At 41.9% G+C, this 72,089-nt stretch overlaps 1 protein-coding gene across 1 annotated transcript; it reads left to right on the top strand.

Annotated features, from left to right (window-relative positions):
* Nucleotides 1-35,273: 35,273 nt before the first annotated feature.
* On the top strand, nt 35,274-59,778 carry ISX (intestine specific homeobox). The gene is made up of 5 exons (XM_075205511.1): nt 35,274-36,544; nt 46,474-46,677; nt 52,766-52,917; nt 55,797-55,913; nt 58,231-59,778. Exons 1-5 carry the CDS (start codon nt 36,358-36,360, stop codon nt 58,441-58,443), a joined length of 873 nt encoding a protein of 290 aa, XP_075061612.1. The 5' UTR covers nt 35,274-36,357; the 3' UTR covers nt 58,444-59,778.
* The last annotated feature ends 12,311 nt before the right edge of the window (nt 59,779-72,089 follow it).

The following is a 72,089-nucleotide window of genomic DNA, read 5'->3' as shown; positions in this document are numbered from 1 at the left end:
AGCGGCTTGCATACTCCATTGGCACTGCACATGGAACAAAGAAGAAAAGAAGACAACCTACACCAGTGGGTCTTCATATTTATACTTTACTTTTATCAGTGCCTGTGGCTCTTCAGTTTTGTGGATCTACATGGTACTGCACCCCGAGATAGCCGTGGCAGTTCTTATCATTTACCACTTAAAAATGGCTTTGATTTTCGTCCAGGGCTTTGAGACAAACCACGAAGCCCAAGAAAAATTGTTGCATTGCATAGCTCCTGGTGCCCAAGTGAGGTGCATTCTGGGTAGAGTGATTTTTTTGTCCAACCTAAAGTGTAGCTTTACAGTGGAACTATATGTTATTTATTTATTGACTGTCGAAATATTATATATAATTGTATTATTTATTATATAATTGTTTATGTATATTAAGGTATAGTATGTCACTGCTTTTTGCATTTAATATCATAATACTGTACCTTGGTAATATGGTGGTGGTGGGGGGTTAATTTATATGTTTCCTATTGTTTTGTTTCTTATTGTTAATTTTGGAAAAATCAATAAAAGAAGATTTGATGTAAAGTGGAGCTGTCGCCCAGGGTGTTGGGTTTTATTTTGTGGTGGTCACCAAGTTCTGTTTCTCAGAGTTTGGTCCCCAGTCCACTCGGTCCTGACTTCAAAGAGGGGGTGCTGCTGGCAGCTCAGGCCCTGGTCATGATCAACGCCTTATTTAATGACTAAAATCACAGACAATATCTCACTTATGAGCAGATTATTAATTAAGTACTATTTCACTGGCTAAATTGAAAGACAACATTTCACTAACAAACTATCACATTAATACTAATTTACTGACAAAAATGGCTGACACTATTTCACCTTCTGACAGATTATCATTGACCAATTACTTAACTGACTAAAAGGAATGACAATAAATCACTTGCAGATTATAATTTCACTTACATATTATGAATTGACTCCTAATTTAGTGACTAAAATGACAGGAAATATTAATTTACTGACTAAAATGACACAATATCTCACTTATGGACAGATTATCACTTAACTACTAATTTAGTGACTAAAATGACAGGCAATATTAATTTACTGACTAAAATGACAGACTGTATTAATTTACTGACTAAAATGATACAATATCTCACTTATGGACAGATTATCACTTAACTACTAATTGAGTGACTAAAATGACAGACAATATTAATTTACTGACTAAAATGACAGACCATATTAATTTACTGACTAAAATGACAGACCATATTAATTTACTGACTAAAATGACAGACCATATTAATTTACTGACTAAAATGACAGACCATATTAAATTACTGACTAAAATAACAGACAATATTAATTTAGTAACTAAAATGACAGACACTATTTTACTTACTGATTTTACTGATGTCTATTCCAAATACCTGACTAACTTCTCGCTCTCCTCTGTAGTTTTCTCTTTTCAGCAATGTTCCTTTCTCTAACGATTATCTGCCTGCACTCTACACTATACTCCAATTCCATTGTTCAATTGAGTTTTGTGTTACACTTATCTTTTCTGTATTGCTTCCCGGCTTTATCTCTCTTACGTGTTCCACAGCGGTCGCTGCCTACATGACAATGCACTTAACAAGAGAGACTTCTCCCCAAAGGCACACTGGTATGTGAAACACCATTTCTGTGTAGAACAGGAGGACTTAGAAAGCAATAAATTATGGAGGAAAACATACAAAACATTTTATGGTCAGGCAGAAGTGATCATATTTGAGATGAACTTTGTTATAGAAGTGGTTTGAAATGCAAATGCAATTTTTCTTTTGTGGCGCGGGGTTACGGCTTTTGCCGGGCTGCTTTTGCATGAAGCCAATTAATACTCTGCAGCTTCAATTGAACATCGTGATTTAAAGTTGAGCTAGAATGCATCCTTCCCAACTCCAAATCAGTTTGCACAGTTTAAGCTACCCCTCTACTTTTTCCAGCACATTGTTTTGTCGAGGTGCAAAAATTACACCTTCTAGCTGGATATATTTCTAGCTCTAAGGCTGGGCACACACTACAGAAATTTCTATAGACGTTTTACACAATTTACCTTCAGATCGCTGCTCTTCATCTGTCATAACCCTCAGCTGAAAAGATTGTGACTCTGTAAACTCCATAGAGATCTATGGACACTGCTGGTCGTGAGTAGAGATGCTCAGGCTCGGTTCCCCGAAAACCGAACACACCCGAACTGAGGGGATACGAGTACAGAGCTGACACGGTACTGTCGCGCGCCCTCGGAATTGAAAACGAGGCAAAATGTCATCGTGACATCGTCGGATCTCATCTCACGCAAGTTTTGAATTCCTTTTTAAGATCCAACATAGCGGGGTGTGGGAGGGAGGGCGGTCCCCCATTTTTCTTTTCTGCCACTGCTGTGTGCCAATGTGTCCTAGATGTGCTAGGAACTGCCGTGTGTTTGTGTTAGAGATGGTCACTGACCCCCGTGTTTTGGTTTTGGATTCGGTTTTGCAAAACTGCCATTGCGTGTTTTGGTTTTGGTTTTGGTTTTGTTTGGTTTTGTTTTGCTATTTTTTTTGAAAATCCATGTTTTTGGGCCTAAATTAACCCAATTTAGTGCTCCAACTGTTTTAGAGATAAGTAATCTAATTGTTGAGGTAATAAATCATCCAAAAAAACAGTTTAATTCTTCGTTGGTAGGCCTATTCTACACACAAAACAGATTGTCTTCCTCTCCATCTATGCATATTGGCAATGCAGCCATCGTCTTTGAATGTATATTACACCCTACACTTATAGTTAAATATGTAAAGAAATGGAAAAAGCCAGTTTGGTTTCTGTCTCTCAAGGCCCCCCTCCACTTGTATAAAATACCAAAAAATTCAGCCATTATAGACTGTACAATATTAATTGACATGGAGAAAGCCAGTTTGGTTTCTGTCTCTCTAGGCCCCCCTCCACTTGTATAAAATACTAAAAAATTCAGCCATTATAGACTGTAGAATATTAATTGACATGGAGAAAGCCAGTTTGGTTTCTGTCTCTCTAGGCCCCCCTCCACTTGTATAAAATACTAATAAATTCAGCCGTTATATACTGTACAATATAAATTGAAATGGACAAAGGCAGTTTGGTATCTGTCTGCATCAGATCCTCTCTCCACTAGGAGTAAAATAGAAAACTATTCAGCCGTTATATAATCTAGAATATAAATAGAAATTGAGAAAGGCAATTTGGTATCTGTCTGCATCATAATCATCAACATCATCATTAGCGCCCTCGTCGCCTACACAAATCTCCCCCTCATCCTCTTCTAATTCCAAAGTGGCATCCTCAATTTGGGTATCACCGGCTACACTCGGGCTATTAAGGCACACATCAGCAGAATGCTCACGATTAGACATCCCACTGTTGGATGGACTCTCCACAGGGATTGTTGTCATTTGTGAATCAGAGCAAATATTCTCCTGTAATGCCTCACTGTTATCTTGCAGCTCGGCTTTGACGCGTAACAGTAGTTGTGCACCAATTGTAGGCTGGGTAACTTTTTGGGATCTGCCACTAATAGCCAAAGGTGAAGGCCTCATTCTCTCTTTGCCACTGCGTGTGTAGAATGGCATGCTTACAATTTTTTTTTTATCGTCACTTAACTTTTGCTCAGTTACACTTCTTTTTCGCTTCAATACAGTAAATTTTTTTTTGGTTTTTGTTTTTTGCACTAATTTGAAAACACTCTGTTGTTTGACATCGCCTTGGCCAGATGACGTACTGGGAACACTAACATCAGGACTGGTGACAGAACCTGGTTGCTCATTCAGATCATATGTGGACTGCTTTGAATCCATTCTGAGCGCAAACCACTGGGGAGTGCTAAAAATTATTTAGTAGATACTGCTGACAGATATGACTTTTGACAGCCAGAAATATTAATGCACAATTAGGGAGGACACCCCAAAAGCACTGAGGAGTGCTAAAAATTATTTAGTAGATACTGCTGACAGATATGACTTTTGACAGCCAGAAATATTAATGCACAATTAGGGAGGACACCCCAAAAGCACTGAGGAGTGCTAAAAATTATTTAGTAGATACTGCTGACAGTTATGACTTTTGACAGCCAGAAATATTAATGCACAATTAGGGAGGACACCCCAAAAGCACTGAGGAGTGCTAAAAATTATTTAGTAGATACTGCTGACAGTTATGACTTTTGACAGCCAGAAATATTAATGCACAATTAGGGAGGACACCCCAAAAGCACTGAGTGCTAAAAATTATTTATTAGATACTGCTGACAGATATGACTTTTGACAGCCAGAAATATTAATGCACAATTAGGGAGGACACCCCAAAAGCACTGAGGAGTGCTTAAAATTATTTAGTAGATACTGCTGACAGATATGACTTTTGACAGCCAGAAATATTAATGCACAATTAGGGAGGACACCCCAAAAGCACTGAGGAGTGCTACAAATTATTTAGTAGATACTGCTGACAGATATGACTTTTGACAGCCAGAAATATTAATGCACAATTAGGGAGGACACCCCAAAAGCACTGAGGAGTGCTAAAAATTATTTAGTAGATACTGCTGACAGTTATGACTTTTGACAGCCAGAAATATTAATGCACAATTAGGGAGGACACCCCAAAAGCACTGAGTGCTAAAAATTATTTATTAGATACTGCTGACAGATATGACTTTTGACAGCCAGAAATATTAATGCACAATTAGGGAGGACACCCCAAAAGCACTGAGGAGTGCTTAAAATTATTTAGTAGATACTGCTGACAGATATGACTTTTGACAGCCAGAAATATTAATGCACAATTAGGGAGGACACCCTAAAAGCACTGAGGAGTGCTAAAAATTATTTAGTAGATACTGCTGACAGATATGACTTTTGACAGCCAGAAATATTAATGCACAATTAGGGAGGACACCCCAAAAGCACTGAGGAGTGCTAAAAATTATTTAGTAGATACTGCTGACAGATATGACTTTTGACAGCCAGAAATATTAATGCACAATTAGGGAGGACACCCCAAAAGCACTGAGGAGTGCTAAAAATTATTTAGTAGATAATGCTGACAGATATGACTTTTGACAGCCAGAAATATTAATGCACAATTAGGGAGGACACCCCAAAAGCACTGAGGAGTGCTAAAAATTATTTAGTAGATACTGCTGACAGATATGACTTTTGACAGCCAGAAATATTAATGCACAATTAGGGAGGACACCCCAAAAGCACTGAGGAGTGCTAAAAATTATTTAGTAGATACTGCTGACAGATATGACTTTTGACAGCCAGAAATATTTATGCACAATTATGGGGGACACCCCAAAAGCGCTGGGGAGTGCCAAATATGAAGAAAAAATAATAAACCTCTATCCTCCTCTCTGCACTAGCGATTTTGGTTAGAGCAATTGCAAGAACAATATTGTATTCTCTGTCCCTGCTCTAATTAGCCTATGACTACACCCTGCTCTCTCCCTCTGTCAAATGGCGATGGATTGCTGTGGAGGCGTGTATTTATAAAGTTGAAGTATCGCGAGAACCGAGCCCCGAGATCCGACGACGTCACAATGACGTTCGGCCTCGATTTGGATTCGGAATGGGCGGGAGAGTACCGAGCTGCTCAGCTCGGTACTCGGATACCCAAAGTTCGGGTGGGTTCGGTTCTCGGAGAACCGGACCCGCCCATCTCTAGTTTGTGCCATTGCTCTGTCGCTTACCATCCAGCCAGGTCACTGCAGTATTTGTCCGAAAGTATATGAAAATAATATTGTGATCTGTGAGGTGGCCTAAATTGACTGCAAATGATTTGAAATTAGTGTTATAGAGGTTAATAATAATGTAGGGACAAAAAAGAGCAAAATTATGTGATTTTAGCATATTTTAGCATTTTTTGTTTAAAAAAAAATCCAAAACCAAAACCAAAACCAAAACACACGAGGGCGGTTTTTCCAAAACCAAAACACGAAGCAAATCCACATCCAAAACCAAAACCAGTTCACGGGGTCAGTGAGCATCTCTAGTAGTGAGTACATACACACTGCAGAATTGTAGCGACATTGTTCCATCATTGTACGATATTTTTAGTTTAGTTTAAAAATGGAATGAAACAATACGATGAGCTTTGGAACGATAACCGCTCATCATTGGAGTGCACACGCTAATGCGATATCGGGCCGAACACTTGCTTATCGAGTAACCGGCTACTTTGTGCATACAACATATTACTGAGCATTTATCATATTTCTAGGATCGTTGCATTCTGTGAAATCTTGGAATTACTAACCGGAGTTTCAAAGGTGTTAACTGCTATTTATCCCTTTAAGTCTTTGAATTTTCTAATGCATCTGTGAGTTTATGCCTATGTATATATACATTTTATCATATGTATGAGCAGGCTTGGGATAACTGCACTTTATAGCTGCAGCCCAGAGCATTGACTTTGAAGGCGTTCTGAATGTGTTAGAATTTTTTTTTCAATCGAAACATGTCAGCTAAAATCTCCAACTCACAAGCAGATAGGTTAGATTTTAATATATGTGTATTTATCCACCAAAAGAGAACCTTATACTGATTATTTGGAAAAACATCCTATGTTTGGGCAGCACGGTGGCGAAGTGGTTAGCATTTCTGCCTCACAGCACTGGGGTCATGAGTTCAATTCCCGACCATATCTGTGTGGAATTGTATGTTCTCCATGTGTTTGCGTGGGTTTCCTCCGGGTGCTCCAGTTTCTTCCCACACTCCAAAAACATACTAGTAGGTTAATTGGCTGCTTTCAAAAAAATTTACCCTAGTCTCTCTCTCTCTGTCCATGTGTGTGTATGGTAGGGGATTTAGACTGTAAGCTCCAATGGGGCAGGGACTGTTGTGAATGAGTCCTCTGTACAGCGCTGCGAAATCAGTGGCGCTATATAAATAAATGGTGGTGATGAGGGATTTGATAAAAACAAAACAAAAACATTGTGTGGCGTCCCCTTTTAAAAATACTTGCAAGCCTCACATCTCGTAATGCTTGGCATGCTGTAAATACTATGCTTTGTGTTATACTTATCTATGGAACCTACTGTAATAGTCCCCAGCCAGGATAAATCGCTTTAATAAGCAGGTACGGAATGGAAATGTTACACTGAGCTAAAATCACCTCTATGTGAGCTTTCATCTTACCCAGCCTCTCGCTCCATCTGTTCTCTCACATCATATAAACTCCTACGTGACTTCCTCGCACACGCTCCGAGCTTTACCATAAGGAGAGAGGTGACAAAATGAGCGTGACACCATCCCAGGGTGCTTTCCAGCGTCTAGCGCATAAGATACCTTCCCTTTACAGAGAATATTTTTTAGCTAATTTAACTTTGTTCTTTATTCTATATGAATTAGAGAAGCAAATTAACGCGACTTTCTTTTGACCTATTGCACACAGAGCTGAGTGTTACTGGCAGCGCGGTGGCTCAGTGGTTAGCACTTCTGCCTCACAGCACTGGGGTCATGAGCTGATTTCCCGACCATGGCCTTATCTGTGTGGGGTTTGCATGGATTTCCGCCGGGTGCTCTGGTTTCCTCCCACACTCCAAAAACATACTAGTAGGTTAATTGGCTGCTGACAAGATTAACACAAGTCTGTGTGTATGTGTTAGTGAATTTAAACTGTAAACTCCAATGGGACAGGGATGGATGGGAATGACAAATATTCTCTCTACAGCGCTGCAGAATTGATGGTGCTATATAAATAAATGGTGGTGATGTGTACACAGGACGATATTGCTATATATGCCTTGAGAAGAGTGAGTCTCGCACAGTTTAGTATCACAAATACAAAATTTAATTGATTTTCTTTCACCCAAAATATTTCTATAGCGGCACATTCCAATAAAAAGAACCACTGATGTTATTTCCTATCCACAAAAGTGGGAAAGATCGATTTGTTTCTCCCATAGGGAAAAGAGGGAATAGGAATTATAGATCCAACAAAAGAAGATTGGAGGTGTGGCTTAGTTGATAGTGGGCGTGGTGTCATTTCCCTTACTTTGCCAGATTCGCTTCTAACATGGTCGGGGGGTGGGCTGCCTATGCTGGCCACAGGGCTAGTGATCGCCCTGCAAATATATTTGGAAATGGTTTGTAATGGAAGATTAAACTCATTTTCTATAGTCTGTTTTTTATTTTCTGTAGGCAATGGTACACATGTATCCAAGTAACTTAAATGGCCACTTTTTCCCTGATTTACAGCTGTAGCTTATTATAGCAGTGGCAATTCCTATCACATCATTGGCAATCCCCATTACAACAGTAGCAATCCCTATTATAGCAGTAACAATCTTTATTGCAGCAATGGCAATCCCTATTACAGCACTGGCAATCCCTATTAACTTTACATTATAATATTTCACCAATGGAGCAGTTTTAATTCAGACAGCTTTATTTAAAAACAAACAAACACATATTTTAATAGCACCGTCTCCTTAAGGCCAGGTAGCCACTGATGTTTTGCGTTTCAAAAACGCAAATTCAAAAGCTAGTAAAACCACATGCCAAAAGAAAATACGTTTGACATGTGTTTTATGACTTGCGCTAACCATTTGAGTTCACTCCAGTGAAGCTAAGCCGCGTAATTTGCATTAAACAGATTGAAACTTTCTGAAAACTCCACTGTTGCCAGGATACTCCTAAATGCCAGTAAGATTGTTAGTGGGTATGTGTATCAATAGGAACAATGAATTATGTATTATATATTGTTTAAAAAAAATGTTTTTTACTTTTTTTACTACATTCCAATTATACCAATTTGTATACTACTATAAGAATGATTTATTTTTTTTGTTGTAGCCCTATAAGGTTTAACAATTCAATTAGCACTGCATTAATTCAAAGTAGAAATAGAGAAAAAGTCTTAAATATTTAGAAAGCAAGTCTAATTTCCTATATTTTTTTTGTTCTTGAAGTCGGTGTTGGAAGCAATTTCCCATTATGGCATGTAAGAGAGAAGTCTTTGCAGCTCTGCCAAGTTTTGCCCTGAGGACTCAGAAAAATTATTTCCCATTTCAAAAAAAATAAACCAGCCCATATGACATTGCTTTCTCAGGCTAAGGAAACTGTAAGACTGAACAGAGCTCTTTTAATTCTGAACCTCCTGCGTGTTAAACCATCCTGCTGCAAAATGAATACTGAAGTTTAACCAATTCTGCGTTCCATGACACTTTATGTTTCACAATATTATCAGCCTGTTTTTTTAAAGTGTATTATATTTATTGTACTTAGTCATGTAATACTAATGATAAATACTAAATACATACTGGCTGGAAAAATGGGATATGTAACTCATATATAAGTGTCAGCTAGACAAATAAATGCAGTGTCCGCCAGTCAGTCTAGTCAGGGATGCCAAGGGTCGGAGGTACAAAGTACCTGGCAGGGCATGTTGAGACTTGTAGTTTCACAACGCCTGGTGAGCCACTGGTTGGTCCTGCCTGCCTTAGAGAAAACTATCATTAAAATATGAATTTAAGTTTGTATAAAATCATACTTACCTACTCTCCCGGAATGTCTGGAAGGCTCAAGATTTTGGGTAGGTCTCTCAGACCCCTGGGAGAGTTGGTCTTTCTCCCAGCTCCCACCAACTTCCTAGAGAAGAGGCCGGGACCGGAGCCTCAATGATACAATCTCGGCATTTCTATGTGCAGGGCGGAGCCAAATCACACCATTTCCTCCGCAGTGCCTGCTGTTTGACCTCGCCCCCGGGATCTCTCGGAGAGTTGGTGGTGAAAGCTGACAAGGCTGCATAAGTTATAACATGCTTACCGGCTCTTCCAGGAATATCCGGGAGACTCCCATCATCATCATCATTTATATAGCGCCACTGATTCCGCAGCGCTGTAAAGAGAACTCATTCACATCAGTCCCTGCCCCATTGGAGCTTACAGTCTAAATTCCCTAACACACACACAGACAGACACTTGACTTGGGTCAATTTTGATAGCAGCCAATTAACCTACTAGTATGTTTTTGGAGTGTAGGAGGAAACTGGAGCACCCGGAGGAAACTCACGCAAACACGGGGAGAACATACAAACCCCACACAGATAAGGCCATAGTCGGGAATTGAGCTCATGACCCCAGCGCTGTGAGGCAGAAGTGCTAACCACTACGCCACCGTGCTGCCCAAATTCCATGTAGGTCTCCCAGACTCCCGGGAGGGCTGGCAGTTCTCCCGCATCTGCCCACTTCATAGTGAAGTGGGAATCACATCTTCTTGGCTCGACACCCATGGTAAAATGACACGGGGCGGGGCCAAAATGACGTGATTCACATCACCCCGCCCACTCATGCCCATATCTCTCCCAAGACTCCCGGGGGCCAACCTGGCTATATCAGTGGCGCTATATAAATAAATGATGATGAAGGACCATCAATATTCTTCCTTTGTCCAGAATCCTGTGGGTCTTGTGGTTCTGTGTGCTGCCTGAAAGCACGGGGACAGTGAAGCAGTTGGTAACTACGAGTTATAACAGAGAGCTGGTGGTGACTTTATATATCCATAATCCTGAATAGACTGGGATCCTCAAACCCTCTCAGGATATTAAGTAGGGACAGGATTAGCCACAGCTTCTGTGCAGCAATTCCTGTCTGCCACTCAATATCAATCACACTGGGAAAATTGCAAGTTTTAGAGCAAATGTAGAGAAAATACTTCACTGGAGGAACTCTCTCTCCTGCCTGTGGCTCGGAGCTTAATGCTGATACTTCAACTATAATTAACAAACATCACAACAACAGTGTCAGAGAGACTGTTTTACATTTACTTTTTTATAAATGTCTCCCCGCACTTTTGCTTTTATCTCTATGGTCTCCCTCCACTGTTTTTTCTCCTTCTGTCTCAGATTTCTGTGTGCAATCAGTTTGATGGTGTCTTATGTTTGACACTGGGATTTACATTTAAAAGTTTCTTTGTAGCACTAAGGGTTAAATGTTTCCCAGTATTTTTGCAACAATGTAACAGTATTCCTGGCTCGTTGCCAAGTTTTATTGTAGCGAGTGGTGGTGAGAGCTCAGACTGTTATCTTTTCAAATTCACTTGATACATGTAGGGGGGAATTCAATTGTAAAAAAAAATCTTCATGTGCTTGTTTTTACAGAAAAAACTCTTCTTTTTGTTTGCATCTGACAGAGTTGTGTGAAAAAAATGAGTGAAGCTGGATGTCAGGCGAAGGGTTACGACTTTTACTGAACTGGCTGAAGAATTGGAGGCTACAGCAAAGGACTGCATGGTGGCTCAGTAGTTAGCACTTCTGCCTCACAGCACTGGGGTCATGAGTTCAATTCCTGACCATTGCCTTATCTGTGTAAAGTATGTAATCTCTCCTCGTGTTTGCGTGGGTTTCCTCCGGGTGCTCTGGTTTCCTCCCACACTCCAAAAACATACTGGTAGGTTAATTGACTGATATCAAAATTGACGCTCGTCTGTGTCTGTGTTAGGAAATATAGACTGTAAGCTTCAGTGGGGCAGGGACTGATGTGAATGAGTTCTCTGTAGAGTGCTGCAGAATCAGTGGCGCTATATAAATAAATGATGATGAAGGACCATCAATATTCTTCCTTTGTCCAGAATCCTGTGGGTCTTGTGGTCCTGTGTGCTGCCTGAAAGCACGGGGACAGTGAAGCAGGCAGTAGCTGGAAAGGAGCCGTGCTATCACAGATGAAGCCTGAAGTGGGCACCCCAGGGCTGACTACTAAGGGATTGGTATTGTACTGTACTTGTATGCTTATGTATATTTGCCTACTCTACCGGAATGTCCGGGAGACTCACAAATTTTTGGGAGTTCTCCCGGACTCCCGAGAAAGCAGGCAAACATCACGGATCCAGCCATCTACGTTATTAGAGAGGGTGGGGACGGGGCTAAACGCAGCATCGTGACCCCGGAACCTGCTGCGATTGGCCAAAATTGGCTAAGATTGACAGGGGGCAGAGCCTAACTGCCCACCACGCGTGGCCACGCCCGCTCGACGGACCCCGTCCCGGACAGCTGCTTTCAAAAGCAGGCAAGTATGTGCTTATGTGTTGTCTTACAAACTCTCTAGTGTGATTGAGTTGCTTAAAGGTGCTATAGGTTTGTTGGTGTTTTTGTACTAATAAACGTAATAATTCTTTATACAGATACTTTCCTGGGTGTGCAAATATGCTGGAAGCAGGGGTGCAGAAACCGGGGAGGCAGAGGGGGTAGTTGCACTCCCATGATTTCTCCTGGGTGAGCAAAGACAGTATTTTGCCCCCCGCACATGAAATTCTACATTAAAGCCTTCATCCTACATTCTGAAGTCATGGTATTTGTTCTAAAGATGTGAAACTTTTTAAATGATAGATTGTCTTAGTATAGATTTAATACAGATTGATTTGCTTATTTCAAAAACTCTAATGGGGTAAATTTACTAAGCTGCGGGTTTGAAAAAGTGGAGATGTCGCCTATAGCAACCAATCAGATTCTAGCTGTCATTTTGCAGAATGTGCTAAATAAATAACTAGAATCTGATTGGTTGCTATAGGCAACATCTCTGCTTTCTCATACCCGCAGTTTAGTACATCTAGCCCTAAGTGTTGCGTTCATAAACAATTAATAAATAACCTGTATTGATGATGAACAACAATTCACTTTTTACCCTGAATGTCGTGCGGTGCGTCCAGTAACAAACATGAGATATAGCAATTTGAATTTATAGCACAGACCATAACCAGTGAGGCAGTGACTATAGATTCAAAAATACTCCCAATCAAATGAGATTAGGCTGTCAACGAAATCTGAATAAAAACTAGGTCAATGGCTATGAAAAATGTAGATTGTTAAGATGAACAATTGAATGTATCCATCTTTCTAGAAGCTATTGTACTAATTGGTAGTTAATATTAATAATAATATTTATTGAAAAATGTATAAATACATTTTTATAGTAAAATAAGCAAAGAAACTGGGGTTGGCCAATTCCTGAAACACTGACAAAAATTTGCATAGGATGGGATTTTTTATATATCTACAGTCACTGTTACAACTGTAGTAAAACGAGATACCAAACACAAGAAAAAGGGTCTCCAAGCCCTATAGTAATCCTTGGACTTTTGTCCCCGATTTGGTGCTGGAGTCTTTGCCGGTTAATCCCAGGTAAACTCTCCGCCTGGGTAAATATCATGTAGATGAGCTGTTATTGCGACACCCTCCCCAATTAGTATTTGTATAACTTCTAAGAATACATAATTTATAAGAATTTTATCAATTACTATACATAATCTGTTGTTTGTATCAAACACATTCTTGTAGGCAAATTTAACAAGCTGCGGGTTTGAAAAAGTAGAGATGTTGCCTACAGCAACCAATCAGATTCTAGCTGTCATTTATTTGGTCCATTCTACAAAATGACAGCAATAATCTGATTGGCCGCTGTAGGCAACACTTTTTTTCAAACCCGCAGCTTGATAAATTTAGCCCCTTGGAATCCCAGAAATGTATTCTTATATCTGTGTTTGCGAAGTAATAATGTGAAAAAGAAAAAATGTTCGGATAGAATTGTTACAAATAATATGCTCTAGTATTATAATTATTATTTCTAAATGACCCCGCCAGCATTCTTATGGCAGACAAGTCTGTAAATGACCCATAAGTATAGAACACCGGGTGATCTCTATCATCACCGTCATCATCAACACTTATTTATATAGCGCCAGCAAATTCCGTAGAGCTTTACAATTAGGTCTTTTTAAAGGGACTTATGTGATAATAGCTTTCAAAAAACTCAGTTATACTAAAACAACTTTCGTTCGTATTGTAAAACTTTATCAAAATGCCGACAAAAGTCAGCAAGCCTGTTGATTGGCCCACGTCAAGCTTCTACATTTAACAATAGTTCTGATTACAAATGACATCAGAAAGAACGTTGGTGATGGCTTATGAGACGGGTGATCAGGGCTCTGCCATGAAATGAGCCTGTCGGTGAATCATCTCGATGCTCACAAACACTTTAATCATGCAGACAAGCAGTTTCTGTGCTGAGTTAGAGCCAGCTCCCCGCTCACAGAGATAGACAGGGATTATTGATAGTATAGGAACAACGCATGCCTAAAATAGCTCTATGCGCACTGGGACTGATATCAAGGGAGAGAGGGGGAACAAACCAGCGCATGACGCAGAGAAGGGAAAGAGGTAAAAAGTAGAGAATGAGGACACAGAAATAGAGAATGAGACACAACCGAACCTGTAAAGGCAGCAGTGATGGGGATAGTGGTTTTTACTATTGTGACTTTATCTCCACCTTTACTGAAAGATGCTGACGAACGAAACTCGTGGCTGATCAGCTATTGTGCAACTACAAGTCCCAGCTTGCTAGGCATGATAGGACTTGTATATCCACAACAGCTGAAGATTAACAGGATTCCTGACTCTGCTTTACAAAATACACCCTGGTGAATGGGAAAGACAGAAAGGAGATTAAGGGGTAGTCTTACTAAAACTTCTAAAAACGAAAAGTTGCAGCTATCATTTATCTAATACATTCTTGAACATGATAGCTAGAATCTGATTGGCTGCTATGGACAACACTTCCACTTTTTCTTTTTAGAAGCTATAGTAAGACTTCTCATTAGACCTGGGGGTAAATGTACCAAGCTGAGAGTTTTCCGGCGGGTTTGAAAAACCAGTCAGAGTCTATTTATTATTATTATTATTAATATTTATTTATAAGGCGCCACAAGGCATCCGCAGCGCCGTACAGAGACAAACAAAATCACAATACAATGGGAGACAGCACAGTACAGTAAACACAGCAACTCAGTACGCTCAATGCACAGCTAGAGAGGGCGGGGAAGGGGGAGGGAGGATCCGCAAATGACGGGGCCCAAGAAGGAGGGCGCGGAAGACAGGGAGACCCCCAGGGGGGAGGAGGGAGCGAGAGTGGATGTGGGGTGGAGGACCCTCGAGGAGGAGGGCTAAGTAGCTGGAGAGCAGAGTTAGAAGTGGTGGAAACAGGAGGAGAGATGGCCCTGCTCAGAGGAGCGTACAATCTAAGGGGAGGGGTGGACAGACAGAGAGACGCAGGGGAGAGAGGGAGAGTAGGGGGACAGAGGCAGAAGATAAGGTAGGAAGTTAAGTGGGAGACAGAAAGGCTTTAAGAAAAAGGTGGGTTTTTAGGGCCCGTTTGAAGCTGGACAGATTAGGGGAAGTTCTGATGGAGGGAGGGAGCTTGTTCCAGTGGAGGGGGGCAGCGCGGGCGAAGTCTTGGATACGCGCGTGGGAGGAGGTTATAAGGGGGGAAGAGAGGCGACGGTCAGAGGCAGAACGGAGAGGGCGGGATGGAGCATGAATAGAGAGGAGGGTGGAGATGTAGGGCGCAGTGGAGTTGGCGAGGGCCTTGTAGGCGAGTGTGAGGAGCTTAAAGAGGATTCTGAAGGGGAATGGGAGCCAGTGAAGGGCTAGGTAGAGGGGGGAGACAAAAGAGGAGCGGCGAGAGAGGAAAATAAGCCTAGCTGCAGCGTTAAGGACGGATCGAAGGGGATCGAGATGAGGGTGGGGGAGGCCAGTGAGGAGGAGGTTGCAGTAGTCCAGGCGGGAGATGATCAGAGAGTGGATAAGGCATTTGGTGGCATCTTGGGAGAGGAAGGGCCGGATGCGAGCGATGTTGCGCAGCTGGAAGCGGCAGGATTTAGCAAGAGAGAGGATGTGGGGGCCAAAGGAGAGAGAGGAGTCGAGGATGACACAAAGGCAGCGAAGTTGGGGGACAGGGGAGATAGAGGTGTTGTCAACAGTGATGGAGAGGTCAGAAGGGGATGGGGTATGAGAGGGAGGAAAAACTATGAGCTCAGTTTTGGCAAGGTTAAGTTTGAGGAATCGAGAGGACATCCAGGAGGAGATGGCAGAGAGGCAAGCAGACACCCTAGAGAGGAGGGAGGGAGAGAGATCAGGAGAGGAGAGGTATAGTTGAGTGTCGTCAGCGTAAAGGTGGTAGCTGAAGCCGAAGGAGCTGATGAGTTCACCCAGGGAGGAGGTGTATAGAGAGAAGAGTAAGGGTCCCAGAACAGAGCCCTGAGGGACCCCGACTGGAAGGGTGGATGGGGGGGAGAGAGACCCAGAGGTGGTGACAGAGAAGGAACGGTGAGTAAGGTAAGAGGTGAACCAGGACAGGACTGGGCCGGAGAGGCCGAAAGACTGGAGGGTGTGAAGGAGGAGGGGGTGGTCAACGGTGTCAAAGGCTGCAGAGAGGTCAAGGAGGATGAGAAGGGAGAAGTGGCCCCTGGCTTTTGCAGAGAGGAGGTCATTGGTGACTTTAGCCAGGGCAGTTTCAGTGGAGTGGAGGGGGCGGAAACCAGACTGGAGAGGATCAAGGAGGGAGTATTCAGAAAGGTAGGAGGTGAGACGGCAGCAGACGAGCCTCTCGAGAATTTTGGAGGCAAATGGGAGAAGAGAAATGGGGCGATAGTTCGAGAGAGAAGTGGGGTCGAGATTAGGTTTCTTAAGAATGGGGGATACGAGAGCATGTTTGAAGGAGGAGGGGAAGATGCCAGTGGAGAGGGAGAGATTAAAGAGGTGAGCGAGGTGGGAGCAGGTGGTGGGGGAAAGGGAGCGAAGAAGGTGGGAGGGGATGGGATCCAGGGGGCAGGTAGTGGGGGGGAGGATAAAATGATAGAGTGGACTTCCTCGCCGGTGGTGGGACGGAAGGAGTGGAGGGGAAGGTGGTTGGGGGGGGAGGACAGAAGAGTGGGAGGGGTGGAAGAGAGAGTGGAGGAGGAGATTTCAAGTCGGATGGCCTCGATTTTAGAGGAGAAGAAGGAGGCGAAATCAGAGGCAGTCAGGGAGGAGGGGGTGGGGGGAGGGGAGGGGGCCAGGAGAGTGCTGAAGGTGGCAAAGAGGCGGCGGGGGTTAGAGGACTGGGAAGAGATGAGGGATTTAAAGAAAGATTGTTTAGCGAGTGAGAGGGCAGAGCTGTAGGATGAAAGGATGAATTTAAAGTGGAGGAAGTCAGCCAGGGAGCGGGATTTTCTCCAGTGACGTTCGGCGGAACGGGAGCATTTTTGGAGGAAGCGGGTAAATTTGGAGTGCCAGGGTTGGGGTTTGGAGCAGCGGGGGTGGACGGAGTGGGCAGGGGCGACCGCGTCCAGAGCGGAGGTGAGGGTGTGATTGTAGAGGGAGACCGCCTGGTTGGGGCAGGCCTGGGAGGAAAGGGGAGAAAGGAGGGTATCGAGAGAGGAGGACAGAGAGGCAGGGTCAAGAGCATCGAGGTTGCGTATGGACAGAGTAGGTTTGGGCAGGGGGAGGGGAGCAGGAGAAGAGGAGAGAGAGAAGGAGAGGAGATGGTGGTCGGATAGAGGAAAGGGAGAGATGGAGAAGTCGGAGAGATTACATAGGTAGGAGAAGACAAGATCAAGGGAGTGACCAAGGCATTGGGTAGAGGAGGAGGTCCATTGGGTGAGACCAAGGGAGGAAGAGAGGGTGAGCAGTTTGCTGGAAGCAGGGTAGGTGGGGTTGTCGATGGGGATATTAAAGTCACCGAGAATGATCGAGGGGAGATCGGAGGAGAGGTAGTGAGGAAGCCAGCTAGCAAAGTTGTCAAGGAAGAGGGAGGTGGGGCCAGGGGGGCGGTAGATGACAGTGACGCGGAGATGGATGGGGTAGAAGAGGCGGATGGAGTGAGCTTCAAAAGAGGAGAAGGAGAGGGAGGGTTCAGGGGGAATGACACGAAAAGTACAGGTGGAGGAGAGGAGGAGGCCAACTCCACCGCCAGAGTGGAGAGAGTCTAGCTATCATTTCTTTAGTACATTCTACAAAATCATAGCTAGAATCTGATTGGATGCTATAGGCAACATCTCCACTTTTCAAACCTGCCGGAAAACTCTCAGCTTGATACATTTACCCCCTGCAGTGGCTATGATTGAGATAAATCCTTTTGTGCACCCTCGGGATTGAAAACGAGGCAAAATGTCATTGTTACGTAGATGGATCTCGCGAGTTTTGGCTTCTATAAGTACCGCCCTCCACGGCAATCCAGCGCCATTTCACAGAGGGATACAGAAGGGGTAGCACGGTTCTTGGCAGTCTCTAGTGCAGTTGGGCAGTGTCATAGGTAGAAAAGAAAGAGGAAGGGTAGCAGTGTTCTTTGAAGTCTACTGTGACATTCAGGAGAGCTCCATTGCTTTATTGCTAATTGCCATTGCTGAAATAGAAATAATAGAGCTGGAAGGCTTGGTCTAAATCTGCAGTCAAATTGTACGGTGTTATATAGGTAATACACAAACAGGAGAGCTCCATTGCTCCATTGCTAATTGTCATTGCTGAAATACAAATAATAGGGCTGACAGGCTTGTACTTTTAAATCTGCAGTCACATTGTTCTGTGTTATATAGGTAGCACACAAAAAGGAGAGCTGCATTGCTAATTGTCATTGTTGAAATACAAATAATAGAGCTGGCAGTCTTGGTCTAAATCTGCAGTCAAATTATACTGTGTTATATAGGTAACACACAAACAGGAGAGCTTCATTGCTCCATTGCTAATTGTCATTGCTGAAATACAAATACTAGGGCTGGCAGGCTTGCTGTAAATCTGCAGACACATTGTACTGTGTTATCAAAATGGATTCATAGCAGTACATAGAAGACCGAAGCTTTATTGAGACAGACACAAATATAGGGAAGGGTGCATAAAATAAGGCAAGACATTCAACAAAACTTCAAACAGTGATGGGGGAATGGGTTGGAAGGGTAAGGGAGGGGGACACACAAGCCCAAGGTTTTATTGAATAAACAGACTCATAGGGGGAGAAGGAGAAGAGGGAGACAGAAAATTAATCATCTTCCTCTTCCTCAGGACTGTCAATGGTGTTATAGTCTCTTAGCAGGCTGTGGGTCAGCCTGCGACAGTCCTGGATGGTCATCTTCTCCCGTTTCAAGATGAGGCGATTCCTGGCAAGCCAAATAGTGTCCTTAAAGCAGTTCATAAGGCGCCAGGCCTCCTGGATTGCCCTAATGGTGTGGATCCCATGAAATAATCCATAAAATACCGAATGCTATGAAAGGCAAGTTTTGGGCACACTGTCCTTAAGTTCATGTTCCAGGGCATCCAACAGTGCGTGTGCAGTGGGGCAGTCCCAAAAAATATGCTGAGTTGTTTCCCTTCTGGTGATGCAGAAGGGGTAGTACACATATCGGCACAGGTTCCGGGAGTGCATGAATGTCCTGAGAGGCAAAAACCCCTGCATAGCCATCCATGCAATGTCCTTATGTCTATTAGTCAGCCTCTTAGAGGCCACATTCTCCCACACGTGTTTTGTTGTTGCAGCAGGGAGCCCTGGAACAGACTCCATAATGTCTTTAGCTCTGATGAGCTTGTGGACAGTTTTTGGCTTCCACAAGTCTGGTTTAAGTCCCTTCAGATGGTGCTCCCTCACAAATTGTCCAACATCCAGCTAAAACAAAGGTGTAGTCCAGTTGTAAGGGAAGGAGCTGTCCCACATGTCCCAGCCAAGGGTCCTCCAGAAAAAGCGAGACATGGTCTTCCCAGCAGAGCAAATGTTATTTTCAATAAGAGTTCTGCAGATGCAGTTGCAGACAAAGAAGGCTTGGTGGGGATATCCGGGATCCCTTTCCCACCTTTGAGGCGCTCCTTGTACATGACCGCCCGCTTCACTCTGTCCATGTTTTAGCTGTAGAATTACCACAGTTATCCAAGGAACGGGTGGAGCGTTCAAATGAACCATAACTGATTTCATGATTCATTCTCAGTTCACTGTACCGGCCATGTGCTCAGGGTGACGGCGATCTCCTCGTCATCATCTTCCAAAGCTTAGTCTGCAGGGGCCAGTGACACACCCATTTGTTTTCTCAGGTCTCTTAGCTGTTCTTTAAACTTTAAAATGTATCGTCCTGCCTCAGGGCCTCCTATGTATTATTCTTCTGAAGCGCAGTGTATCTCTCGTGTACAATCTCTCTTAAATCCGGGATTTCATTCGATGGGTCACGTTTAAAGTACGGCGCTATATAAATAAATGGTGATGATGAGGATTTTGTAGAATGTACTAAATAAATGCTAACTAAAATCTGATTGGTTGCTACAGGCAACATCTCCCCTTTTTCAAACATGCAGTTAGGTAAATATACCCCCAGGAGTTTTTTACGTTCAACGATAAACACAGCTCTGCATGTCGCCAGAAAAATTTCCAAGCCATGAAGACTTGACAATGATCAGACATTATTCCCGCTCATGCTTAGGTACGACAATGGAGGGACAACTGTTTCTTTCCATGTTCTGGATTTAAAGTTGCTGAATATTGTATAAGACAGGGTTGCTGTAATTGTCATGTTGACTCACAGCTAATTAACCAATTGATACATAAGATTATTATTATTATTATTATTATTATTATTATTATTATTATTATTATTAAATGCAAGCTCAGAGTTCCTCTGGTGCAGATAATGCTATACTATTTTAGAAATAAGCAAAAGAGGCATTTGCATAATATTCCAGTTACTAGCAGTGTGTCATTGTACTGGAAGCCCAAGTGTTAGTGTGTCATTGTTCCAGGACCACAACGTTCAATGTGCATTGTTCTAGAACCCCAAGTATCAGTGTGCCCTTATTCTAGAACCCAAGTGTCAGCGTCCCCTTGTTCTAGAACCCCAAGTGTCAGCATGTCATTGTTATAGAACCCCATATGCCAGTGTACCCTTGTTCTAGAACCCCAAGTATCAGTGTGCCCTTGTTCTAGAACCCACGTGTCAGTGTACCCTTGTTCTAGAACCCCAGATGTCATTGTGACATTGTTCTAGAATCCCAAGTGTCAGTTTGTCATTGTATTAGAACCCCATGTGTCATTGTGCCCTTGTTCTAGAATCCCAAGTGTCAGCATGTCATTGTTCTAGACCCCCAAGTGTCAGTGTGCCCTTGTTCTAGAACCCCAGGTGTCAGCATGTCGTTGTTATAGAACTCCAAGTGCCAGTGTGTCATTGTTCTAGAACTCCAAGTATCTGTGTGCCTTTGGTCTAAGACTGCAAGTGCCAGTGTGCCATTGTTCTGGGACTCCAAATCTCAATGTGCCATTGTTCTAGAACCCTGATTACTAGTGTGTCCTTGTTCTAGAACCCTGATTACCAGTGTGTCATTGCTCTAGAACCCCGTGTCTGTGTGCCTTTGGTCTAAGACTCCAAGTGCCAGTGTGCCATTGTTCTGGGACTCCAAGTGTCAATGTGCCATTGTTCCGGGACTCCTTGTGACAGTGTGCCATTGTTCCGGGACTCTAGGTGTCAGTGTGACATTGCTTTGGGGCACCATGTGTTAGCATTGCATTGTTCTGGGACGCCATGTGTCAGTGTGTTAGTGATCTGCATATTATATCACAGTAACAACAGATATTTTTTTAGATACATACACCGTACCTATCAGCTTTCAGGCAAATATCGACATGATTTCTCAAGCCGCAGTCTAAAGACTAGAGACTCCACTGCACCACATTAATCAGCACATTGCATTGTCAGGTTACCCATTCCACTTTGACGAATAGCCACTTAATTAGACAGCACTTATTGTTACATCTTAGAAAACATCTCATCAACATACTTAATAGTAGCCCCGCACATTGGTACGGCACTTACTACATGTATTAATATAGTTTTCAAGCATCGTTAGAGCATTTAATTAATCAAAATGAGAAAATGGGTTTCTAGAAAATAAACATCTCGATTCAAGGTGATGACATTGCCGAGCGGCTCTCATCTTCACACTACACTTCCCGTAAAGAGCCTCGTGGGTCATTTAATGACATAATAGCTGTAGAACCTTATATGCTTTTTTTAGATTTTTGGATTGAGCTCTATTCCTGAAAGAAACTGTACAATAACACCATCAAAGTATAAGACGGAAAAGTACTTTTTCTCCAGATCAAATTACCTTTAGTAAATCCATGAAACTAACAAGATGATTAAATACCGCTCTATCAATTTTTTTCCTCTCTTGTCTGTGCTATGAGGTTTATAAATTGCTTCTTCTACAGGAAATGTGAACACATTCGGATATCATACATTATCTAAGGTTTGTTAGAATGTAAGCTCCCACGTGTATGGTCCTCTCCACCCTATGGCTCATGTCTGTCTACCTCGTACAACCCTCACGTCTTCATCATCATCATCAACATTTATTTATATAGCGCCAGCAAATTCCGTAGCGCTTTACAATTGGGTCTTAAGCCGAATCCTCTGTTGGCTGTTCATTCATGTGCATGGATTTCTACCGGTATCCAGGCTAGCTATAATTATGTGTTAATATGCTTAATTGTATTCTTGTATATTGTATTATATTTAAAGTGTTTGTATATGTTATATCTGTAAAATTATTGTCCGACAGTTCAGAAACTGTGGAGCCTTATAAATAAATGTTGACGACGATGATTAAATTATATACTGCCATTTGGCTTCAGAATAAAGTTTCGATGCAAGTATGCAGCTTTCAAAAGATAACCATATTTTTGCTTATTTTCCCCCCTACATTATTATTAACCTCAATCACACTAATTTCAAGTCATTTGCAGTCAATTTTGACCACCTCACAGGTCACAATATTATTTTCATACACTTTCAAACAAAGACTGCAGATTTAGAAGACCAAACCTGCCGAATCTATTATTTGTATTTCAGCAATGACAACTAGCAATGGAGCTCTCCTCTTTGTGTGTTAGCTATATAACACAGTACAATGTAACTGCAGATTTAGAAGACCAAGCCTGCCAGACCTATTATTTGTATTTCAGCAATGACAATTAGCAATGGTGCAATGGAGCTCTCCTGCATGCCACTGTAGACTTTGAAGAACACTGCTACCCATCCACTTTTTTTTCTACCTATGATGCTGCCCAACTGCACTAGAGACTGCCAAGAAATGTACTACCCCTTCTGTGTCCCTCTGTGAAATGGCGCTGGATCGCCGTGGAGGGCAGTCCTTAGAGAATTCAAAGCTCGCGAGATCCGATGACATAGCGATGACATTTTGCCTCGCTTTCAATTCTGAGTGCGCTCAAAAGTATCGGATCTGCTAAGTTCGGGTGTGTTCGGTTCTCGGGGAACCTGTGAGACTTAGAGTTCCTCGGCTTGCTGCTATAGGAGAAACAACTCCCTGTCTCTCAAACATGAAAAAAATGCTTAAACTCACACACAGAAGCATAATACCTGCACGTTTAACAAAGAATGTGCAAAGCGATTTCACGCAAAATACACTGCGCAAATTCACACAGTACTCACTCTGCATCTGCCCCAGAATGCCAGAAATATGTTACTTGTATAAAAATGTCTCTAGATTCCCATACCTGGAGAATCATCTTCTGCAGGCGCTGGCAGGTGTGACTAGGAGAGAGATTTATCCAACCTTCTGAGAAGGAAAAGTGGAGGTGTTGCCTATAGCAACCATTCAGATTCTAGGGCCTGATTTATCAAGGTACGCAAACGCATACGCATCTGCTAAACGGGACTTGAGCTACGTAAAACACCACATACGCAGCGCAAACAGAGCAGATAGCAATCAGAGCAGATACGGCACTCAGAGTCAACTCAATCTCAAACTCCAACGCAAATATAACGGTTTGCGTCACTCAAAGTATGCAACACAGATGCGTATGCGTACCTTGATGAATCAGGCCCCTAGTTATCATTTATCTGTGCATTCTAGAACATGACAGCTAGAATCTGATTGGTTGCTATGGGCAACACCTCCACTTTTCCTTATTTGAAGGTTTGATAAATCTACCCATAAAAACAATTTGCTAAGATCTCAAGGTTAAAGAAAGCTCCGTAGGCTGAAGTACCTCTTTAAATATCCCTGTTGATAGAATTTTTAGGTATTATTGTAAGGAACAAAAGTTTTTGAGACGAAAAGAAAAATACAGTCAACAATCTCTTACTAACCAAAGGGCAAATGTTTACGCATTATAGCTCCTTTGAGACCTGATATGATTTTTTTTTTATTTGTCTACGGCAGATAAACCTAACTTTATATTTATTTCTTGACCATTTTTGTACAACATAAAATGTTGCTATTAAACAGGCTTGTAATGGTTTTTCTTCTTCTTCTTCAGTTTGACGATAGGAATAAAAATTGATACCAGTTTGTCCACAGGGTTTAATGATTTTCTTTCCCACCTAAGGATTTAATCTTTATAATACAAGTTCTAAATAGGGAGGAGGGGGGAAGAACCAAAAAAAAAAATACCTTTAAAGATTTTTATTTCTTCCTAGTTAGTGCTAGAGGCTGCAAATTGCACCATTAATCTAGTATATTACAGAGGATCTCGCAGGCAATAACAATTTTTTACAGAACGCTAGAGAAGTATATATAGTGTATACAAGAACTCAGATTTATACCACAGCAAAGGGTTATATTTTTGTTTTCCCATAAAAATCACTCAGTTAACCAGTTTGTAGAGCCTGATCGCTAACTGTGAGATGCAGTTGGATTTTTTTCCTTAAGATATTCATGTGATGTGCGTGGGAAATCTTCATATGTTCTTCCTTCTGAGATAACAAAATCTTCAGATCCTGTCCGCACCTGTTTCTGTTTCTTAATAGGTTCACACTTCCATATGTCTTGGCTGAAAATGTATCACATATTATGCTGTATTTTAAATGGCGTTTTTTTTTGATGTGCAATTGGATCACAAATGTTATAACATACATAGTAACAGTCCCAATTTAGGAAGGACAGTCCTGATTTGAGGACTCTGTTCCGCCGACTCGGAACAGCTTTGCCCTGTGGGTAGGAGAGTTGGTCGGTATCTTCTGTTCATTTCTGCCATTCGGAAGAATTCAGTGGGACGATTCCAATTTTAGGACTTTTTCCCATTGTCCTGTGATACACAGAAACTACACCATATTCTTGCCTACAAGTGATGTGCCATGGCTGATCAGTCATAAAAACCCAAGAAGACTAACATAAAATCTCTTTAATTGTCCCGTCCAGCTTTAAAGGAGAATTCTACACATTTTTTTCATCTTTCCCAAATGTTGGCAAGATGGTTTGTAAACTATTATGAATGTTTTCACGGTTGCAATTATATTAAAGCTATATCTAGCCTATCTAATTGTGAGCTGCAAATTTTGCTTGAGATCGATTAATTGATGTTGAAAGCCACGGCAGGCTACAGAAAGACAAACTCAGCTTTAATTTGAATTTCAGCTTCCTTCACCGCTCCCCCACTCCCGAAACTCAGCTTCATTTGGCTTTTTAAATGGGTCACAGCAATCGTTGTTACTCGTTTCGTATTCATTAAAATCAGAACTGTGTAACAGAACGGCGGCATGAACGCGCCCTACGGAGGGTTAAGGGATGAAGGTAGAGGGGTGTCACAAATCAATGTAGGAATACAGCCAAGGAGCCATGGATAAGGTGAAAAAACATACAATGTTTATTGCTGGAGAGTATGAACAGATGATGAAATAATGAGCTTGCAGAAATTACCAGATATACAGCAGTTACAGGTAAATGGGAGGTGAGGAAAGATTCCAGGCAGCAAGTACAGGGAAATGCACAGGTAAGTCCCAGGTTCACAGATGAAACAGGTCAGCGGAATGTATGTTGAGATAGATCTCAAGCAGTATAAATCCAGGAGCACAACAGGAGGAAGTGACCACAGAGTATGACATCAATAACCAGCCATGAATTCTGGGAGAGACAAGTATAAGAAGGACACACCCAGGTGCAAGGAATAATTAGTGAACAGAAAGGTTAACTCCTAAAGAACAAGAAGCAGGCACAATTGCAGCACCTCTGGTTATCAGAGGTACTGCTGCTAACACATAAAATGAAACACAAATAATATAGTCCAAAACTCCAGGAGACAGGAGCTGCCAATACAAGCAGCAAGCTGTAAGCAGATCGTCACAAGGGGTTGTTGGACCTGCTCCTGTTACTGGCTTTGTCTCTCCTATTCGGTTATCCTTTAAGAACCGGTCCAAGGATAATTGATTGCCTTCAGCTTTACCATGGTAATAGGTCAAGAGGTTAAGAAGGTGACAGGATAATAAGGAAGTTTAGGTTTAGGTATTGGTAGAAGTGCATTTAGGTGGAGAGTGAGGATATATGGAGCTAGGCCAGTTTGGTAGAGTGGAGACATGACAAGGGTAATAACGGGGCAGGAATAATTAGGAGGTTGAGGGTTTGGTAGGAGTTAGGGTGGAGCATGAGGATAAATGGAGCTAGGCCAGTTTAGAGTGGAGAAATGGCAAGGATAGGAAGGGGACAGGAGAATCCAGAGTTTAGAGATTGGTAGGATCCGGTTAGGGTGAAGTGTGAGGAAGCGGATGAACAGAAGGGCAGTTAACTCATGTTGCTGTGACTTAAACAAGCCCCCCCCACTGCTCCTCACTATTGGGAACTAATATTGCACTAATTATCTGCACTATTTTGTAGTATGCCAGTGTTATGCTACGTTATATTTTTTGTTATGCTTTATGTTATGTTTTATATTTTGTTTTATTATATTATTATCATTGATTTATAATGTCCTCCAAAAGGACCTCAGCACTTTATAATGGGGAGTGGGAGGAGGGTGGGCATCAACATCAAATTACACATTAAACAAACAGCATGCATATAGCATATATAGTACAAAGCATAGTGAGGCATATGTTAAATAAGTAAATAAGGCAGAATAAACTGCCAGCTACACTATGGGCAAAACAGAAATGAGTTGCCTAGTACACAGGGAAGGGGACAAAACGGGGAGCATACCAGTAGGAAGCAAGCCTATACCCAAAAGTATTGGCGTAGCAAGCAGGGCCTGAGACGCTCATGGCAGAGACTAATGGGTATATTTACTATGTGGCGGTGGGATTTGTCTTCAATAGTATTGCCGTTTGCAGAAATTGCCTTCAAAACGCCGGGAATCGGCGGTTCGGTAGTAAATATACCCCTAAGAGAACAGGTAGAAGGTGCTAGACATGGGCGTGTGGGTGGATTGAATAGCTAATACAGGGAACTTATGTTATATTATGCCTACCTAGTTGTACCAGCAAATCACAGTAATAGCTTTGACATCTCATTTCAAGTGGTACTCGCATAGTGGCTAACGTTTTAACGCAGTTTCCAAGGACATTGCTGCAGAGCTAATGTAAGTAAGTACGTCACATGTCATACTGTCTCGTTGACCCTTACAACACTACAATCCTCATCATGTCATGTTCCCTCAACTTGATTATATCAGACTTTTTTTGCATTTTAAAGTCTCCTCCCCAATATAACCCAGAGAATAAGAATAAATAATAATTACACCTAAGAGGCAGTCATGAGGAATCTATAAAACCTATCACCTTCCCTGGATATTAGTCTCCTGCCAAAAAAGCTCAAATGCAGATACGATAAAATCACAAATAGGCAATCTTGGTTTTACAATGCACCGTTTCAGCCCGGATGAAATTATTCCCAATTTGTCCTTCAACCTCATCAAATAGTTTTTTTTTTATTTTGAATAGTAGCTTCAATCTTTTTTTTTTTTAGCTTTAACAATAGCGGAAGAAGAGGATAATTAAAATAAATGCAATTGCCTGCTCTGGTACACAGTACATTTCACAGATAATCATCCGTCATATACGGTAACAGATGCTGAACATTGTGAGCAAAATAATCACCGACAAGTCAGACAGAATCAGCCCGGCACAACACAGTAGGACCAACAATGAGCTATAGGTCTCAGACAGAGAAGGGGTTAAAGCGACAGGTAAGGTCTTGCATGGTTGATTGGCTCTAAAATATGGGAGGCTAATTGGACCTGTATTGATATTGAAAACATCTTGAAGTTATAAGGTGCCTGTGGACACAGCTCCCCCTGGTGTTAACATGCAGCACGACAGGGCGACCACAACTTGAGCATGGGAGGAGGGCAGCACTCAATAAAAGAATTAGCTTCTATACAGTTATTAAAAATTCCTTTCTTAATTATTCACAGAATGAGCAGCAAATGAGCCATGGAGCGGGGAGTTAATTGAAAGTGAGCTGGAGATAGCTGAGGTGGCAGATAACTCGAGGAGCATAAGATCTGAGGAATTAAGGTATACACCAGCACATTTAGATGATTGGATATGGTCTACACGTTAAGGCATATGGTGAAATACTCATGGTCATTAACCCTCCACATGCTAGTATCCATAGATATACTATTTTATTCATTGAAACCACAGGAATCCCGTAATATATTCACTTAAATGAATCAGCCTCTCAAGTTAAATCATATTATAATAAACACAATCATTTCATAATATGCAAATCCTTAAAGAGCACCTTTCACCGGAACGCAGCAGGAGGCAGGGGCGCACGGAGCATTTTTAAGGGGGGGTTTCCCCTCCACCGAAAAAACAAACAAACAATGAGAAAGCTTCCGCGCATGCGCAGCAGCTCCGTTTAGGCAGCACTGTACTATACAGCAGCCGCGGCGCTGTCAAAGAAGCGTCCGCGGCAGTGCTGTATACAATACAGCACCGCCCGTGGACGCTTCTATGACAGTGCCGCGGCTGCTGTATAGTACAGTGCCGCTATGTAGGGCACTTTTTTAGCGGATGGGGGGGGGGGTTTCTGGAGACCCAGAAACCCCCTTCCCTGCGTGCGCCACTGGGAGGAGATCCAATTTTACAGCCAATCAATTCACAAGGACGCAGTTACATCACTAAGGCACAAAATGGTTAAACAAAAAACTATTCAGGAGCATTCAGTTTAAAATTTCACTAGGAATCCGTGTGGAATCTTGTGAATAACAGTTCAGAAATTTTGGGTCACACGATTGGATCCTAATGAATTTGATAGGCTATATTCTGATGAATATAGGTTCAGCGCACAAAACGGCTGCCATCCACTGTGTGTAGATGGTAGGTGCCCTTTAAATGGACAGTACATTTAAAAATTGCTTCCCAAACATTTTGAGTGAGGTGGAATAAAGCAAATTAGAATAAAAAGTAGAGAAGCTCAGGCTCGGTTCCCCGAGAACTGAACACACCCGAACTTAGCAGATCCGAGTACCGAGCCGAGCCAGCTCGGTACTTTTGCGTCCCTCGGGATTGAAAACGAGGCAAAATGTCATCATTACGCTGTCGGATCTTGCAAAGTTTGGGTTCCTTTTTAAGATCCAACATAACGTGGGGGGGAGAGAGGGCGGGCCCAATGACAATTCCATCTTGCACAATTTTTCTTTTCTGCCACTGCTGTGTGCCAATGTGTCCTAGATGTACTAGGAACTGCCGTGTGTTTGTGTCATTGCTCTGTTGCTCACCATCCAACCAGGTCGCTGCAGTATTTGTCCGAAAGTGTATGAAAATAATATTGGGATCTGTGAGGTGGTCAAAATTGACTGCAAATGACTTGAAATTAGTGTTATTGAGGTTAATAATAATGTAGAAACAAAAAAAGAGCAAAATTATGTGATTTTAGCATATTTTAGGATTTTTTCTAAAAAATCCAAAACCAAAACACACAATTGCGGTTTTGCCAAAACCAAAACACAAAGCTAATCCAGATCTAAAACCAAAACTAAAACCAGTTCACGGGGATCAGTGAGCATCTCTAGTAAAAAGTAGAGTTTCTAAAAAGGAAAAGTGGATGAGTTGCCCATAGCAACCAATCAGACTCTAACTATGTTTTTCAAGAATGTACACGGTAATTGAGAGCTAGAATCTGATTGGTTGCACCTCCTCTTTTCCTTTTTATAAGGTTTTTTAAATCTACCCTTTGGAATCAAGTATTTCTGACTATGACAAGAAAGACCATAAGCCAAACACACTTAACACAATCATGTGTGTGTGTCATGTCTTACTCTTACCCATTCGGGGTTAAGTCACCTGCATACCCAGCCAATAAGATCCACAGCATATGGTGTTACCTCTGATTGGCTGGGGTTCACTGCCCCCTTGGAAACAACCTGACTCTTGGTCCTTTTGTGTGGAGGACCCCTTGACCCGCTTTGTGGGAACACGTCATTGTTGAGTCCAGAAGGGGCGCTGCCAGAATTTAGCACTAGCCAATCACAAAGGATTATATCCTGGGACCAGTGGTGAAACAGTCTGACCTTCCACTGTTTTAGTTTTGCAAATATTTTTGCTGACTGCCCTGCTCTCGCCACCACCGTTTATATATATATTTTATAGGTAAGTAAACTGTGATCTTTTGCCAAATTTAAACTGGCGTCCATGTGATTATAATATGAATACAGTCAAAAGATGAACATTAGAAGGAGGTTGGGTGCATGAAAAGAAGGACAAACACTATGCAGTTTATGGAATTCTCAGAAATGCCCCTTCCTACTTTAGCTTTTCCATACTTCGCTTCTTTCTGTAACTCCCCTATGGGAGATATGGCAGGGGAATGTGAAAAAAAAAATAGGTGAGTGCAACTTGTTGACATCCTTTGAAACATCAATTTGGAAGGGCAATGCTTATGATGATCCTAATAATTGCCTCTATACTAGAGATGCTCAGGCTCGGTTCCTCGGGAACCGAACACACCCAAACTTAGGGGATCTGAGTCGGCTTGGTACTGTCGCGCGCCCTCAAAATCGAAAACGAGGCAAAGCGTCATAGTTACATCGTCAGATCTTGGATCTCGCCAGGTTTGGATTCCTTTTTAAGATCCAAAATAACGGAGGGTGGGAGGGAGAACGGACCCCCCTTTTTCTTTTCTGCCACTGCTGTGTGCCAATGTGTCCTAGATGTGCTAGGAACTGCCCTGTGTTTGTGTCATTGCTCTGTCGCTTACCATCCAGCCAGGGCGCTGCAGTATTTGTCCGAAAGTGTATGAAAATAATATTGTGATCTGTGAGGTGGTCAAAATTGACTGGAAATGACTTGAAATTAGTGGTATTGAGGTTAATAATAATGTAGGAACAAAAAGGTACAAAATTATGTGATTTTAGCATATTTTAGGATTTTTTTCTAAAAAATCCAAAACCAAAACACACAAGAGCGGTTTTGCCAAAACCAAAACCAAAACACAAAGCTAATCCAGATCCAAAACCAAAACCAGTTCACGGGGGCCAGTGAGCATCTCTACTCTATGCTCACTGAGTTAGTTGGGGATTAATTATATGATTTGTGTTATTATCACGACACGTTCCCACCTGCCGGCTCTCTCTGGAGTGACTCAGACATTCCGGTAGAATCATGAGATTTTCTTTAAATCATTGAGCATACAAATGACTTACCATGATGCAAAAATACTTCTCACCATTAGCATGAATATACTAAGCTAAACACAGCAAAGCTAAAATATAATTGGTAAATGAAACAGATAAAGATTTTTTGTAAAAGCTACTTCCCATTTTCTTGTAACTGTTGCCGTAATCTAGATAGAGGGGTTTTAAGCCTCCAAATTCGAAAAGCATTTCTTCCCAAGCAATCAAAGCAAACAGCAGGGATTTTCAATAGAAAGATGCTAAGAGCAAAACAATGGTATGAAATGTTTATGATCTAGCCTTATCTTATGTGTCCAAACTTCACCGAGCAAAATGTATGCTAATCTGCCTCCCATGAGCCTTTGCAGCAGCAACGTACCGCTAAAGAGCATCTTTATTTCCAAAGTAGCCTTGATCTTCTGCAAATATACATAAAAACAATAAATCCAAAATTCTCGATATTAATGTCTCTGTTTTGGATCTGCTGCATTCAAGGTTGTTTGTTTGTCCCCTCTTGCACGTGATTTGTAAAGGGTGATTAATAAGTGCGCTTAATTAAGGAGATTATATAGTGATTAATTGTAGCATTGAAAATCACTTCCCATTACAACTTCTCGTCAAATATCCTTCTGTCCGTTTTCCTCTCGGGTGCTCGTGTTTATAGTCATACAGGCAGAAATAGAATCTGCTAAGTAGAAATGGAATATATATTTACCTTTATAATGGGAGGTGACCTATGTCCCAGCACCTGAACTGTAGTTAATTTTTGGGCTAGGGTACTGTCCATCTATATCTCAGTTGCTATATTAAGCATACTTGCCAACTCTCCCTGAATGTCAGGGAGACTCCCTGAACTAGGGGTGATCTCCCTCTCTCCCTGAAGAGTCTGGCATTCTCTCTGATGCTGAGCCAGTAAAAGACGTGGTTGGCTTCGCCATCTGTAGCATGATGACACAGTTCAGAAATTGTGTCCTATGTCCATGTACTGATGCCTATGGAGGTGGCCATTTTCATGCAGACCAAGACTTAATCAAAGACTGACAGGTAAGACAACATGAATTCAGTAATGGAGACAGAAATGTAAAAGACACTTCAGTCTCTAGAGATTCATTAGCTGCTTTTCTTTAACGCATAGTTGCCTACTCTCCTGGAATGTCCGGGAGACTCCCGAATTTCTGGGAGGGCAGGGCAATCTCCCGGTTCTCGCCCCCGCAATAGTAAGTGGTGGGGGTGGGGTTTAATTATGCAAATATTGCGTCATCTTAGCCCCCTGCTGTAATTGGCCAAAATTGTGACACTCGTTTAAAGGGCGGGCCAAGATGATGTGATTCATCAAGCCCCGCCCTCACATGCCCACCTCCCCCGGGATCTCCCTGAAGCCAACGAGGAAAAGTTGGCAAGTATGATATTAAGTCCTTTTCAGTACTCCCAGTTTTAGGCTAAGTTAGCCTTAGAAATCAGCCATGGCATAAAAAGCATGTCAGCTTCTGTTCATGGGCATCTCCAAATAATTGACAATAGGAAGAACACCACCTATTATTAAGCTTCTTAAACCTCCCCAGACTAACCCCCCCACCCCCAGCACCATCCTGATTGGCCACCAACTGTTGTACACCTGCACACTTTCAGATTAACTCTTGCTTGGCAACAAATGCAGGATCTACCACAACTTGGGTGCTTATGTGCCTTTGGGCCAATTAACTTCCTTCAGTTAACTTTGACTGGTTGACTTGTAACTGAGTCTATTAACATTAGAGCTGACTTGATTACTGTACTGGGAACCATGAACAGAGTGCACAGAGGCTGCTGCTTGAGACTACAGAATTTTAGGCTGACTAAGGCTGTGAAGTCTACTTTATTACAGACGTAACCAGCCCGCTAACACTCACAAGTATGTCAGCCCTTCTGGCCAATCCCAGCATTTCCAGATTGCCAGTCTTGTCCCTGTTTCAGTCTTTAGTTCAACTCCATTCTCTGGAGGGATTCCTATAGTGAAGGACTGGAGGAATATTTTACAATATCTAATTTTCTGCAGTAGACTCGGTGGATGGTGTTTTCTAGAGAATTGGAAATATGTCATTTATATATTCATTTATACATGCAGAGTCTCCTGGAATGACAAGGAGGCTCCCTGATTTCTGGAAACACTTCTGAACTCCAAGTAAGAGAGCGTTTATCTTGGACGGCAGAAGAGGGCTGGGACGAGGGAATGACAATGAATATCAAGGCATCACAGCCCTCCTACGGCTGCGTGTATCATCGAGCAGCGCTGGTGGCCCACAATCACCCGTAACGCATCCTCCCAGACTGCCCATCATGACATTTTAGACTTGTCCTCTGCGTCTCCTGGAGGTCAAGTCAACGAAGTCAACAAGTACGATGAACTTAAGGGTAGACAAAGTTACCCAAATGTTCATTCACCAAGGACATAAAAAAAATGACACATAAAAAAAATGACACATTGACTACATTCTTTAAGCCACTATTTACCCTTTAGTATGTTATGTTGGCCTTAAATAAAACTAAGAAGACATTGAAAAGCAAGAAATATACATTGTTGATGTTGACCAGCTGCAGCGTGTCACGATACTTACCCCTCCGCGTTCCCCCACCGCTCCATCGGACCAGGAAGCCGCACTTCCGGGTTCAGTGGTCACGTGACCGCTACCTAGGGCGGGGAATTCAAATGGGACACTGTATAAAAACATAGCTCTGACACTTGGTGAGTGTCAGAGCAACTTACCAGTTCCTGGCTCCTGATTCCTGTGTCCTCCTTGTTCCTGCTTCCTGTATGTTTGACCTCCAGTGTACCGACCCGGCTTGTTCACCCTTCTGGATTCCGCTGTCCTCTGTGTACCGACTTGGCTTGCTGACCTTCCTTATTGCCTGTGCTCCTGACCCGGATTGCCTCACGCTCCTTTCTCTATACGTTTATCTGCCTTCCTGTGTACCGACCCGGCTTGCTGACCACGCATCTGTTCTGGTGACCCCTGTACCAACCCGGTTTGATTGACTCCAAAATTGCCTCCTGATTCTGTCTGCATTGCCTGCCTGTGTACCGACCCAGCCTGTCCGACTATTCTCATCTTGCTCCTACTCCGCTACTACATCTTGGGGCAAACCTGAGGACCGCAACCTGCGACTCCTGGCAGCAAAGCCCATCCCGCCTTGCAGCGGTTTTGGTGAATACCGGGGAGATCATTAGACTCTGCACCTCAGGTAAGCCAGCGCTAATCAAGATTAGTAGTGTATCCAGTAAATCCGTTACACAGCGCTCCCATTAACGACCAAGTTCTCCTGGTAATCCGAAATTGATAGTGCTCAATATGAATCTTATACCACAAGACAAGTTGCACCAAAGGGAATTGTCTCTTCTGCTTTTCTTAAACATCTGCAGGTGTTGGAGGGAAAACATTCCTGCAAGTAATTTCTTACAGCAACTGCACACTTGATCATATAACTGGCACTACTGAGTAAGGCTGGGTACATACTACAGACAATTTCTCCCAATGCGTTATCGTTATTGATTTTACCAACAACTGAAAGTATGCCAATTCCTGTGTACACACTATACACGTTTTACAAGATTTACCGTCAGATCTGTGCTCTTCATCTGTCATAACTACCGGCTGAAAAGATCGTGACTCTGTAAACTCTATGGAGATCTATGGCCACTGTCGGTCGTGAGTGCGTACACACAGTAGGATTGGAACAACATTGTTCCATTGTTTATAGAGATTTTTAGTCCATTTATAAAATGAAACGGTACGATGCGCTTTGGCACGATAAAACATGATTGTAGGATCGTACGCACTAATGCAATATCGGACCTGACGGTCGTTTATCGTGAGATTGGCCCGATAATCGGGTGGAAAACCTGTATTGTGTACCCAGCCTAATATGTAAAAAAGCCATTGCAATTGAAAGTTAGTTGTCAGAGGTTTCTACAGGCACAGGTGTGTTTAAAAGGGATGTTTAAATATATTCTAGTTACATAGTAATCTTGGGCTGTATCAGGGGTTAATATGGGCACAGGACAGACGAAGCAATGAGCAAATAAGGAAGGGTTTGTCAATATATGTGTAACAGAGAGATAAGGAAATAAAGTCAGGTGCAGGTGACAACAAGAGACATAGAAGTATTCTAAGTAGAGACGGACGGAAGGACTGACAGCTGGAATTATACAGATGAACGGGCAGACTACATACAAAAAGCAAAAGTGGGTCCGATGGGACCCCGAATGGAATAAGAATGAACGAAAATGACAGAGAGACAGCAGGAAGAGGTGCGAAAAAAGACTGCAGGATAAGAGACAGAAGCAGGTAGAGATGTGGACAAAAGTGAGGTCATACAAGAAATATACAGTATAAGCAATACAAAGAACATACATCTTTATAGCAACAAATAAGAAAGGCCTTTGGTAAATTGAGAGTGAATAAATGCAGTAAAATAAGGCGAGGCAGGATGGTTTTGTAGTGATGGGAACATTGGTAGGGCTGGAATAGGCAACATTTTGGCAAAGGAACATAACATGGTTATATAGGTTCTGAGTCAGGTCCACCAGAGGGAAGAACGTTTGGCAGTATTTATAATTGATCTCACGCATTTATTAGACATTGGATGATCTAGTTACTGACTTAATGCCACTTTCCTGATACTGCAAATGAATGGGATCTAGGAAGACATCCAACAAGTGGAATTGTTGAACTAGATACCGGATTACCGACATTTTCTCACCCCTAAGTATCTGCAGCATTGACTGGTGGTCATGAAGCCACACAAAGCCAACTACTGACTTAATGGCCACATCTGCAACTCTGGTTGAGCACTTTCATTTTTCCACAGGAGATTTTGCCTTGGAAAAAAACCCATTATTGACCAGTTTTATTGCTGGTGGACTATGTCTCAGGAGATAAACCCCTCTCTGGATCCCGATGGAATGCAACATTCTTTGTGAACGTAGCTGGAAACATTGAGGATCTACCGTGTCATTCAATAGGATTTTTTTCAATGTTCTGTGAATTTTTGTTTTAAAAGACTTTCCATTATATTTAGTTGATGCTAAAACATAAAGGTCATTCTCTTCAGACCACAGACCATTGGACAGACTTATAATATTGTTAATTCACAACAGGACATACTTAATCTGTTCTATACCTAATCCATTGGAGACTTCTTCAACTCCCGGTATGGATCTCAAGTCTTTGTCAGACGACAGAACCTCTCCGAAGCCGTATTTATCCTATTCCATTGAGGAGATACTGAAAAAACCTTATACTCAAAATGCACCCAAGGAAAATGTAATCTTAGAACATCCTTATGGAAAGGACGTGCAAGAAACTATGCTAAATTCATCACCAGTTTTCCGGACTAATGGTAAGTTGAGTGGCACAGTGGTACATATATACCAAAGCAACGGTAACGTGTGTGTGTGTATATTGTACAGGATAATTATAGAAATGAGACACATATTAACAGACAAAGGATTAACGTATTTACAATATTAATCTATATATTTTTTAAAAAGCTAAAGTCACTTGTGATCTTGATGAATTACCATCAGTTTAACATTGATCATTATACCAAAATTTGATATAAATGGTATGTTGAACTTCCTAGTGATATGTATAAATAGTTAGTTCTGAAGTCATTGCTTAGGATTAATCAGTTCTAAAGTCATAACTTTGACATTCTAAAAGAAATCTGTTTTATAAGGAGTATTACACCTTCTACTGTAAATTATTATGAAGATTAGAAGTCACCTTAAATTTCTAAGACCTATGTAGAAGCACTAGTTCTGCAGCCCCATTACTTTATATGGTCAAAGCAATTCAATTTTAAAGTAGGGATACGTTAAGCAATATTTATTTAATATTTTATTTATTAGTATTTAGTGCACGTAAAACGCTACGGAATTTGCTGATCCTGTATAAATATATGTTGATGATGATAGATAGATATTACATAGCACTGTACAGAGAATATTTAATCATTCAACATCTTTCTCTGTCCCAATGGAGCTTACAATCTAAATTCAAATACACAGGTTGTTTTTGTGTGGTATATATAGTGCATATTTAGAAGAGGCAGTATGAAAAATGTAATGGGAATCTAACTGAATTAAATTTGATGTCACAATGAAGGCAGTAGGAGAAGTGACAGTGTGACATACCCCCGTATACACCCCTGCTGTGTATACATGGATACATAGATAGATAGATAGATGAAATATAGACAGATAGATAGATAGATAGATAGATAGATGTTGAAACCCTCCAGAGAGCAAGAATGAGAGAGAGAGGTTGTGGGTAGAAAGGTGAATAGATGTTAAACCCCCCTTCCCCCAGAGAGAGAGTTAAAAGGTAGATAGATGTTGAAACCACCCAAAGAGAGAAAATCAAATAGAAAGAGAGCGAGAGATTGTAGGTAGATAGATAGATGTTGAAACCCCCCAGAAAGAGACAGAGACTGTAGGTAGATAGATATATGTTGAATTCCCCAGAGAGCGAGAATAAGAGAGAGAGAGATTGTAGATACATAGATAGATAGATAGATAGATAGATAGATAGATAGATAGATAGATACACATATTTCTTGATACTCTTTAGGTTTGACAACTTATATAAAAATTCCTATTGTAACTATTTAGTGGCTTTGTCCCCATTAAAACCTCTACAAAAAATAAACAATAAGTCATTTTTGCTACACAAAACCATTGTTGATATTTAATTATTTTTTTTTAATATTTTGAGATTTATTGGTACCCCAAGCTGTGATCCAATTAAAATCTTCCAAATTTTGCTGGACCTTTCGCTAAGTATAGAGCACAGAAATACGTTAGATGTGTTGAATTTTAGAACAGGCCGTATTGCAGAGGTGCAAAGCTTCAACGATACAATCTTTTGCTTCACTATAACGCAGTGCATTAGTAAATTCTGCTTTTTGATGTATTTACGGTCTATGATTGTGGCTGGAATGCCGGTGGTGTCAGTTCATTTTGCTCTGCGGTGTGGTTGGGGTATAATAAGGGGGAATTTGGGGCAGAACAGAAATGACAGCCACTGCATTATATTTTAAATAATATCATTATTATTTGCAACAACTGTGCAACTCTGTATACTGCAACCTGAATTGGGCAATTTAAAAAGTATATTCATGTGTCATACAGAGTTTCTCACTGGCACGGGGGCAATTTTAATGTTCTGTTACTGATCGTATCAACCTATAACCTTGTTTCAAATGGAGGCTCAATATTGCTCATTATCCGAGCAACTTTTTTTTATTTTCCGCACTGCAATATTGAATTTATGAGCTTGCTGTACTCTTCAGAGATAAGAAGAAAATGACTCTTTAACAGTTACCTCACTCACACATACATTGGGAAAGGGGGGTTAATAGTCAAATTGAATGTTTCAGCCAGGTTCCAGTGTGCATCATGAGCTGTCACATAGGATGCACTGAAAAAATATTCCAGCTCTGTACAAAATTGTTGTTTAAATTACTTTGTCGATCCATTCTGTCTTAAAATGTCTAGCAAATATACATTACAAGAAACACCTCTGACTCCTCACTTCATGAATATTTCCATTTATTAAAGAAGCTTTGTTCTTGCTAACAATCGGACATACCGACATATGCACTATACAAATAACGTAACTATATGTAACGTATGCTGTAGGCTATATTCTTGCATCTTTTGAGTAATGATGTCATCATTTATAATTAAAGAGTTGGGAAGTCAGTCCTGTAAAAATGATCCTTATATTTGCTGAGCAGTGATGTACATCTCTCTCTCTCTTTCTATATATATATATATATATATAGCATCACTCCACAGGGGCGGGGCTAGATATTACCAAGCCCTTCCTCCAGGGAGCGACAGAGATACTGAGGTTGTAAGAGTCCACTGGGTTAAAATGCATTTGTAAAACCACATTGGCCACAGATTATTTTCAGCAGTACGAGCAGAGTGACTATAGGGCTCACAGAGAGTGTTGCTGTTTGGTATTTCCTTGTCCTTTTTCTTCTTCAAATAGAGTCTGCTAAAAACAAACATTGCAATTATAGCTGCCATGAACAGAAATTAAAAGTGTAATTTATTAAAGAAAAAAGATGAGCAGCGGCTGCTGGGTTACTTGTGCTCTGCATATAGACAGGGGAACACTCACAATAGGAAATGTCAGACATTGTGGAGGATGGCTCGCAACCAGGGGAGCCGCAGTACAAGCAAACTGAAACAAAAGACACTGCAGATAGACAGATATACAGGTAATTCAATTTATTTGTGCATAATGTTACAAGAGATTCTTGAAGTGATTTTTTTTCTTTTTTTTTTGCATAAAATAGTATTTAATTTATTGTGAAAGCAGAAATAAGGTATTACTGAGATTTCTGTCATCACATAGGAATTTAAGGGTTCTTTAATTGATTTTGCATGAGGCATCAATGAAATGTAACATTCTTTAAAGTGGAAGAAACTCCAGAAAAAACAAATTGATATGTTTGCCTCATCTCGAATGTCAGCACAACTCTGTGCTAACAAAATCCTACTGAAGTTACATAATGTACACTACCATATTTCTATGTATGTCTTACACCCTTTATAATTTAATGTAATCAATTAATAAACTAGTGGTTATGTAATCTATACTGTAGTACTAGTTTTTTTTCTTTAATGGTGTCCTAATTTGGACAACCACCTCTAATTAAAAAGCCCTTTACTGGATATCCTCTCTGGACTCTATGCGGTGTGTGTGTGTGTGTGTGGCAGGGGGGGAAGGGGTGTTAAACTGTTACTGCAATGTAGGTGTGTAACATATTTGTAGCTAGGAAAGGTTTGGTTTGACAAATTCTGGTGGAGAGGGCGGGACACAGTACCCCCATGGAGGATGGGCAGGTTCACATGATTGTGTTAGTGTGGACAGGGCTGCATGTGACAGGGGCAGTGACATGATGTGAGGAGGGGAATGGAGGCAGCTGGAAACCACAGACTGAGAGTTATATAATGGAAGGCGCAGGGTCTCCGAGCAGCACAGAGTATATCAGGAGATGAGTGATGTGTTAGTGAGGACAGGCTGCATGTGACAGGGGCAGTGAAATGATGTAAGGAAGGGAATGAACACAGCAAGAAGCCACAGACTGAGAGTTATATAGTGGAAGGAGCAGGATCTCCAACAGCACAGAGTATATCAGGAGATGAGTGATGTGTTAGTGAGGACAGGGCTGCATGGGACAGGGGCAGTGACATGATGTGAGGAGGGAATAGAGGCAGCAGGAAGCCACAGACTGAGAGTTATATAGTGGAAGGAGCAGGGTCCTCCAGCAGCACAGAGTATATCAGGAGATGAGTGATGTGTTAGTGAGGACAGGTCTGCATGTGACAGGGGCAGTGACATGATGTGAGGAGGGGAATGGAGGCAGCAGAAAGCCACAGACTGAGAGTTATATAGTGGAAGGAGCAGGATCTCCAGCAGCACAGAGTATATCAGGAGATGAGTGATGTGTTAGTGAGGACAGGGCTGCATGTGACAGGGGCAGTGACATGATGTGAGGAGGGGAATGGAGGCAGCAGGAAGCCACAGACTAAGAATTATATAGTGGAAGGAGCAGGATCTCCAGCAGCACAGAGTATATCAGGAGATGAGTGATGTGTTAGTGAGGACAGGGCTGCATGTGACAGGGGCAGTGACATGATGTGAGGAGGGGAATGGAGGCCACAGGAGGGCACAGACTCAGTAGAAATGTAAGGCTCCCATCAGACTGTTGTGGAAAGATTGTGGTGCCAAACGCTCTGCTATATGAAACAAAGCTCATATATATCTTTTTATACTCCTGTTTTGGAGCATTGGATCCTGGGAGATAGCGACCACTGGGATTAAAGCTGGGGTCGCAGCAGATGAGTCATTGTCTTAACCATCGCTCTCCTTCTCACAAAGCATTCTGCTCATCACTAACGTTACTCTATAGTTTATAGCTTTAGGCTGTATTATTTTCATTACGCACAAGTGAGAGTAAATGTCAGGCATTAGATCCCTGCAACAAACATTTAGCTCCAGAACGACTGCAGAATAAATTGTGTGATGTCATTTTTCATGGTAGTTTCCTTTTAACAAAGTTTTCCGCCGACTCCATTTAAAACGTCAGGCGGTGAACTCCAGCGTTCCATTCTCCCTCCGCGAGTCACTTAAACTGCCGTTAAATTCCATCTGTAATGTAATGTACTCCTTATTACGTCTTATTAAATGATTCATTTGTCTGGGAATTTCCATTATGCTTTTTTTTTTTTTCCTAGAGAAAGTCTTCCGATATAAGGCTGTACTTATACAAGTGCATTCAGTTAAAAATATTAACGTTAATACATAATTAATTTAGGCGCCTGCATCACTGGAAGGGTAATGTAGCAGGGGCCCCGCTGAGCATGTGTCCCTGACATTACTATAAAAATGAAATAGGGGCTTCTATTGGTAACATAGATCTGTACACAAGGAAAAAAGGTTTTATTGCCAGTATTTATCTTCTGTGTTTTGCAAAAAAAAAACTATTGTGCGTTTTTGTTTTATTTCTCATACATTAGTAACGGGAGAAACCCACTAGCAAAACATTATTCAGTCCCTATAGTGACGGAATAGCACAGGGTATAGATCGTCGAGTTGGCACAATCCATCTGTATAGAGATAGGCTAGTGCTGCATTAACAGGAAGCTTATTGGATACTTGCTACACTCCTGGAGACCCCTGACGTTCGGGTAGTTCTCTCGGACAGTAGGTCTTTCTCCTGGCATTCACTCACTCGCTCATGAAGCTGGACAGAATGGCGGCCTTGATGGCGCGATTCGCTGCAAATCACTGAATTTGGGCTCGCCCCTCACATCCCAAAGAAGCTAATGCATACATTCCAACTCTCCCGGAATGTCCAGGAGTCTCCCGAATTCCGGGTAGGTCTCCCGGAATCCCAAGAGAGCTGGCAATTGTCCCGCATCTACCAAATGCACTAGTGAAGTGGGAAGATTAGAGCCGGCATGACGTGTTTCTCAGGGAATCGCGCCACTTTGGCCCCCAGTGACGTAGTTCCTGTTTTGGGTCTTTTTACAGCTGTAAAAAGACCCAAAACAGTCAAAAAGTCATTGGGGCGGGGCTAAAATTACACAATTCGTGAGGCCCCCTCCGCCCATACACCCCTCCTGTCCGCCAGGAACTCCTGGATGTGACCAACATAAACTTGGCAAGTATGAGCTAATGTTGCCAAAATGAAGAGATTTGTGGCACCCTGGCACCTCCTCTGCACTTGCCACCTGACCTCTCCTCTTGGCAACTATTGTTTAATGTGATAGGGAGTCACTTAATAAGTACGCTTCCATGAGAACTTTAACTGTCTGGTGCATACTACACTATATTTCTCATTTTGGTTGTACAGTCCCAAGTTTCGATATAAAAAGAGAGGGACTACATGGTGTAGAGACTTATTGGAGGAGTGGTTTGTGTAGGTTGGGTGTGGTTTTAAATGACCTATAATCCAGATGAGGACTTTTGAGGGGTATGTTCTGGTAAATGCATCTTGAGGTAACATAAAATATACAACCATCCATCATTGCATACCTTTATAAACCACGTTTCAATTCATTATTGGGGCAGCATGGTGGCATAGTGGTTAGCATTTCTGCCTTAAAGCACAGGGGTCATGAGTTCAATTCCCAATCATGGCTTTATCTGTGAGGAGTTTGTATGTTCTCCCCGTGTTTGCGTGGGTTTCCTCCAGGTGCTCCGGTTTCTCCCACAATCCAAAAACATACTAGTAGTTAATTGGCTGCTATCAAATTGACTGTAAGCCCCAAAGGGGCAGGGAATGATGTGAGTGAGTTCTCTGTACAGCGCTGCGGAATTAGTGGCGCTATATATATAAATGATGATGATGATGATGATTTTATAGAAGCTGCAGAGCATTCTAGTACAACAAGTGACGTATATCATTAACCAGCAGACAGATCGCTATCTAGCCCGCTACTTGTAACATGTTATTATCATCTAAGCATACTTTTTCAGGAACTTGTTAGCATAAAGACTTGAGGTAAGGCAGGGACAGCGAGAAATGTCTTTTATTTCATGCTCTTCTGGGAGCCACTAATGGAATACAAGAGCTATTAGTTTGCATTGAATGCACTCAATAAGGGTAAATAATTAGCCACACAATATTCAGACGTGCGAGCTGATAAATGTGTCATCTCCATCGCTCGAAGCTCATTTAAATATCTGTCCCACAACACAATCGTATTTTTACATAGAGACGCAGAACATAGTACTGACTATTTTTTAGCTGCGGGGGTAGGTAGCCAAGGGTGGGCGGGGCTTAAACATATTACATCATATCGCCACACCTACCACAGGGCAAAGATGCACGTTGCGTCGTCACACCGAGTCACCGGCCTGGCTTCAGGGGGGTTTGACGGTCACTCTTGGGAGTCGGGGAGCTCACCCACTATTTATGGAGTCTCCCCGACATTTTTGGGGATTCGACAAGCTTGGAAAGTGAGGTACTATTTTTTTTTTTATTTTACACTTACCCCGCACTTGGCAAAGACCGCCCCAATCTGGCCAGATAAGCCAAACCCATATAAATGGGTGACGTAGTGTACATATAGGCATATGGAGCATAATTCATCATCGGACGTATGTCGTGATTCCCGTCATTTTGGCCCCGTCTCCCAGTGATGTATGCCTGTTTGGGGTCTGTTTACAGTGGTAAAAAGACAAGCAGGCATTACGTCCCTGGGGGTGGGTTCAAAAAGATGCGAATCGCGACAGGCCGCCCCCCCTTCCGCCCATACGCCCCTCCATGCCGGCAGATGCGGGACAATTGCCAGCTTTCCCGGAAATTCGGGAGTCTCACGGACATTCCAGGAGAGTTGGCATGTATGACGTATCCTGCACTCTGTTCTGCCTGTCTACATATGACAAGTAGCATAAAGCCAGAGCTGACTTATACCCAGATTCAAATGGGAATGTACGGGTGAGATCCGCACGCGAATTACGTGCGCTTTTTTAAAACGCAAGTTGTAGTCACGTTGCGTCTGTAGACGAATCAGGCTCATAGACCAGTGGTTCCCAAACTGTGGTCCCTGGGGTGCCACAGTGATCTCCCAGGGGTGCCACCGTCGGGGACGGTGGTAAGAAAGGCGGGGCGCTGCTTGGCAATTATTTTGGCTTAGGGGTTCCTTGAAAAAATGATGGTGACCCTAAGGGTGCCTGGAACTGAGAAAGTTTGGGATCCACTGCCTTAGACAACACACGTTTGCAGCTTTCTAAAAACCCTAATGGGTGAAGGCAATTTTCCCAGAAATCTCTGAAGAAGAAAAAAAAAAACCTTGAGAACTAATGACTTCCATTAAATTATTACGCTTTCTCAGTGAATGATTTAAACAGAATTTCTAGAATGGCGTTACATTTATTACTATCTGCGCACATCACAATAGCTGACATGTTTCATTGACTACGGGAAGATGTTGAGATTTATTTTCTTATTAATATGCGTCACTAAACGATGTGACTAAACTCCAAAATTCTACACCTAGCATTGTAATAAGACCTGGTGCTGCGCCTATTCTGAGAAGGTGTCATGTTTTACAGATAACTGTCAATGATCTCTATGAGCTTGTCCAGTGCAAACAAAATCATTCCATCAAGAGAACTGTTTTGCAGAATTACATGTGAAATAGGTAAAAGCATTATGAAACTGCACACGAGAAAAATACTACAGAGCTTAAAAAATTGGGCTCCTAAAAATCAGCACAAACTTTAGAGTAAGTCTCTATAGTAACAGAGATGTCAGAGACCAAGATAATCATTTTGGGTCTGATTCATTAAGGATCTTAACTTAAGAAACTTCTTATTTCAGTCTCCTGGAAAAAAAAAACATCTTACAATGCAAAGGGTGAAAATTAGTTTTCTGTTTTGCACATAAGTTAAATACTGACTGTTTTTTCATGTAGCTCACAAATATCAACTTTAAATTTCAGTGTACAAATAAGCTATCAAGTATTTGTGTGCTACATGAAAAAACAGTCAGTATTTAACTTATGTGCAAAACAGAATACTAATTTGCACCCCTTGCAAACTAACATGGTTTTGTCCAAGAGACAAGTTTCTCAAGTTAAGATCCTTAATGAATCAGGCCCTTTATATTTTGAAGCTTCAGTTTGGCCACCGCTAACAGCATACCTACCAACAGCGTAATATTTACAAAAGCGGTACAAAATATGCACCGCCTTGACCCACCCAAACTCCACCCACAAATGAACATATTTTGTGTAAAACGCCCCCCACTTTTCTGTTAATCCAGTCTCTGTTGTGTCCCCGGAAATCGGGATGTCCCGCCAAATTCTGGACAGTTGTGAGGTATTCCACAGTGCCAATTTGAGGGCTCTGACCGGCCACAATAGCTATGTCTAGTGGAATGACTGAGAGCCCTGTCTAATGCTGCAGAGCAACGGTGAATCAGTGCTGCATGCACCGACCACCGGTGCCCACAGCATGGAAGGGGTGATTATAAAGGCTAGGACAGGGGTCTCGGTACACACATTCGTCCTGATATCCCAACTAAAAAAGTTTGGAGGTATATAGTGGACTGGAGCAAATGTTGACAGTGGCATCATTTTAGGGTAATATAAAAACAAGATTAAGCTTTGAAAATAATCTACAATAAGTTGACATTAACATTAGGCAAAGGGTAAGTGATAGGTTTAGTTCCTCTTTAAATATCATTCTAAAAAGCACATTTTTCTGATAAGATTTCTCTAATGGTGTTATGAAGAAATACATGTCTTATATAATTCCTATGGCATAGCGCCCCATATTTTTGTTAGATTGTAGCAAAACAAAGAGAAAGCATAAACATTAAAAATAAACATAAAAACATTATTATTTATTTGTCTGAGATTGATTTATCTGTTGTTTAAAATAAATTTCCATCCCTCCACCCAGGGCAGAACTATAATAGGTGCAGAGGGGGTGGCGACTACAGGGTACAGTTGTGAGGGGGGGCAATGCTGGGACACTCCCACCTCTGGGATGCCCGTTTCCGCCTCATGCCCCCACTCAGTCCTCAAAAATACAGGTTACAGTGCTTTTAAGTTCTGTATTTAAACCATAAGGCAGAAGCAAACATAGTAAACCATATGTACAAATTATGTTATTATGAATTGGTGGGTGTGAACAAAATTGGGCGCAGTTCTGATGTTAGGCTCTTATGGGGGTGGGAGTTGGATCAGATACCTGGTGCTACACTGAGCAAAGCTTTTTTTTTTTTTTTTAAAGGTTCCGTTTTAAACAGGATGCCCAAACAAAATTCAAAGGTGAATGTGGGTACAGATTCCTCGTGTGAAAACTGCCCTTTATCTCCATCCAGATGTGCAATAATTGACGGAAATAATGTTACATTCGACACCGATGAAGTAAAGACAGTTGGCCAAAACGAGAGCCAAGAGAATGGAGATAATGATTTGAGAGACGGCCCTCGTTGTAAGTACATTTTCACAGCAGAAGGCTTTTGAATATCCTATAGTTTATGTTTTTAAATGTCCCTTTGTCTTGTAAGGTCATCGCTTTTTGAAGCATATTGCAATAATGTGACTATTGTCTGCTCTCCCAGGGAGGGAGGGGGGTTCCTCCCAGACTCCTAGAAGAGCAGGCACCCTCCCAAATCCCAGACAGAGGCTGAGATTAATGACGCGAGTCACGTCATGAAGCCCTCACAAACAGTTCAGTGGAAGGGCTGTATTCTACGGTAGGGGCTGGGACTACGGTGACGTGATCGCTCCGTCACCACCTGACCTTCCGTCTGGAGGGGAGGCACAAAACGATTGCAAATATGTTCTATATCAGTCCTAACTTGGTGCATTCCATGGCATACTTCATCATCATCATCACCATTTATTTATATAGCGCCACTGATTCCGCAGCACTGTACAGAGAACTCATTCACATCAGTCCCTGCCCCATTGGAGCTTACAGTCTAAATTCCCTAACACACACACAGACAGACAGACAGACAGACAGAGAGAGAGAGACTAGGGTCAATTTTGATAGTAGCCAATTAACCTACTAGTATGTTTTTGGAGTGTGGGAGGAAACCGGAGCACCCAGAGAAAACCCACACATACATGGGGGGAGAACATACAAACTCCTCACAGATAAGGCCATTCTTGTATGAAATCTTTTTTTTTGTATGACCATATAGGACCCTATTCAATAACATAGTACGAGTAAGGATGCCCCATAGTAACCAATCAGATATAAGTTTTTGTTAGTCTGACTACAGTAGAATTGCAGACAGGTGATTGGTTGCTATGGGTTACAATACATAGCAGTTAATCCTATAGGTATCACTGGTTCAGGTGTCATTGGTGTCTGGGGGCTAGATTTACTAAACTGCAGGTTTGAAAAAGTGGAGATGTTGCCTATAGCAGCCAATCGGATTCTAGCTGTCATTTTGTAGAATGTTCTAAATAAATGACAGCTATAATCGGATCGGTTGCTATAGGCAACATCTCCACTGCAGTTTAGTAAATAAATCTCCAGGCTAACAAAGAACACACACCGGGCCGGAGTCATTAAGAAGAGCAAGCATAAAAAAAGAAGTAACTCTGTACCTTGGCAAAACCATGTTGCTTTTAATGGGGAGGGGGGTAAATTTAAAATGTGATGGCAGATTTATAGTTCGGGTAAGGTATGGCCTAGATCGACTTTAAATTTCATTGTGAAACTAAGCTATCAAGTATTTGTGTGCTAGTATTTTCTTTACGTGCAAAATAATAAACTAATTTACACCCACCGTTTTTTTTTGAGGCTTCAATATTTCATTCTATACATATCGTATTTGGATAATACTGCTTACTTAGGCAGATCTGGTGTTATTTTATATTTCCTAGAAAACAGCTCCGTACATGTTTAATCATAAATGCGTCTCTCACAACACCGCACTTGGATAATGGCATTTTTCCGTTATGAAAGGCAGCAAAATAAGAAGATATTAAATGATTTATCCATAGTTTTGAAAAGGGAAAAAAAATCTATTTTGCAGGAAGGCTACGTACGAGATCAATGTGTAAGTAGAAACTGTGGTTATTAAAACATCACATTCGTAATTTTCATAAACCCTTCCGTGTGAGAAAATAAAATGTTGATTTTTTTTTTTTTTTTTTTTCCAATTACTGGCTTCAATACACATATTCCCAGTGAGAATTCCTCTGATGTGTTCTGTGGGCACTTCATTATATCCTGAGTAGATCAGCAGACACGTATAATATGGCCTCGTTCCTTTCAGCTTGATCACCCCGGCAGTCGTGGAGAAACCTCCGTTGTAATGTACCTACCATCCACAGTATAGGAGACGGAAAAACAATGTGTCATTTACTATACGGTACAGCTTTTCTTTTCAGTGGCCAAACGGCATTTTATAATTTGTAAGGCTTAGGTTCATTTGCGCCATGACAAGGACAAATTGTGCTGTTTGAAAAGAAAAGCGTGACTCTTTAACCTTCAGCTGCAGAGAGAAAAAGTAGGGATCTCGCTGTGTGTTATGTGTTCACCAATAACAGCATTGTGTACTGTATTCATCTCTCTGTTACAGCTAGGCAAGTCAAAGAAAGTAAAGAGAATATATATATATATATATATATATATATATATATATATATATATATATATATATATATATAAAATTAATATTTATTTGGTGAGAAACTTGTCTTAGGTGGCCCGATCCTAGAGAAGGAACAGCCCCCGGCCCATAGGCAAACTAAATGGAAATCCCCCTCCAAGCCTGGGGCATTGTATAATTGAGGTGGCTGGACCCTGCTTCCGCTTCACACGGCTCTGCTTGAAAAGGGTGAGCTGCGTGCACCTAACAGTAGTGCACGAAGCATTGCCCATGTATATTATGGGGATAGGATGAGTTAGAGAGCCACGCCCCCATGCATGCTGGTCACTCCCACTGGCGGCGTGGTGTGGAAACCGCCCTCTTCAAATCCTGCGTTTGCCCCTGCGGTCGTCCCATAGTGGGCTACCTTGGGCTGGTGTACTTGCATTTTGTTTCCTTTAAAATGCTCCAAATAGGCTACTGAACAGAGTTGCGTCCCCCTGGGCTATATTTTTCCAGCCAGACCCTGTGGCAGCAGCAGCTTGACAAGACACCTTGGGGTAAATTTACTAAACTGCGCATTTGAAAGAGTAGAGATGTTGCCTTTAGCAACCAATCAGATCCTAGTTGTCATTTTGTAGAATGCACTTAATAAAAGACAACTAGAATCTGATTGGTTGCTAAAGGCAACATCTCTACTCTTTCAAATGCGCAGTTTAGTAAATTTACCCACTTGTCTCCTGGCCCTAAACATGTCTCACTCCACCTCCCTTTTTGCTTTTGTTCCTTACCTCCTGCTAGCCCATGGGTCACTGGATTTGAAGTGAGCGGGGAGAGAACTGTAGCCAATGAGATCATCAGAATGCTCACAGCAGAAATGATTATCTGGGTAGGTGTCCTGGACTCCCGGGAGAGCAGGCCATTATCCCGCATCCTGCCCACTTCCTAGTGAAGTGGGCAGGATGAGAGCCTCATGACGCGATTCACAGTCATTGTGGTCCCGCAGCAAATTTTCGCTTGTGTGTCATGGGACGAGGCCAAAATGACACGTTTCGCCATGCCCCGTCCTCTTCCATCCTCAAACTTAACCTCCCCTCTGGATCCCCCGTAGGCGTAGAGTGAAAAGTTGGTAAGTATACTCTAGACCAGGGGTCAGGGAACTTTTTAACCTTTTACCCTCAAATATATTTAGATACGCCAACGTTACCCCCTTGTTATAAAAGGAAGAACATTTCTTTGAAAGATTCAAACTTCTGGTTTTGGAGAAATGATGTTGCTTCATTTTTGATACAAAAGCATCAATATTGGGGCATTTTGATGTCAGAGCAATTTGGATACAGTCTTCAGCGTCCAATCGATTTCTCTGCTTTGTTTTTATGTTTGTTAGAGTGGAAAATCCTTGTTCGCAAAGGCAGGTTGTTGGAAAAAGCAGCAACTTTTTGACTGTCTCCTCATGTGCAATTTTGATGCCTTTGCAGCTGTTGACATCCAAAAATATGACAGATCTGCTTTGTTTTCAAATGCAATATGTGCTTCATTATTGCATCGAAGCTCAAGAAGTGCCTCTGCCAACCCTTGAGGCTCTTCTGGAACAACAGCAATTTCACATTTAAAGGGGTCTACAATCCAGCTTACAGCATGTGAATCGGCAGCATTACTTTAATTTTTACCACATTTGGGGTAATTTACCCCTGCTTCCTGACCACTGCTCTAGACTGACAGTATTTTTGCTTTCAGAATAGTCTAAATGTTTTTTTTTTTAATATAATGTGACAACACCACTGATACCTGGATGTAGGTGACAATACCCTTGAAAGCTGTTTATAAAATGTTGGTGGAGTAAAATCGGAGTTTGGGTTGATCTAGAGCAGTGATGGGGAATTGACGGCCCTTTCTGCTTTATTGTCACATGTGTTTGTTATAGCGTGTAACATATGTGTAAAACGCCTGCTGATATATTATTACAGATAGGTGTCTCCTTCTTTGATTAATTGAATTGTTTTAGCTTATTACTGAGAATAAGGGTAGCGTGCGGCCCTTTAAAAGATTCGAGAGCCGCTCCTTCAAGCCCCTAGAGTGTAGCCGGGTCCCTACTGCTGATCTAAAGTGCGCTGACAGTAGTCTTCTTAATAGCACACGTACACTATATACTGGTCGCCTGGGTTTTGAGGCATATCTTGTTTTATCTTGTCATTAATCAGCTCTCTGGAACAATTTTAATGCTTGTATCTGTCCAGATCGCGACAAATATAATTTTATGAGAAATGATATCTTCTGATTTTATGAGTGTTTCTTAGATTAAAAGTATGTGATGACATATATTATAAGCTGCTTCATTTTCATTTCTCAATGGGGTCTATTATTTAGATCATTGTCAAAAGGGCTTGAAATAAATGTTAATAAAATAATGGGCTGAGTAAGATAGATGGGACTATTTAAAAGTTAGATGTATGAAGTGTGATTCATACAGAGGTGCGTTTGACACCACAATATTTAAGAATCGGCGTAATAGGAACCTCACATCATTACTCTGTGCTGTCAGGGCACCCTGCTCCTTTCTCTATATATCTTTTAGTCTGTGACTTTTACATGCCTCCATTCCCCTCCTCACATCATGTCACTGCTGCTGTCACATGCAGCCCTGTCCTCACTAACACATCACTCATCTCCTGATCTACTCTGTGCTGCTGGGGGACCCTGCTCCTTCCACTATATAACTCTCAGTCTGTGGCTTCCTGCTGCCTCCATTCCCCTCCTCATATCATTTCACTGCCCCTGTCACATGCAGCCCTGTCCTCACTAACACATTACTCATCTCCTGATCTACTCTGTGCTGCTGGGGGACCCTGCTCCTTCCACTATATAACTCTCAGTATGTGGCTTCCTGCAGCCTCCATTCCCCTCCTCACATCATGTCACTGCCCCTGTCACATGCAGCCCTGTCCTCACTAACACATCACTCATCTCCTGATATACTCTGTGTTGCTGGGGGACCCTGCTCCTTCCACTATATAACTCTCAGTATGTGGCTTCCTGCTGCCTCCATTCCCCTCCTCACATCATGTCACTGCCCCTGTCACATGCAGCCGTGTCCTCACTAACACATCACTCATCTCCTGATATACTCTGTGTTGCTGGGGACCCTGCTCCTTCCAGTATATAACTCTCAGTCTGTGGCTTCCTGATGCCTCCATTCTCCTCCTTACATCATGTCAATGTCCATGTCACATGCAGCCCTGACTAGCACAATCACAAGTGGATAGATCACCCAAAAGATCAGCTCACTCATCTCCTGAAATACTCTGTACCTCCGTGAGAATTCTCATTGCATCCACTGGCTACATACTGTTTTATCCCGCGCAAATCAAAACTGGTTAGACATGAAGTTATGATCTGATTTTGGCACTTCTCAAGCACGGTCATCAGGTTCACAGTACAATTAGCGATAGGAGGAACGGGAGGAGCACAAAGTCCGCTAAGGGCTGATCTGAAGATCCCTCGTCTGTGATGCTCTCCCAATAGGTTAGAACGGGTAACACCATCTTGGCTTTAGCCATCGCGGTCAAGTTCCGAAAAGCTAAGCTTTTCGGAGCTAGATAAATTGGTCCGGACCGCAGTCCACCTTCAGAATAATGATAACTAAGGTATTCTGCAATAGTTAGCCTAATGCAGGAGATATCTCTGATATTAAACGCTCAGTGAAAAGTATCCTATCTACTGGTGTGCAATCATCAGCCAATAGCTAACGTGGGTGAGATCCATTCATTCAGTCCGCCCACCCAATGTTTTGATCATACCAAAGCGATCATAAAATGTTCCGTCAAATTACAAATAGATCTTGTCGTTTGGTGATTGAGACAAAAGATCAGATCTTCACAAATGATCTCCACAATGCATCATCGAACACTGGACTTCTGCGGATTAATGCAAAAATTGCTAATTGTGTGTTGTGGCTTAATCTTTTTGAAGGTGACCACAAGAACAAAAGAAGGATTAGAACTACTTTCACCATGGAACAACTTCAAGAACTGGAGTGGATATTCAACGTGACACATTACCCCGACGTTCAGACGCGGGACAAACTGGCTGCAAAGATCAAACTCCCAGAGACACGGGTCCAGGTAGCTCTAGAACTTTCAGAATTGTAAATAGAATGTTATGGTATTTTACAAATGCTGAATGTATCAACAAAGGAAATAATAAATACAGGATTTGGTTAGGGATCCAGCTAATGCTTAAGGGGTTTTAGCAATATTCAAGTTTGGTGGAACCATTAGGATTTTCTTAATTGTATCTGATTCCCGATTTCCCTTCTATTTTAGTAAACAGTCCCATTTACAAATGCAAAAAAAGTGCAGGTCCCAATTATATTTTTATGAGAAATTATATGATGTTTTTTTGAGTACTTCTTAGAATAAAGGTATGTTATCAAATATATTGTTTCACTTAATTTCTCAAAGGGATCCTAGGGTGCAAATCCCGTTTGAGTCTTTTTTTTTTAACAAAAGCATGCAATTTTAAGGAACACTCGTGTTTTTAACAAATTAAAACTGTCTAGATTTAATTTTGTGGTGCAAAATTATTTAAGTGACTTTCATGGGGTGTAGAGAGGTACATTTAAAGGGGCGTTGCCTGTTTTCCAAATGAACACACAGCACAAATAACTTCAATTTTCTAGGTATTTGGAGGTGGCAGAACTTGGGTCTCATTCTATACTTTCAATGGGAGCACACATTTTTAGGGCTCACTTCCTCCAATGCAATAAAAACATACACATGCACGGAAGAGAAATGGGTGTATTTGCATATATAATAAAGCAATGTTGGCCTACATTATTTTGCAGTTTGACTCTTACAGAATTATCATTAAGTTTTAATTTCGGGGAGTGAACAGGGCGAGGAAGGGGTGTTTTGCCATAGTTAAATTACAGTAAGGGCGTGCCAATCTCAGCGCTCAGTATGGGTGCCTTGGTAATACAGGCCCATAGAGGTCAAGCGATACCCTTAGAGACTAACAGAATAGATTTACATAGCAGCCTTTCAAGACTACTTAGGCCCAGGGCCATCTTAACAACATTATGGGCCCCCGGGCAAAGCAGTGCACCAGGGCCCCTAGATATAGATATAGATATATAGATGTATACAGATACAGATATAGATATAGATATGTAGAGATAGAGATAGATAGATGTACTTGCTCAGTGACCCTTGTAGGTTTTTTTGCAGGTTTTTTTCTTTTGCAGGATTATTTATTCTCATTAAGAGCCGTGCCTATGGGGCCCCCTTGCCCGTGGGGACCCCGGGCAGCTGCCCATCGTGCCCAATGGAAAAGATGGCACTGCTTAGGCCTCTCCATCAAGCATGATAAAATTTACATATAATTTGATTCAGTAGTGAGACTAATCTTCTGTAGCAGGGGTTGGGCGTGGCCAAATAATACAATATGGATCCAGTACCACCCAATTATCAACCTATGAACTTGTTTTTTGATGGAATATTTATGAAACTTTCTAAAAAGGAACAGTGGAGGTGTTGCCCATAGCAACCAATCAGAGTCTAGCTATGATGTTCTAGAAGGTACTGCATAAATGATAGCTAGAATCTGATTGGTTGCTATGGGCAACACCTCCACTTTTCCTTTTTAGAAAGTTTGATTGATCTGCCCCTTAGGTTATAAACTTACCTATAGTTTGGAAGAACATTTATCTGTCTCAGCTCCCTCTTTGTAGATACCTTTCACAATATTTTGCTTACATGAAACGGGAATAGACCAGGAGCTATGTGATTTGAACTAAAACTTCATAAACCTCCGCACATCACACAGGAACTTCCCGTCTATTCCCTGTTCCTTCACCACAGCTCCATATTGACATGGCCGTTCTGCAGAAAAGTCAAATGAAAGTCAAGGTGTTCACACACAACAATTTAATTAAAAACAAACTATTGCAGCAATAAATTAATTTCAACGTTAACCAGTTATAATGAAGCTATATAGTCAGGTGTTAATCATTTACCTGTATTGATGGATGTGATGTTTTAGTGCTGATTCTTGTGTAAATCAGCCTCTTATCAGTCATACTGCTCTATATAGCACATATATAAATGTATTATGATTTTAAGGCATTAACCTCACTATTCTCCTTCCTAAAGCCACAGTAATATGTCATCTTTGTGCTCACCCTATTAGGATGATGCAGTTAGTTCTTCCAGTATTACTGTGTATAGAAATGGTGATTCATGTTTATAGCATGGTGTTTCTTCATCATCATCATCATCATCATCATCATCAATTTATATAGCGCCACTAATTCCACAGCGCTGTACAGAGAACTCACTCACATCAGTCCCTGCCCCATTGGGGCTTACAGTCTAAATTACCTAAAATACACACACACACAGACTAGGGTCAATTTGATAGCAGCCAATTAACCTACCAGAATGTTTTTGGAGTGTGGGAGGAAACCCACACAAACACGGGGGATAACATACAAACTCCACACAGATAAGGCCATGGTCGGGAATTGAACTCATGACCCCAGTGCTGTGAGGCAGAAGTGCTAACCACTGAGCCACCGTGCTCCCCATAATAGCATACATGCACACACATACACACACACAAACACATATACCACACATATACACACACACACAAACACATATACCACACATACACATACACACACACAAACACATATACCAAACATATACACATCATACCACATACATATCACACACATACACCCCCCCTTCCATACATACCAGCACGCATGTACATGCACACACATTCATACACATAACCATGGTGGTTCAGGCAGATAAAGTCTTTTACACCAGAGGTGGAGGTATAGGCTGGCAGGGGAGAACTGAATTGTCCGCGAGGAAATCCTGACAACCTCACCCAAAAGTAGACGCCCATTCAAAATGCATTTATGTGTGAACCAAATTTTAATATCATCTGTACTAATGGTCATTTGTTTTTTTTTCCACGCCAAAAATACAAGATTTGGTTTCAGAATCGTCGGGCAAAGTGGAGGAAATATGAGAAACTGGGTAACTTTGGAGGCCTCCAGCACCTCACTGCAATAGACATGGTCCCCGCTCCGAAGGCTGATCCCGCCGTAAGTTGACATTACACCGATCGTATGTACATCCTGTCCTGGGACTGGGAAGTGGGGAGACAGCCAGGTGTAAAATGATAGAACAGCAAATGCAAAACCTGGATGATCTCTTTGTAGTGTGATGGTGCAACGCCAGTAAATACCATGATTCCTGACTGTCATTTTTATGCTTTATAGCTGGGAGTGGATATAATAAAAGTTTTACATGTAGGAGATAGTGGAAAAATGCACGTGGAAACAGATGTCCCTGCTTTAAATTTACTGAGGGGTATTTATTAAGGGATGTAAAGACTGCAATAATTAAACTGTTGGTGACATTTTACAATCCAAATGTTTAAAACACCCATAGAATTTGTACTTTATTTCCTATAGAGGTGAATTCAAACCTCACATTCTTTTTGTACTATTTTTTCTAGGAGCCTCATATCATTACGCTGTGCTATCCAACCTGACATTCATTAGATTGTAAGCTCTTGGGGCCAGGACCCTCTTTCCTATTGTCTTCTTGTTCATTCTCATCTCTCCAAGACTGGGGTCCTTGTTTTTACTTCATCTATGTTCTGTATTATGCTTTATGTTTCTCCTGTAGTTTTGTTGTTTAGGCAGTCCGGTGTTTAGCTTACTGTTTAACTCATTTTATGTATAATGTTGATTCTACACTTTATGATCTGGCAGAATGTTGTGGTGACTTTAAACAAGCAATAATACGATGATAGACATGGCTGGCAAATTGGTCAATGTTGGTCAAGTCAGTAAGCTTCATGTACTGCTGTTAAGGTTCTAGAGCTCTGATTGGCTACAAGTTGCTCTAGCCCTGTCCACTTCATCTGCATGTGCCCAGTTTTGAAGAATGATCGCAACAGGTGCTCTGACCCTAATTAAACACATCTAGAAATGCAAATGCAATAAATATAAAACGAAAATTACTGCAAAAAATATAAGTGGACATTTTTTTTTGAAGTAACATTGCACTTGCCACTACATTTTGGACTAATCTTGTTTTAGTTTCTTGGTGCAAATTTAGAACGGTTTATAAAATATCTTGTAGAAAATGACCAAAGTTTAGAGTTTTCTATGACGGTGTAAAAATGACTTCAAACATAGTTCAGTAAGTGGAGAAATATTGGAGGCACTGGTGCAAGTTATTTTTATAGACCATATTGAATGATAAACTAAAGTCATTTGTAACTTTACTTTGTGTACTAAATATTTTAAGAATAGTGTACCGGTCGTGTACACACAAGTGCTGCATGTCTCAGTTACGGCACTCGCTCCTAGTGAATTGATAAGTTGCATTATCATGACTAGTGGTTTAACCCACAAATTGGATGCCTCCGCTGGACCCCCTACTGGATGTGTCTGAATGGTTTGCTCTACGCACTTGAAAGTGCACGCTTGTTCTCCGCGCTTGCACACTAGAAGTATGGCCAAGTGTGCGGGGAGAAGAAAAAATCTGAAGATGTTGAATGTTCAAAGTTTAAACATCGCATCAAAGTCAAACATGTAGCAATGAACTTTTCCCATCAGCCACTGCAACCTTCTGCTCTTCCTCAAGCTCCCTCCTCTTGCTTTAGAAGACCAAGCACTTTGGTGAAAATCCAGGTGCGTCTGCACAAATCGAGGCGCACAACGCCACCAAAGAGGCACCCTGGCCATTTTGCTCGTAGCCCACAGTGTTTATATTCACTTTACAGTCTTTCTGTAGAGATCTACGCTCCTTATTAGATGCATATTGCTAAATTTTATAACTGAAAGCTGGTAGCAGCCCAAAGATTTGATGTAGTTTAACCCATTACCCCGTTAAACATCTGCTGTCTGTGTAGGGACTCTGTTTCTGTATATAATTTATCACTGTAACTTTGTCCTTTACGATTTCCACGAGGGAATGCCCATTTTTGTGGTAAAGAGTATCTCCTCCCAAAAAGTACAATACACTATTAAATATGAATTATGCATTTTGTGGGGCAGCTATGTAAGAAAACAAAAATAGGTTCTGCCTCCCACACCTCTGCTCTGCCCCCTGGCGGGTGTTTGGCAGGACTGTCTGGGGCTAACAGATGCCAAAGTTATGATTTTACAGTAACCGACTAAACCAAGCTTGTTTGTGCCATATCTCAGCATTCTATTCACGGCAGCTTCAGGCTGCCCAAAAAGTCACAATAGGGATGAAGGACTTATTGTTTTTACTATGTATATGACTAAACCACTAAAATATACATTTTAAATAAACGGCCAATACGGCAAGTTTGGGTAAGTTGGTGCAAGTTTGGTAAATTTGGCATGTTTCCTCTATGACACAATTCTTTTCATTCCACAGGACTTCAATTTGCAGAGGAGGACGTTGCCAGACTGTGAACTCGCACCGAGATATTATTTACCCTTTCACGGCCAACTGACCCCAGTATTGGTGCCCAACCTGTTAACTTTAACTTCGCACCAACCGCTGCCAATCCCACCGAGACCACCGCCGTACTACATCCCTTTTCCTCAAAGAGTCGACAGCAGCGTCGTCCTCGCCACTCCAACATAACTCAAGGACATGACCGCCGTGAGTAGAGTTCGCTGTCAAATGAAGTGACACATCTGTATCACGTTTATTGTGAAGGTACCAGCGGCACAATGCGCAGCAGATGGGATCTGCACTTAATCAGTGTAAGATATATATCTGTAACTAACAGGGAGCGTTTAATGGCTCCTCTCCAGGCGATCGCAAGAGCTGGTTTGTCTCAAAAAGCTATTTATTTGTTTCAAAATTGCAGAGAAACCAGCAATGCCCCAACCAATAACACTGAAACAATTAAAACACATAATCATTTATTTATACGCATACAGTCGATATGTAGAGAAAAATGGGGGGTGGAATTGTGAGCAGATGTTCTTAAAGTCCATTTCACTTGAATCCATGGGACCACTTTGGAAAAGAAACAGAGTTCTTGGCGCCAAGGATTTACTGGTGGAGGAGAGGAGAATGACGAAGAGGACTCCTGTAATGGAAAGACCACAGGTTGGCAAGCTTGTAGCAAAGCTGTCAAGAGAGAAATTTCGGAGATGGAAGTGGTACAAGTCTCCAGGAACCCCATCTGCCAGTGGGCTGCTAACTCTAACTTGATGTGCTAAAAGCTCTTAAACTTTTTCGCTCTTCCAAGTTAGAAGATGATACTTTACAGCTTTATGGATAAGAGACGCAATGCACCGAATTGTATCCGAACCATCAGAGTAACGTCTACATGACCTCTAATGACTGGTATTATAGGCTGCTCAGTTACTTCTTATTCTTCTCAATATAGAACTTTATAAATTCCAAAGGTTTCTTTTTTTTTTATTGTTTCATTTACTCAAAGGCTTCTCCGAGAATTGACCCCTCCAGTAGCTATTTAAGTATTACCGGTTACTGTGAAATCTGGCATAGAGTAAGCTGTAGAGCTAGGAGCAAAAATACATCTTTGTTGTGTGTCCTGTGGTGGCGGTGGTTGAATCACGGACAATGGGTGAAGGGGAAAAAGCTTCAGAGAAATCTGAGCTTTATGACTCACTGGCATAGAGCGCACAGAGAACCGTACAGTCAGGGCTCATGTATTGACTTCAAACAGCACTTGTTATTTCTGTCCATTTTACGTCTACAGTTAGCATCATGGAAACTGATAATCTATGTGTGCTCACAGCTGTATTAACTGTACAGAACCTACCTTGAAGATTGGAGAATAAGGAAATGACTTACATTATCCACAGTGAGGAGTAAGAATTACATTTGTATCTCACATCTTAGAGCATAAGGCAGGTATCTCTGATCACATGTGTTATAATTATAAGACTGACATGTCCATCTGGCCACCACTTCCATTTCACCTGGGAGAGCACCAGTAAAATAGAGAGGGAGCACCAGTAAAATAGAGAGGATGTAAATGTCTTGACTTGGCTTCTGAGTTAAGGTTGAGGCTGCATTATGCTCTCTCCGACTCATGCCTTAAGGCCAAGTACCCATACCCAAGGGTGTAAGTACCATAGGGGCATGGGCTGCAGCTACTATGGAGCCCACATCTAAGAAGTGTCAAAGTCGTATAATTGGATGAACGAAAGTATATTGGTTAATATTGTTTTAGTAGTCGATTGCACTCAGTATGCCACGCTACACGTGGCATACGGCGATCACAAGGTAAAATACGCACGTACACACTCGAATTACAACATTTAGTTATTTATATAATTCCTATTCATATTGGTCCCGTTACACAGTAATTTATGAGCAGATAGTATTTAGTTTATTATTAGTTTATATAATATGATTATATGTACACTTCAGTGTTATTTAAGGTTCAGGTTATAGGAAAGGTGTCATGTTTAGTATCATATTAAACCCCTATCCATCAGCAGCTGTCCGGTTCATTCGGCGAAGAGATAGCACATTGCATACTCAAGTTATTGTTGCTAGGGAATAAACCTTTAATATGATGCTGGCTGTAAAAAGCTAATGTACTGATTGTAATTGGAGTTTTGGCGGGAAGAACAGAGCTCATCCCCTGGAGAGATGACCCCCACCTTTGGATTCCTTAGATTGAACCAGCCTATGACCTGTTTACCCTGGACCCATCTGAAGTCTGGACCTATAGAAGCAAGCCACGTCATCTCTATTGTTCACTCTGTAACACTGAAAGTATATATAATCATAGCTGCACCCCCACTAGCCTCAGTCTACTCTGATCACAGTATTCAAGGGTGAACTACTGTTCACTGGTGCCCGTGGTTAGCGCAGCGGTATGTATGTATCTTTTGGTATTGGCTGTACTGTACTGTATCATAATATAATAATGTATTGAACTGTTAACTATTTTACATCTGCTAAAATAAATCACTTTATGCGTTGGAAACACAATACAATCGCCTATGCAATGCTTATTTGAAAACGATAGAATTACTTTAATAGAAGGGTCCCTCTTTCTCTGTCTAACCCCATGTGTATATGTGAGTCTTTCACCATTGGGAAGTCCATGGGGCCCATTCAAAACTTTACCAAGTGGCCCAGAAAGGTCTAATGATGCGTTGGGGGATCAGTGTCGGCTTTCTTGATGCATTTACCTGTGGCAAACACATCAACTAGAAGACAATTATTTGAGCCCTTTGCATGCCCACTTTCCAGCCCTTGCAATTGCCCCTTAGAAAAAGGGGGGTGCATAGTTTTGCAGGTACAGATAATGTGCATCGGTGCATAGAGTGCAAACTACATCTCCTACAACCACTTTAGACCCGCTCCCTATATTACTTTTCCCTTTTATATTTTTCTCCAAAAATACTGCTTGGGTCAGCTACAGTTCAGGGGAGTGAGGTGACATTGAGACTGTCTGTATCACATGTGACACTTGTGTGTGTTCACCTGTTTTTATTGGATTGGTCATAGTGCACCTAGAAATGCTCTTTTCTGCAACTGGAAAGTAATTTTCTGCCATTGTATACATGAGAAATCAGAGTAAGACTGGATACACACTACAGGTTTATCAGATGATCGGGCCAATCACACGTTAAATGACCGTTTGGCCAGATATCACTTTAGTGTATACTCTCCAAGGATAAACGGTTATCATTCCAAAGCACATTGTATTGTTCCGTTTGAGTTTCAAACCGAACTAAAAATCTCGTTCAACGATGGAACAATGCCGTTCCAATCCTGCAGTGTGTATGTACTTAGGATCAGCAGCGTCCGTAGATCTCTATGGAGTGTGCAGAGTCACCATCTTTTCAGCCGATGGTTATGCCAGATAAGGAGCACAGATCTGACGGTAAATCGTGTAAAACGTGTTTAGTGTGTACACATGGATCGACATGCTGATCGGGACTTTTTTTTCTCCCAGTCGTTGGTAATATAGTTAACTATATCGCATCGGGAGAAATTTTCTGTAGGATGTACCCAGCCTAAGAGCCTCAAACCAAATGTTACTTTTTGGGCTACGTTATCCTTTCAAAACAAGTGTTCAGCCAATCAGTCAGTCAGTAAATTAACTTCTGTATAAAGCAGATGCTGAATATTTAATTTTTCCTGAAAATCTCCCCTTCTTTTCAGGCTGAACATCAGGCTGGGGAAAATACATTGACTGTAAAGCAGGTTCTGGCTACAGACTGCAGTGCAATAAGAGAGCTATAATATAAGCTAAGTACATAAATGTGCAGGGTACAGTATTTCAGAAAGAATTAGCTACACAACTGGAAACCAAGAATTCCAGCCTAATGCCCGGGGAGCGCAGGTTAATTTCTCTGGGCACTGACAAATTATATATATATATATATATATATATATATATATATATATATATATATAACAAGAACATATGAGGAAGATGGATAGTAGACAGACATGAGACAGTAGTCTCATAGATAGGTAGTATTAATGTAATTTCATAGTTTTCCAATAAGCATTGTCTATGCGATTTGTGTGGTTCCAAAGCACAAGCAATTTATTTAGCAAAAGCAAAAGGTTGACATATCAATAAATAAGTTCAGTATAGCCGATACATGATACATATGCTGCGCTCTGCTGGATCCGGCTAGACAGTCCTTCAGTCCCGAAGACTGTGGTCAGAGTGACTGACTAGCTGATTCCAGGGAGCAGTATATATACATTTGGTGTTACAGTAAATACAATACAGGTGACTTGGCAAGTTTCCATAGGTTCAGGTTTCAGGAAGGTCCAGTGTAATGCAGTCCACAGGTCAGTTCAAACAACCCCTTCCAAGGGTGGGGGTCAGCTTTCCAAGGGTGGGGATCAGCTCTCCAGATGATGAATACTAATGTTCCCGCCGAGAACTAGTTTAAAATGGTCTATTAGCATTACACAGACAATATCATTGTAATAATTTATTCCCTATCATCCATAATTAGCATACGCAAGGGGAGATCCTTCGGGCGAATGAACCGGACGTCTGCGAATAAATAGGGGATTAGAATGATACCAGACATGACATGTTTCCTATGACCTGAACCTTAGATCTCACTAATGTGTACATATAACCTTATGATATATAACTATTAACCAAATAACATCTGCTCATAAACAACTGTGGATTGGAGCTACTATAAATATGAAATATATATATATATAAGTCAATTTGTAAGTGCGAGTGTATGCGTGCGTGATTGCGCCATGACAAGTGGCGTACTGATCGCAATCACACGGTAAAACAATATTAATCAATATACTTTCTTCCATCCAATTATAATACGACTTTGACAGTAGAGAGGCTCCTGCCCACAAGAGCTTACATTCTAGATTGCACATATATATATGTATATTACACACCCAGGTAACCTGAAACTAATTGTGACCTTTCTGTCTTGAATACGGAGCTTGTTGTATAGCAGAGGGCAAGAGGTGGAAGATATGTAGTCTCATTAATCACACACAGTCCCTTCCAGGGAGCAGCTTCGCAGCGTGCCGGTGAGTAAGTGACTGCGAGTGTTATCTCACCGAGCAAAGAGCAGCGCAGGGTCACCGTCGCACTTCAAGCGCTGACACATCCTGCATACTTTACAGACAGCGGAATATATCTTACTGGAACCCGGCTTTTGAAAACTCGGGGGTCAGAGATCACAAACTTGAGTCGTGATTTCAGTTTTGAGGTAGAATAGAAAATAAAGATGACATTAAACCAATGTACAGTATGTGAAACTTGCATGGGGGAGAAGACCTTATTTATATTCAGTTTAGCGCTGGAAATCTAAAAGCCCAGAATAAATGTGCCACAACAGTATAAACGCCTAAGACATGCCAGGACTGTAAAATAGATCTACCTGGAATGGATGTTGCAAATGTGCAGAAATATATAGCAATAAGTCAGCAATATGCTGTAACTGGTCTAGTACCAGCAGGGGGGGGGGGCTGGCAAATCTTATCCTGGGGGGCAAGAAAGATTCTACTCAGCAGCCTATTTTAATGGGGAAAAAAAAATGCACGTGGTCCAGTGACCCAGCCCAAGGTAGACCACTATGGGACCTGCCCAGGGGTCAGATGCCCCCCTGCCCAGCCTGCCCCTGAGTACAAGTGACATGGGCATAGCTGGCTATAATGCTACATAGCAGTGAACCCCCATTTCTTTTGTACACCCCCCAAAAATGACACATTTCACCTGGGACATAATAAACATTTCCTGACCAAAACCACTAATTTTTCAGTTACCTGCACTAAATTAATGAATTTTAATCAAGTTATTACAATGCAATTCAGCCCAAGTAAATTAAATGTAAGAAGTATCCCATTGCATTGACTTGGCAATTTAACAGAGTTCCCCCCACCTCCCAGAAGTTAACCCCCGCTGCATAGATTCTTTGTTTACACAGATATTCCACATAAACCTGTTCCGAGACAGCGATGGTTTGTGTCATAGTTAATTCATAAGGTGCTACAGAATCCGCATCAACAACATATAAACAGAACAAGATAGAAATAAATAAGAGGCAAGAGAAGTAATAGCATCAGTAGAAGTCAATAAAACAAGAGACAATGCAGAAAGCAATTACGTTAGAAGACACAATTAGAACAAAGGAAATCTAACAAAGAGGATGGGAACTGAACTGGGCGTAGAAGGGGGAGTGCAGCCATCAGATCAGGACAGTCCTGACGTTGGAGCTCTAGCTCCTGTCAGACTGATCATTCTAGCGGATAGGTTCCCGGGGATTTTTGAAGCCTCTGTGGACTTGGTGACTCTGTGCACCCGCCAAAAACGCAGGAACATAATTCCAAACTCACTATCAGCCACACTAATGAATTAAGTACAACCAGCTAATCAGAAGTGGTTAGCTAGCGCTTCTGGCCGCCATCATCATCATCATCATTGCACCTCATTGCAGCAGCCCTCCAGAAGCCACAAGAGATACAGCTCCTGACAGGTATATTTGCGTCTGCGTCCAGGATCTGACTGAATTTCGCGGGTCAGCTGTTCACCGTGAGCTCGAGGAGTATACGGCTCAAGCTCTCTTTTAATTGGCTGCTAAGTTTGCGCCACATGATCGGCACCGTAGCTCTCAGACAGGCACCAGCGGTCAGGCCGATCTCATGACCGTCAGCTATTGTCAACCCAAAACTGCCCTAAATCATTAAAACACATCAACACTTTTGTAACTGATCAATGTATGAGATTAATAACTATACAGACATACGCTACCGATATAAATTAAAGACCAGGCCCACATCATGTCTTCATATCAGTCTTTGGAACTGGCGGATATGAGGATCCAGCTGGGAACCTGCAGGGTGGATGCCTGCTTCCACTTTAGGGCCTACCTGTGCTTACAACTTTTGAGTTGTTCTCCTTAACTACTGCCAGATTTAGTCATTTATGTCTTAAGTGAATCATGAGAGTGAGAGGACATTGGAACTCTCTTTATTATGTGTCATTTTTGTGTGTTTGAATGTTTTTATTACACTGGCCAAAATGGTAGATCCAGGGGAGAAGTCATGTGACATGGGGTAGGAGGAGGGTGTGGTGACTTTGGCGCGTCACCATAGCCCCACCCCACTACATAAAGCCAAAACTTATGGCATTGAATGGAGGGGGCGGAGCTTAATGGCACGATTAAGCCCCACCCCCTCCATTCACTGTCGTGAATTTTGGCAAATGCGGGAGCTTTGCCTACTCTTCCGGGAGTCCGAGAGGATATTCGGGAGCTTCCCGGGAATTCCCGGAGAGTAGTCAAGTATGAGTTTGACCTGCTTTTGTGATTCCATTGTAATTAGAGGCTGAGCCTGGTCTCTGCCACCTCTGAGGTCCTTTGGTTGGAATAAAAATTATCTGCATACCTTAAATAATCACATCCAGTAGGTACATAAACAGGCGTGTCTATGTGTCTAATCCACTCATTAAAGAACGCACTGTCCAGCCAGCTTCACCCATCAGAAGATGCCAAATTACGCCCCCCTGCCTGTGCTGCTATCTTACCCCATAAATCCATGAGCTTACTTGTTAAAACTGGAGCATGACTTTACAGTAATACACTTTCAGAAATTACCCTTAGCAGCTGTCACTGACGTCGATATTCAGTGACAGCTGCGGGAGAGAGGTGGATGCTGGGTCCCGGCGCTGCGTGGATTGGTAAGATTTTGTGTTCTTTCTTTTTTTTATGGCTGGTGCGGGGCAGAGTGAGAAGGATCGTGACAGCGGAGGGGGACAGCGGGGCAGCAGACGGGGCAGAGTGAGAAGGATCGTGTCAGCGGGGGGGGCAGAGTGAGAAGGATCATGACAGCGGGGCAGCAGGGGGGGCAGCGTGACAGAGGGCAGCAGAGGGGGGCAGCGTGACAGAGGGCAGCAGAGAAGGGCAGCGTGACAGAGGGCAGCAGAGGGGGGCAGCGTGACAGAGGGCAGCAGAGGGGGGCAGCGTGACAGAGGGCTGCAGAGGGGGGCAGCGTGACAGAGGGCTGCAGAGGGGGGCAGCGTGACAGAGGGCAGCAGAGGCGGGCAGCGTGCTTGGGGGCAGAGTGACTGGATGCAGAGGGGGCATTTTTGCATAAAACTAAATAAGTATTTCTGTCCTGACCTAAATACTTTTTACAATTTTTTGACCCAACTACTTCTAAAACAGGACTGCTCAGTAATTATTTTGGAGGGGTGCCTTGAAAAAATTTGGAGACTCTAAGGGTGCCGCAAACTGCAAAAGTTTGCCTTAGCCTATAGTATGTGCATTTTAGGGGCAGCATCAGAAGCGCAGACATGCTGCAGGTACGGAAACATAGGGCAAACTATAGCTTTAAAACTGCTGTTTCAGTCTGTGCAGGATGAACAGATTGGGGACTCTGTAGTTCAGATTATTTGATCTTTCTTAAGGCAGCACTGTGACCGAGTGCCCTCGCATTATCAACTAGCAAAGCCTCGACCGCGGCCCGACCTCAGCTGCTGTATGAACAGGAGGGGAAATAATTCTTGTTATCTCTGGGTGGCCATAAAGTCATCTCGCAGTAATTAAAAACCCAACAAATTCAAAGCCATTTACAACCAGGCCCATGCAGTTCCACCTGCCTTATCTCACACGCAGTTGCCCGTAGATTTCTGAGGTGCCATAAACCGGTCCATGTGAAAACAGTCACGTCTCCGACTGCACAGGATGAAACAGGACCGGTCTCACGATGGCTGTTTGTAGCCATTTATATACCACACCTTGTGGGAACAAGCATTACAGTACAGCAGTATTTCAGGACTACATGATTGTACTTTGTAAATTGTGAGAGGGTTAGAACATCAAGGACACTTTAAGGGCGGCAATTGTCTTAGGCCAGAATTTATTAAAGAAAATCCAGGAGCAGGATTGGGTCATATTACAGTAAAGTAAATATCTCAAAATGCTATAATTGTGTTTGCTAACTTATTGTATTATTTTACACAGTATTTATTTTCTTAAGACGAACATGGCGTGTTGTTTCTGCTTTTCTTTTGCCCTAGGCTCGCCAGTTCAAATCTTGGCGCTATAGAAAAATGTTTGCAGTGCCTAGCACAGTCAACTAGTCCACTAGGCAACCTAGGCTCTCACTAAGGGCCCAGTGGGCACTGAATGACCCATGACTACCCTAACCATTTTTATGTTGGGTTTTTTTTTGTTTTGTTTTTAAAGGCTGTAAAAACCAATATGTTGCCTAAGGTCATAAAAAGTCTCTGGTGCCAACCCAGAGGGCTGTGGGGGACTGCAAGGAAAGTAAGTGTACATTACAGGCCATCCATAGAACTCTACTGTGAACAGAGTTAGGGGTAGATTTATTAAGCCTTCTAAAATGGAATAGCAGAGGTTTTGCCCATAGCAACCAATCAGATTCTAGCTATCATGTTATAGAATGCGCTGGATAAATAATATCTAGAATCTGATTGGTTGTCATGGGCAACACCTCTACTTGTCCTTTTTAGAAGGCCTGATAAATATACCCCTTAGTCCGCTAGTACACAGACCCCGCTGCATAAGTCAACACTCAACTTCAGGTACCATGGAGAGTTCTCGGTGGGGACCTCTCTATATTGTTATGGGTATGGTTTAATTAAGAAGAGGTGACTCGGTTTTGGTAGGATGAAGAGTTAAGTAAGAAGGTGTTGCTCACCTTTTAGAGGGTTAATTGAAAAGTGTTGGCAGGCAGGATTTTAAAGTGACATTTTATTGTTTTCTGACCATTTGCATTTCCACAAAAATCATTTGCATGGAGGAACTTATCAAAAGTGTAAACTGGGTGTGCACATATGTTAGTGAAAATCTCATATCGTCATGCCCCTGATAGCTGCAGTTCCTGAGTTCAAACTCCCAAATTGTGGATTTTAAGAGACACAAGTCTGCTAATCGGGAGAATGGATTTTACATGTGTTTTAGATTGTAAGCTCTTCTATAGTCAGATTTCTGTAAGCCCTGCTAATAGAATGCCAGGACATGCTGTAGGTAAGGTGGACTCCTTGGCAGTAAACACGGCATTTGTCAGCCACTGACAGACTCATCGAGGTGAAGAAAAGCTGGGATGCTGTCGGAGACAGGCGCGTAGGAGTTAAGGAATTTTTTTTTTTCATTACTCAACGCTAAATAGAAAAAAACAAAATGTTTTTTTTTTTGTGTGGGAATGTCCCTTTTCGTACAGCACTAAGAAATATGTTGGATCTTCATAAATAAAGTATAATAATAAAAATATCATACAATTGTGAGAGTTACTCAGTGGTCGAATTGTGTTGTCTTCTGTTCTAGCGTTACTGAGTCTTTGGGGTAGCTATCATTTACTAGAATGTACTAGATAAATGATAGCTGGAATCTGATTGGTTGCTACGGGCAATGCCTCCACTATTCCTCTGCAGAAGTTTTAGTAAATCAACCCGTTTGTCTTTTTAATAACATGCTATAAACATTTACTATTCTGCACTCTTAAAATGATCGACTTTACCTAACAACAACAAATATTATGTTTCCAGCACACAACACAAAAAGTATGCTCAAAGGCAAAGACATTTATTTCATTTTATCTGTGGTTTCCTGATTCTAATGGTGGGCGCGAATCCTAATGGAATATCCCCCTTAGAGTTTAAACCTACCAGACAACAAATGAAAGGGAACATACAGTATAGTCAGTTTGTATACAGAATATTGCAAAGTCACCTTGAGAGTGGCATGCTTGTAGGTTAGAGCGTTTACACTCTGTTTCCATGTTTATGGAACTCCTGAGTGATTCTTGATAGCCTTAATATTTACAGGGTGTGGCTGTGAAACACTTTTTTTTATTTATATAATGCCACAATATTCTACAGCAGCGTACAGTGCGTATTCCATGAACTGGGGACAAACAGCCAAAATACAGGACATTCAAGAAACATAAATGCAAAAATAGGAAAATGTTAAGTATACAACTGTGCATAAGATATAATAGGTAAGGTATATATCAAATAAGTGTTATAAGCAACATACAAGAGGCACGAAACAAGGATGCACAGGTGGACGAGGTCGGAGCAGACAACAAGACAGGAGGAGAGAGGGCCCTGCTCGCGAGAGCTTACGATCTAATGGGGAGGGATGTGTGAAGATTGGGAGAGTGCAGAAGTGTAGCAACGGGAGAGGAAAATCAGTCTTGCCATGCCATTGAGGATGGATTGAAGTGGGGAGAGTTAGGTGAGAAGGGGACCAGAAAGAAGATACAGTAGTCAACACGGGAGATAATGAGCGATTGGGTGTGTTTTTGTAGCATCGCAGATTAGAGAGTTTTATCATGGTGATGTTTCAAAGGTGGAAGTGACAGGCTTGGCAGAGGGGAATAGAGGAGAGTGTAGTGTTGTCCACGGTAAGAGCAAGGTAAGGGTTTGGAGAATCTAAAGGGAGGGAAGATAATGAGCTCAGTTTTAGACATGTTGAGGTTTAGGTAATGTTGGGACATCCATGAGGAGAGCGCAGAAAAGCAGCTGAACGGAAGAGAAATGAGAGAAGGGAAGACGTCAGGAATAGAGAAGCAGACTTGGGTGTTGTTAGCGCATAGATGGTACCGGAGACCAAAATTAGTTTACAAAGGGAGGATGTTTACAGCAAGAAATGCAGAAGGCAGAGAATGGAGACTTCTGGGGCCACAATGGTGGAGGGAGAGGAGGAGATGGATGTAAAAACAGAGAAGCAGTGGTTGGACACGTAGGACGTGAACTAGTAGAGAACACTGCCTTGAATGCCAATGAAGTGAATGGTGATTGGAGGACGGGGTGTTCAGCGATGTCTATAAGGATGAGCATGGAGAAGTGACTCTTAGGGCTAGATTTACTAAACTGCGGGTTTGAAAAAATGAAGATGTTGCCTATAGCAACCGATCAGATTCTAGCTGTCATTTTGTAGAGTGCACTAAAAAAAATGACAGCTAGAATCTGATTGGTTGCTATAGGCACCATCTCCACTTTTTCAAACCCGCAGTTTAGTAAATCTAGCCCTAAGACTTACTTATGCAGATCGTCGGAAACAAATATATGGAAGAACATTGATTTTTGGATTCACCCCTTTCCTGTCACTCAGAGACCTCTGCACTAGCGGACTTGTAGTGATCCCAATTCATTCATTGTATGTACCCTGATGAATAAACTCCACACTGAAGTACTAGTATGGGGAAAGGGAGGTTTAAAGAGCATCAATAAAAGTAGGAAAATACATATTTTTAAATAACCTTTTTGTCTGAATAAAAAATTTACAGTTGTAAATAGATTTGGAAAAAAGAAGAAATAGTGGCCTGAAATCACAAGAGATTAGCACTTCTGTACCTTGGACTACAAATCGGTCTAGTATTATTGATTTTTTTCTTTATATATTACCAGCATATTCTGCAGTGCTGCACAGAGAACTTTATCCAAGGACATGAGTTCCTGCCCCTTTAGAGCTTGCAATCTAATTTCTGTAGCAAAGGCACACAACTCACAAAGAATTTAGTTAAAAACCAACGAACCTAGTAGCATGTCTTTGAACTGAGGCCGAATACCAGTGCAACCAGAGGAAACCCACCCGAACACCGGGATAACATACAAATTTCAAGCCGACAGCACCCTGATTGGAATCGACACAATGGTGCAAGGCATCAATACTAACCACTGTGCCACCACCCTGCCCTTCGGAATGTTGACTGTATTCACATATCACATAAACTTTCCCAACTACTCTAATCGTCTTGCAAACCAGATACAATGTACAGTATATTAGGCGATATTTCTGAATGTGACAGGCACAGAGCAATGTCAACCTGACTCAATGGATATAGGACGTTTTTGTTTTATGTTGAGTCATTTCAGTTGTTGAGTTATGTGTAATCTACTGAAAGGGAGATAAGATATAATGAGATTATGATATACAGTATAAAGTATCAACACCAACATAACAATGTAAAGTGCAACTGAACAGCCAACATAACAAAAAACATATAAGGTATCATTTTACAATCTGCAATTCAGGGTGAAGGAAAGGTCGCTGTGAACTATATACAGTACATAAGTCAAGTAAAAGTGCCTTTAGCACTGACTTGTTATAGATAACCGTGGCTGAAAGCAGGATTTCTATCGATGAGAAGATACGACTCCACCCTAACTATTTATCATACAGTACACGAGTAAGAAAGATAAATCATAACTCCCAACATTGTCCAGGAGGTACTGAGGACTCTCATTAAGTAGGCCTGAACTTCCTTAGATGCTAGGCTGCCCCCAACCTCCTTCCACTGAAAATACTTTTGGATTGCGGGGTGCACCAGAAGCTAATGCCATGGTGACCAGGGACATAAGGCCGGGTACACACTACAGTGTTTTCAGCCAATCACACAATAGACGACCGTTCGGCCCAAAATCGCATTAGTATGTACGCTGAAACGATGAACGATTATCGTAACAAAGCACATTGCATCGTTTCATTTGATTTTTAAACTGGACTAAAAATGTTATTCAACGATGAAACAATGTCGTTCCAATTGTGCAGTGTGTATGCACTCAGGACCAGTAGTGTCCATAGATCTCTATGGAGTGTGTAGAGTCACCATCTTTTCAGCCGATGGTTATGACAGATGAAGAGCACAGATCTGATGGTAAATCTTGTATAATGTGTACACATGAATCGGCTGCTGATCAGGACTACAACTCGCGGGACGGGAGAACAGTCCTAGTGCAATCGGGAAAGCTGGGGTTTAAGCCTAAATACTACATTGCTTACCACTGAAACAACAGATATTGTATCACTAAC

The sequence above is a fragment of the Mixophyes fleayi genome, chromosome 4 (assembly GCF_038048845.1).
Source record: "Mixophyes fleayi isolate aMixFle1 chromosome 4, aMixFle1.hap1, whole genome shotgun sequence".
Classification (NCBI taxonomy): Eukaryota; Metazoa; Chordata; class Amphibia; order Anura; family Limnodynastidae; genus Mixophyes; species Mixophyes fleayi.
Note: the sequence above shows the minus strand (reverse complement) of the source record. Positions and strands in the feature narration are given on the sequence as shown.

What these genes read in the sequence shown, in the direction of transcription:
- ISX (XM_075205511.1), top strand. Translation starts at nt 36,358, where the DNA reads ATGGATCTCAAGTCTTTGTCAGACGACAGAACCTCTCCGAAGCCGTAT. An exon ending in TTTGAGAGACGGCCCTCGTT is followed by an intron (nt 46,678 to 52,765) that starts GTAAGTACATTT and finishes ATCTTTTTGAAG; the next exon opens with GTGACCACAAGAACAAAAGA. An exon ending in CTCCGAAGGCTGATCCCGCC is followed by an intron (nt 55,914 to 58,230) that starts GTAAGTTGACAT and finishes TTCATTCCACAG; the next exon opens with GACTTCAATTTGCAGAGGAG.